We start from the raw sequence: 72,089 nt of genomic DNA on the forward strand, positions 1-72,089 counted from the left end.
TTAGTCCATTCCTGTGTCACTATAAAGAAATACCTGAGGCTGGGTCATTTATAAAGAAAAGAGGTTTAATTGACTTACAATTCTACAGACTGTACAGTGCTGGCATTTGCTTCTGGTGAGGGCCTCAGGAAGCTTACAAGCATGGCAGAAGGCGAAGTGGGAGTAGGCATGTCACATGGTGAGAGAGGAAGCAAGAGAGCAAGGTGAGAGGTGTAACACAATTTTAAACAACCAGATATCATGTGAACTAACTGAGCAGGAACTCATTTATCACCAAGGGGATGGTGCTAAACCATGAAGGATCTGCTTCCATGAGCCAGTCATCTCCACCAGGCCCCACCTCCAACATTGGGAACCATATTTCAACATGAGATTTGGAGGGGACAAACATCTGAACCATATCAACAGTGATACTCAAATATTCTGTATACTCGGTGATTTTTTTTGTCTAGTTGGTCTATAGATTACTGAGGGAGGTGTGTTAAAAAGTGTCAATTATAACTGTGGATTTGGTTATTTGTTCCTTTAGTTTTTTTCAGTATTTGCTTCATGTATTTTGAAGCTCTGTGTTAGATGCATACAAACTTATAATTGTAATGTATTCCTGACGAAATGATTCATTTATCATTATGAAATATTCAATGTTCATCTCTTTCACTGGTAGTACGCCTTGCTTTGAAGTCTGTTTTATCTGATATTAATATTAGAACACACCTTCTAATAATGTTTTTATCACATATCTTTTCCTGTTCCTTTAAACCTACCTGTGATTTTATGTTTAAAGTGTGTCTCTTGTAGAAAGCATATAGCTGTGTTTTGTATTTTTACAAAGTCTGTTTCTGCTTTTTAATAGTGTTTAGTCCATTTTCATTTAATATTAATTAGTTATATGGTTGGATTGAAGTCTATCATTTTCCCGTGTGTTTTCTCTTTATCCCATCTGCTTTTTATTCTCGTGTTTCTTCTTTCCTGCCTTCTTTGGGTTAATTAAATATCTTTATTGTTATATTTTAATTTTCCTCATATTTAAGTATTCCCTCTGTTTGTCTGTTTGTTTGTTGAGACGGAGTCTTGCTCTGTCACCCAGGCTGGAGTGCAGTGGCACGATCCCATCTCACTGCAACCTCCGCCTCCTGGGTTCAAGAGATTCTCTTGCCTCAGCCTCCTGAGTAGCTGGGATTACAGGCACCCGCCACCATGCCCAGCTAATTTTTGTACTTTTAGTAGAGACAGGGTTTCACTATGTTGGCCAGGCTGCTCTTGAACTCCTGACCTCAAGCGATCCACCTGCCTAGGCCTCCCATAGTGCTGGGATTATAGGTGTGAGCCACCATACCCATCCTGGTATTCCTTTTTTAATCCTTTTGAGCTACTACTAGGATTATGATATACATTTTTAATTCATCATAGTCTGTGTAGAGTTAATTTGTACCACTTCATGTTAAATTTAAGAATCCTAAACAATGTAATTTAATTTACCACTACTCCATCTTGTGTGCTGTTATTATAGATCTTTTATAATCTCCACAAGAAGATGTTATAATTTTAATTTTTGGCATTAAACAGTTACTTATCTTTGAAGGAAATTAAGAGAAGAAAAATGATGGCGTTTAATATTTACCCATATATCTACTTTTTCTAGTAGTCTTTATTTTTTCCTGTATTTCTGAATTTCTTCTGAGACCAGATACCACTGGGCATGTTCAGGGTGATATGGCCATAGACAAATTTCTATCTGCTATTATTTCCTTTAGTTTGAAGAACTTCCTTTAATAGTTTTGTAGGAAATCTATTTGCTTTTAAAACTTTTTTTGAAAATACATGTATTTTGCCAAATTTTTGAAGGATATTTTTACTGAGTATAGAATTTGGGGTTTAGTTTCTTTAAGGCATGCTAAGGATGTTTTTTCATTGTCTTGTTTTTAAATTTTTATAGTATCTCCTCAAATTTGTTTTATCAGTTTTTTCATTTTCTTCTGTCTTTGTTTCTGATGAGAAGTCAGATATCATTCTTGTCATCTTTTTCCTATAAATAATGCATCTTTTTTTCTCTTCTGGATGCTTTAAATTTTTTTCCCTTTCCCATTGGTTTTACCAGTTTAACTATGGTAGGCATCGTCTTCTTTGCAATTACACTGCTTGAGATCCTCTAAGGTGCTTAGTTCTACACTTTAATGTTTTTTGCCCAGTTTGGAAAATTTTTGGCCACCATTTTTATAGATTTTTTTCTGCTTCATTATCTCCCTTGTTTCCCGCTGGGACTCTCATTTCACATTTTAGACCAATTGATATTATTCTGTGTCCCTAAGGTCCTAACCACTCTTCAACTTTCATTCTCTGTGTTCTTCAAATGAGAATGTTCAAATATATGTGTACAAGTCCACTGACCCTTTATTCTGCTATATTCAACCAATTAAGTCCATCCAGTGGTTTTTTTTACTTCTGATATTATACTCCTTGGTTTTATATTACCACTGCTTTTATGATTTCTGTGTCTCCTAAGACTCTCATCTGTTCACTCACTATAACCATTTTTCCTTTAAGCCCTTGAGCACATTTGTAACAGTTGCTTTAAAGTTACTATCTTCCAATGCCAATCTTTGGATTATCCTGGGGTATGTTTGTCTTAAGAGATTTCTATACTCATATTTTCCTATTTCTTTGTGTGCCTATTATTTTTTGTATACTGATATCATGCATGATACATTATAGAGACTACAATCTGTTATCTTTCTCTAGAGATGATGCTATTTGTTGTAGTAGGCATTTAAATTACTGGCTCATCACCTGAATTTGTGGAGGAATGATTTCACATTTTTGTCAGGATATGTTTGTTTTTGTTTTGCTTTTAGTCTTAGGATTAATTCCTATATCTTGACTGCTAAGGACTAGCCTCTGTGGGATTTCAATGGAAAGCCCAAGGTGTTTACCAAGTCTCTCTAACTTAATGGGAACTATATGCCAAGTCTATCTACACTGAAGTGAACCCCAGCTGAAACCTCTGCTGAGCCTTTCAGATAGTGCTGTCCATTGGGCTCCGAAGTCTCTCCTGTCCATGCACGGTTCAGGAACTGTTCAAGGATTTGAAGCAGTTTATGGGCAGGTTTGGAGGCTCCCTACTTCAACTTTCTCCCTCAATTCCCAGCTACTCTGCCACCCCAAACTGTGTTCTCTGATCCCACGTATCAATACACTGAAGGCTTCTGCTTGAGTTCTGGTTTCCCTACATCTCATGGATTGGAGAGAGCCCCCAAGGCAAAAGTCATGTAAATGTAGCTCTCACTCATTATGCTTTTCTTCTTTCAATAGTCAAACTCTCTTCACTTTTTCCCTACTTTTCACTGTTCTTGGTGAAATAGTGGCTTTTCATATTCTATTTGAGGCTTATCGTTGTTATCTGTGGGATAGTTGGTCTAAACTACATGACCATTACCAGAATCAGAGCTTTCCCATAGTATTTCTTTTAGAGATAGTTCTCACTATGTTGCCCAGGCTGAATTTGAACTCCTGGGCTCAAGCAATCCTCCAGTCTTAGCCTCCTGAGTACCTGGGACTACAGGCATCCACCACCGCACCTATGTACCCATAGTAGTGAACATTCACCTATCACAGAATGTGCCACACTTTGCTATAATTATGAATTTTAATTGTATGTCTCCGCCACTAGAATCTAAACCCTTTCCAGCAAGATCTATTTTCTGCAGTAGATTCCAGACCAGAAAAAATAGAGGACATTACACCAAATTCTGCATGTTTTAATATGGTACCAATCTGTGCTTGACAAAGTGATGTTTTCTGATTGTCAAAGGAACATAAACAGTACAAACAACTGTGGTATCTCAGAATGTTTTACTCAGTGTGACTCTTCTACATGATTAGGGACTTTTCTGCCATTTTCATGGTAATGTAGCCTTACTACAAAGCATGTTTTCAGGGAGTAGACTCAATATCTGGCTCTGTAACCTGCAAGAGGCCAGACTACTGCTGCTAAGATCTAATGCTCTAAGTTGACTGGTACGCTTCATAAACTGACCGGGCTCATTTTACAATGAGTGGGAAGGGGATTCCACATTCTTGTTTTCTACAGTTGGTTAGCCAGAGAGGATATTCCTAGAAGGGGTTTACACCTTAATTTCATTTAACTAGGGGTTTGATTAGGATCTGAATAGCATCATTCTTTTATAAAAGTTGTATGGAAGATAATTTAAAGTGTGGAATTGAGGAGTCTATGAATTCAGCACTCTTCAATTATAAGTGACAGAAATACAATTGAAACTGGCTTAAATATAAAAGGGGATTTTGGGGGGCTCACATAATTAGGTTAGTGGTGAACCTTCAGGCACAATCTATCTGCCTTTCTCTTACTCGGCTTTTGTCTGGACTCAGAAAGCATTCCCCAAAGAATGATAAAGATGGCCACTGGTACTCTAGCCCAAATCTCATCAGCTTAGCAACCCCAGTAAGAAAAGAATATGTCTTTCTCTAAATAATTACAAGAAATGGCACAGAAAGTCTTCCCATTGCTCTACCTTGTGTTACGTACTCACACCTGGAGCTGGGGATGAACTGAGACAAACCCCAGTTGACCACGTAGACTGATAGTTGAGCTATGAGGGATTTGCAAAGAAAAACAGGGGTTTTGATAATGGAAGAAGGAGGATAGACATTAGGCAGACAAAAACAAGGGTTTTGGTTTTTTGTTGCTTTTCAACAGAGAAAAAGGAGTTACAACATTAAATGTAGAAGCAACAGAGGCTAGACTAGAAGTGAGCAGAAGCAAGAGATAAAAGACACTAAATAACGCAGAAATAGTTAAAACACCGAGAGTATATTGAGGAAACCTATATTACACAGAAAATAATGATAAACTTTTGGAAGAAGGAAGTGTGATCAAAGGCAGCTATAAAAAAAGATTTAATTTATGTCTTTAATTAAAATGCTGCAACCTCAAATCTTTCTTCTGTGGCAAACACTAGGAACATTTTTTAAAATGACTTCTTTTATTAAGAAATTATGCATTAAAATACAATTCAATAAGGCCAAGGTTGTGGAAAGGAGGTTCTCACGTGGGCTATTTGTTATGAAAGAAATTCCCTAAGTGGGATGAGGTGAGAATTCAGCACAAGCTATTGTCACTATAGGCAAAATAAGTCTGAAAACCAGCTTCTACATTGTTGAATGTGTAAACACTTTATAAGACATTTTCCCATGCCTTATTCCATTTTATCTTTGTGAACATTCTATGATCTTAGGCTGAACTATTACAGCTATTTCACAGATGAGGACATCTGCAGCATGTTTCTGGCTTCTTCACAAATGAAGGATAAAGCATAACAATTTCCTGGTTAAAGTACTAAAGAGAACCCCAACTAGATTAAGGTCACTTTACCAAGAGCCAGTGACCAGGCATTCTGCCAGTTTAGGATCCTGCGAGCTCCCTTCTCCGCTGTTTCTGTGTGAGCAGGTCCACCCCGAGAGGTATATCACAGCATGTTTCAAACAGTCCTGTTCTTCTTCACACTAAGTTCTGTGGGTCCTAAGTTCTGTGGGTCCAAGAAGAAATGATTTTCCTGGCCCTGAGGCTCCTTTTAGAACTGATTTAGGTAGTGGAAATCTTTGTAAACTCCAGGACAGAAAAAGTTGAGAATTTTTTTTAGAATTTATATTGTTTGCTTTTCGCCAGGTACGGGGTGACAAGGTCCTGATGTTTTTAGAACTGGGTGTCTGTACGTATTTGCGTTGTTTCAATAGGTGGCAGCATGTCCTCTTCTTTAAAAGGTATCTTTTTAAAAGGACCTAGTGACAGCTTCTGTTGTTGGGAAATGAAAAAGTGACAATAAGAGAGGCAAATAGGAAATGTTCCCTGTGACACACCATACATATATTGCTCATGGTCACAACTGAAGTCATTTAACAGATTTTGATCCATCAGTAATAACTTTAGAACAAAAGTTGTAACATGACACTTCTACTTCAAACTATAATGCCACTTAGGTCTCTCCTCACTGGGGACTCAATATATTGGAAAAGTTTTGGGAAAGCAATGTGAAGCACTTTCCCACATGCCATTTTGTCAATGATTTTGTTTCCATCTTGGCCGCACCCTTTCCTTGTCTACCTTCTTCAGTGTGAGCAGCTCCAAACTCTCTTCTCCCTTCAGGATGGATTTTGTTAATCAGCAGGTGCAAATATTTTAATTCTATTTGCAATGGAGTTTCTCCCAAACGGACCCTCCAAGAAATGTTTGGTTCTCACTGGGTCAAACAAGAAAGGGAGAGGCTTACTAGAAGTTTAGAAACTGTCAACTACCCTATGTTCCAATAATATCGAAAGGGGTTAGCCAGCCTGCTTTAGGCAGACAGTAAGGGAAGGGTCCCCTAGAATCTCTGACCCGTCCTACAAGTGTTTATACCAGATTTTTTGTGCAGATAAGGGAGCTTGCCTAAACATGCCCGCAGTGGAAAAGTCCATTCCTTAACACAAGTTCAGTAAGGGAAACAAATCAATATGGAGCGGCTCAATTTAAGGGCCCAAATGCACACTGAAAGGACGGGCTAGAGCCTCTAGGAATTCATGCCTTAAGCTGGGGTATTTAACTGTGAAGGAGGCAACCAGCTCTCAGGACCCCTCTCTTTGCTGAGAGCTTTCCTTTTGCTTAGTAAATCCTACTCTGCTCACTCTCTTGGTTCGGTGTACCTAATTTTTCCTGGTTGTGAGAAAAGAAACGAGACCTAGCTGAGCTAAGGAGCAAAAATCCTGCATTAATATAAATATCCCTATCTGGGAGAATTTATTCAGTTTGTGGCATGGAAGTGATGGCTGCCCTGGGGTAGAGGTTGGTTGGTCAGGAGGAAGTAGCAGGTCCTCTTGGTATGTAGGATTTAGGGTGCACATCAGTAGAGTCATATTCTCTCACTTGAGCACTCACGCTTCATGCTGCAAGTATATTCATCTCCATAAACTGGACTCCTTTAGGTTAAATGGGCTTAAAGACAAATTGTGACCAAAAAAAGAAATAATCTATATAAAATATATAATGAATATATGTAATTACACATAATTTTACGTGAACAAATATATCCTAACTTTCCTGAAACTCCCTCTATTATGACAATATAATTAATCTTTACCTTAAACCCTCTTATTTTAAAAATAAACTTTTTAAAGAAAAAAGCACTCTGCCTGCCCAGATCTCCTTGGATTCTTTTTATCAGCTCTGTATGCCCATCCCCCAATCTTCTGCATGCTTTGATACCAGCTTGTGTTTGGGACACTCAGAGGACTGCCTTCACTTTAGTATGCAATTGGTGTGCACTGGAGCAGCCTCATCAGAATTCTGAAGCTTGGTGAGTGGCTAGTGTGGGAGGACAAAAAGCCCAGCCCCTTTGCCTCCAAGCACAGCTGACAACTCCGCAGGGTAATTTATGCTCTGAGGATCCCACAGGATCAGGCTGAATCTGGGGAGTCACCTAAAAAATCACGCCCTGGCTTGGCTTTCCCCTTCCCTATCCTGCTTTTCTCACTCAGTTACTGATTTATCTGGGAGTGTCTCCTTCATAAATCACAGGCACCTGAATCCTTGACTCACCATCTACTTACCTATGATGTGTGAGGAACTTGACCTAGGACACTTATTGTTCTCTCTCTCTCTTTCAGGTTGTTATTTTTCTTTTGTAAATTATTTTAGGGGAAATTACTTGAATTAAGATTATAAGGAGCCAGACGTGGTAGCTTACGCCTGTAATCCCAGCACTTTGGGAGGCTAAGGTGGGCGGATCAGTTGAGCCCAGCAGTTCAAGACCGTACTGGGCAACATGGTGAAACCCCATCTCTACTGAAAATACAAAAATTAGCTCCACATGGTGGCACTCGCCTGTAGTCCCAGCTTCTTGGGAGACCGAGGCAGGAGAATCACTTGAACTCAGGAGGTGTAGGTTGCAGTGAGCTGAGATCATATCATTGTACCCAGCCTAGGTGATGGAGCAAGACCATGTCTCAAGAATAAAAAAAGATTATAGGGGAAAAACACGTATACATATATACACACACACACACACACACACACAAAAAAAACCCTTTTCTCCCCAAATTGACCACTTCTCAGCCATCTCTCACCAGGAAGATGGTGACATGATCAGAGCTAGTTTTAAAAGAATCTTAAAGTTGTTCTTGTTGACTGAAGTACCACAACCTAGAATCCTGTGGCAAATACTGGGTTTTTACCTCACTCTCTTCCCGGTTATCACCTAGCTAATTGTTTTCCCTCTCCATAGCCTTCTCCAACTTCTTCTATGTGTCATTTATCAGATAGAACTTTAAAAAAAAAACACTTTTCCATCATTTATTTTCAATTTTTTATTGAATTATACATAGAGAAAAAATGGTATTAATCATAAGTATACAACTCAACAAATGCCATCTTCTAGATCAAGAAATACATTACTAGTACCCCAGAAGCACCCATTTATACTTTCTCTCAACTTATTGCTGTGCTCAATTCCATTGTATGATTGTTCCACAATATTTCATTTTGAGAGAAAGTAGAAATTAACTCCTTTAGAGACTCATAAATGAACATATAGATGCTTCAAATTTTCTATTTTTGTAAAGGGGGAGGAGATATAATATGGAAGAATGTTAGTTGTATGATTGGAAAACATCAAGATATTTTATTTGTCAGAAGAATTCTAGACAATATAAAGCCAGAAGTTTTCTTTAGAAAAATATTTTTGCCAGAATTTTAATGATAAGTGAAAGAATGTTTCCATTTTTATCTTTCAAGCTTCATATCGCTGAAGGCCAGGCTCAAAAATAAAGAAGAGGTGTGGTTACATCTGATAAGAGAATAGGGGAATATTTTCAGAAGATACAAGATAGAGAATAGGAAGAAGTTATAAGGGAAAAAATCAATAGCACACAAATTGCATAATACATAGAAGGCAAACTGTGTGTTAGGAATGAAAACCCTGTGAGAGACCTTCATTGCAGAACCCACCAATTCTTTCTACAAATATTTAATGAGTTTTTTCAATGTTCAGGACATTGTTCTAATAGCCAAGTATACAGCAGTGAATAAAAAAGACAAAAATTCCTGTGCACATGGAACTTATATTCTAGTGGGGGACAGAGACTATAAACACATAAATGTTTAAAATATATGTGTCCAGCGTGGTAAGTCCTATGAAGAAAAATAAAGCAGAGGTGTTTGGGCAATTTAAAGTAGGGTGGTAGTGAGGCAAGACTTAGTAGAGAAGATGACATTTGAGTAAAGTCATAAAGGAGGTGAGGGAATGGGACACATGGACATTTGGCAGGAGAGCATCCAAAACAGAGGGAATAAAAAGTGCAAATGCCTCAGGAGAGAATGTTCCTGGAATGCTGGAGAACAGAAAGAATGCCAATGTGGCTAGAGTTGAGTAAAAAGAGTGAAAACAAGGTTAGAGAGGCTGGAGGTGGAAGAGATGCGAACAAGTAGTCCTTGTAGGACTCGGGTTTTACTCTGAATTATATGGGAAGTGTTGGAAGATTTTGAGCTGAGAAGTGGCAAACTCTGATTGGTTTTTAAAGGGACCATTCAAATTGTTTTGTTGCAGATAGATTTTGGTGAGGGGCAAGGACAAAAGCAGGAAAACTATTTGGGAAGGTGACCTGGTTTGTATCTGTGTCCCCGCCAAATCTCATGTTGCATTATAATCCCCACTTGGGAGTGGGGCCTGGTGGGAGGTGACTGGATCATGGGGGCAGAGTTCTAATGAATGATTTAGCATCATCCACCCTTGGTACTGTGATAGAGTTCTCACAAGATCTGGTTGTTTGAAAGTGCGTAGCACGTCCCTCTGCCCCCTCCTCCTGCTCCAGCCATGTGAGGATGCCTGCTGTGGCTTTGCCTTCCACGAGTAAAAGCTCCCTGAAGCCTCCCCAGAAGCAAATGCAGCCATGCTTGTACAGCCTGTGGAGCCGTGAGCCAATTAAACCTCTTTTCTTGTAAATTACCCAGTCTCGGGCATTTCTTTAAAGCAATGTGAGAACAGACTAATACAGAAGATATTACAATCATCTGAGTGAGAGATTATGGTGGCACCAACAACGTAGAAACTGGAGGTGGTGAGAGTGGATTCTAGAGATATTTTGAAAAGAGAATTGATTGGCTTTGGTAAGAATTAGATTCAGCATGTAAGAGGGAGTTGTCAAGAAAGACATCAATGAATAAATCATGTGTTTTGTGTTTAGTTCAATTTAATTTTGCAAACATTTGTTTTCTACTGTATGTTATTTACTGTGTGTATGAGGCACTGTGCTTGCCTCATATACAGTAATTTCTCTTTCCGTTTCTCTGGAAAGAGACACTGACATAAAAATCAATAAATCTGCCTTTACTATATTAAGTCTAATAATCAAAGTATGCTCAAGTTGTGAAAGTGGGAAGGGGTCAACACTGTCACAGAAATACAGTAACATGGTGATGGAAATCCTTTGAGAAGAATGATGACTAAGTTGAATATTGATGGACACCTGAGTGTTTTCGTTTTCAGGCTATATATATATTTTTTCTTTCTTTTTTAAAATTTTACTTTAAGTTCCAGGATACATGTGCAGAACGTGCAGTTTTGTTACACAGGTATATGTGTGCCATGGTAGTTTGCTGCACCTATTGACCCATCTTCTTAAGTTCCCTCCCCTTAGCCCCCACCCACCAACAGACGCTGGTGTATGTTGTTCCCCTCCCTGTGTCCATGTGTTTTCAATGTTCAACTCCCACTTATGGGTGAGAACATGCGGTGTTTGGTTTTCTGTTTCTGTGTTAGTTTGCTGAGGATGATGGCTTCCAGCTTCATCTATGTCCCTACAAAGGACATAATCTCATTTCTTTTTATAGCTGCATAGTATTCCATGGTGTATATGCACCACATTTTCTCTATCCAGTCTATCATTGATGGGCATTTGGGTTGTCCTTGACTTTGCTATTGTAAATAGCACTGCAATAAACATATGCGTGCATGTGTTTTTGTAGTAGAATAATTTGTATTCCTTTGGGTATATACCTAGTAATGGGATTGCTGGGTCAAACCTGAGTGTTTTCTAAGCATTAAAAGGGGATGGAGGAATAATATTCTATGGAGAGGTCACTGCCAGTGCAAAGTTACAGAGGAATGAAACAACGTAGTGTGTCTAGGGAACTAGAAGTGATTGGATTGGCTGGAATGTGAAGTCCAAGGTGAAGAGAAGCTGGGAGCTGAGTGCAGCATAAGAAAAAAGGTCTTACATGCCCCGCTTCAGGCCTGGGCTTTGTTCTAGAGGAGAGCTAGTGAAAGATTTTAAATAAGGGAAAGTTGTAATCATGCTTACATTTTACCAAATATCACTCCAGCGGCCATGTGAGGTGGATTGGAGAGAGTAGATGAAATGCTAGAAATCCAGTTGAAAGGTATTTTAACTATTGCAACAAGAGCTGAGAGCCTGAATTAAGGTGATGGCAGAGGTAGTAGAAAAGAAATGATGAATTTAAAAGATAGAAATAACAAGGCCCAGTTAGTGATCATGGTTATAGTGAGTAAAGGAGAAGGCAGAGTCTGGGAGGCTAGGAGGATATAGTCCCCTCAATTAAGTTTAGGGAACTCTTGAAAAGGAGAAGGTCATGGAAGTGGGGAAAAGTGAAGAGATCAATTTTAGCATGTTGAGATGAAGAGCCTGGGAGATAAAGTGAACATCTCCAGGGAGCAGCTGGATATATGACCCTGGGAATTAGTAGAGAGGTCTAGCCTTTAGCTATAGATTTAGGGGTCAACAGCATAGAGGGGGTATTTAAAAGAACAGGAGCACATTTGACTATCGAGGAGGAAGGCTTAAAGTGAAAAGATGAGCAGAAACAGAATCCTCAGGAACATCAACTTCTAAGGAGAGGACACAGGAAGGAAAATCAACAACTGACACTGAGTATGTATGGTCAGAGAGTAAGACCTCAGCCAGACAAAAAGGGGCCTTCAAAGTCATAAGGAAAAGGGAGGGGGTGAGGGGGTGGTTGAGAATAGCAAAAACCATGATAAGATCAAGTAAGCTAAGGGCTTAGATACATTGTGAATTGGTTATTAGGAGGTTATTGCTGACCAGAGACAGGGCAATTCCAGTGATACAGTGACAAGGTGTGAGATGGGTACAAATCAGATTATAGTGGTCTGATTAGTAGATAGGAGGTGAGAGAGTGTCAAGACACTTGTACAGACTATTCTTTCAATGAGCTTGACTGTGATTATGAAAATTCCTTTCCTGCACACAGGTGAGGCTATGCCAGGCTGACTGGGGACTGGAGTAGATGGAGGGATCTCTTATCCAAAGCTGTGGCAGATGTTGAAAGCAGGTGAATATTCAGAGCTGAATGTGAAGTGGGAAACTGACTCCAGAATGCCAGGAAGTGAAGTTTGAAAGGATCTCCAAAAGTGAGGGGCTGGAGCCAATGTCTGATGCTGGATTAGGGCACCAAGGATAAGATAGCCAGCTAGAATGTTTGCAGGCAGCTACTCAAGAAGAGTGAGGAGGGCGGGGGATAGTGTGTGCTGCTTGGCCTGTAGTTCAAGGGACCGATCAGGGACGTTGGTTCTGTGAGGGAGGGAGGAAAACTAATAAATTGAGAGAATGGCTAGGAGTTAAGGCCTAGTTTCAGAGTCTCAGGACAGACACAGTAGAAGTAGGGCAGTTTGAGAGCTAAAAAACTAGCAGCTGATGGTCTTATATTTACATCTATAAATCTTTACATAGATTTCTGAGAGAAAGGGGTCCCAGGTGATAAAGTGTGGGACATAGTCATGGCAGTAGACCACAGGATGGAATTAAAAGAGGCAGGTGCTCAGAACTGAGGAGGCTAAGGTTCTGAGATGCTGCAGTGCTGGTGGAATTTTTCCCGTGGGCACTGAAGTCACCCAGATGATGGCAGACGTTGGATTTGAAAGAAAGAACATCCTCAGTCCCCAATGAACATGGAGGAGTGGCCAAAAAATGACAATCATTAGTAAGAAGAGGACAGAAAAAGCTAGATAGGATAAACTTGAATGCAGGAGAGAATTTTGTGCAAGAGTGTAGGTGCACTGGTGGCAGTGGGCATTGGGAAGTATCTCTAACTCCTCCTGAATGTGCCATACATTAGGGAGGGCTGCAAAGGAGGTGATATCCTTGAGGCAGAGACAGGATCCATTTCGTTGAGAACAGGTGAGAAGAGAAGATCATCTTTACCATGTACATGTAAAAACTATATGCTCCCAGAGACTAAGGATAATCTTTTCTTTTCAGTCAGGACTATTGAATTAAGGGTTTCCAGGGAATCACAAAAGACGGTTGTACTGAGCGGATAGTATTTAATATGATCAGGTCTTAAATAAGAAGCCATAAACATGAACATTTAAAATCAAATATATAATAAATAATTATTAAGTTATAAACTACATAGTTCATATTAGCTAAATTCTCAGATGCATATGTAAATACAACAGAGCAATAATATAGAATAATAATGCTACAATTTTATATAAGTGTCCCAAGAAGACACTTTGAACTAAAATAATAAAGATCATGGTTAATTTTCCCTGAACTCTCATGACCTATAGTAATGTTTCCTTCTCTCCCTTCCTTCCTTCCTTTTTTATCTTGGAACATGTCCCTTGCTCCTGCAGTGAGTGTTGCTACAAATGTTATTGAAATAATATTGAGCAATTGAACATCAGACTCAGTAGAAAATTTTACTCAGAAGTGTGATCAGATGTTCCTGTAAGAATACCCAGAACTTTAGAGATTCATAGACATTTAAAGCTTTTAAAAAAAAGAAAAAATAGATGTTAGAGATGGAGTCCAGCACTCTTATTCTACAGATAAGGAAATGGAAACCTAAACGGTTTAAACAGTGACCACAATTTCATAGTCAACAAAATTTCAGGTCTCCTGTATTACTGTCCATAGGTGAACAGTTATATTTATGGGTTATCTTTATATTCCTTTTAAGAACTGGCAGTCTTGAACATAGAACAGTGAAGATGGAGCTGTTCAAGTCTCACTGCTTCATCTTGTTTATTCCAATGCATTGCCTTTCCTGGAGTGCTGGTGGGTTTAACTCTGGTTAAACACCAGAGTTTATCTGGGGGTTTAAACTCTGTTTAATGAAGGCTGTTATCCAAACCCTCACTAAATTATTTTTACTTTTAAGATAGAGACCCTGATCGAAATAATTGGAACAGAAAATTTTAACAATAAACATGCCAAAAGAAATACATTATTTTAAATATAAAATACAATATCAAAGGAGTTAATAGCTATAAATTCAGAAACAAGAAATACAGATTCCATCTTTCTCACTATCTTTGTGTCTGTTTCCACCTTTTATCACAACAACCCAGGCTGGCGTATTTGAAACTGAGGCACATTTTAGATATATATTATCATCATCAGGCACATAATTCCTTTGTAATACATATTCTAAAATGTTAAAATGGAGTACCTTGTTTCTGATAAAATGTTTTTTTTTCTTTTTTCTGAGTCTACTTGCTGATGATAAAACATTTCATTGAGATTTGATTACATAATTCTTAATATATCTTTTAGAACTGTAGGTTAAGTCTGTATTTGTTTTAAGCACATAATTTTTCTTCTCAGATCATAAAGCATTTCTCTTCCCACATCCTCTTGCACACTCACAACTATTTTAACAATAAGAGATTCTCAAATAGCTTATACCATTCTAGCGAACATTTTATTTTTCTAGAGTTTTTAACTTCATGTTTAAACAGGCTGTGCTGGAGCTGATATGAAATGGCAGCTAGAGTAGGTTGCTTACTTTTACCACCCACGTTTGAAAGATTGGAATGCTTATGCGAAAGTCTGTTTTCAACTTGGAGAGGAGTCCTGGCCTCTTGGTTTGTCTCCTGATTTTTAAATCATATAGGTTATTGAATTTGTCTTATCCAAAGTATAGTAACTATAAGTGTCCAAAATGTTAAACATGTTTTGAAATTTTGTCAAAGCAGAAGATTCATTTTAAAAAGAAGGAAGAAAAGAAGGAAGAAAGAAGGAGACAAATATTTGGCGTTATTAGCTCGCTCATAATATGATCATTATAACTGTTTGAGAAGAGAGCTACAATACTTTTAAAACTATGTTTGTTCCAGAAGACAACCTGGTATATGTCCCTCTATACGTTTAAATTGCCATTTCCATAAGCTTAAAATGTTAGCTTATAAGGGGACTGGGGACTGGAGGAAGGTAATATTAAATCCACTTCTTAATACTCTATTGCCACTGACTAAGAGTCTATTCCATAAATACATTCATATCTATAGTATTTAAATATTTTTATAAACCCCAATAAAGAAGTAAGACTTTTATAGCCACCTGGTATCCCCCAGTGCATAAATAAAGTACATATTTATATGTTAGACATTCTGAGATTTAAAAAAATATTCAGATATAAGTTTTTAAACATTCAGTTTCCATTTCCTTAAAAGAATAAAAATGTCAGCTTTTCATTTTGCTTTTGTATGTTTTGCTTCTATGCTTCTATATTTTCAGCTGGAATGAAGGTATATATGTTTTAAGTTATGATCATAATAGACCTCATTCTGGTGGTAATCAAGCTCAAGGTTAATATAAAATCAATAAATGTCAAAACTATATTTTTGGTTAAAAATTTTAACCTTCTCCTTCAACCAAGAAATGTCAAAGTTGAGCAGTGAAATAAAGTAAAAACTTCAGAAGTCATAGAAATCAATAACATAGGAAATCAGACTATTGTATGGTGATTATGGGGAAATAATCCTGACTTTGCACACTTATGAGTTTTTTTTCCCATCCCTAATATATTGTACTCCTCCACTTGGAATACAAAGAAATGAGTTTCACTACTATATTAGAGTATGTAACATAGTGTCCAGCTGCAAGTTAGATCCTCAGGAATCTTCACTTCCATGTGTTCTAGAGGACAGATGCTGATGAATCATCTGTGGAAATAGTATACCATGAGTAACTAAGAGGCAAATCTGGATAGGTAAAGATAAAGCTGAAAATCAAATGAAACTTAAGGTAGATACCTTTTGGAGAAGTGATTTGAATCTTTCTAGGAATTCTTTGGGTGGTTTTTTCTCATAAGAATCACATGAAGGGCATGTCTAGAAATCAATGAAAAAGTAACAGTCTTCTTTAAATTTTTTTTCTTAATAAAATGTTCCTTAAAAATTTTTTTTATTAAAAACATAAATTATGTTCACTGAAAAAATTTGAGAATTACATAAAACTGGAAAGTAACAATGGAAAAAGTCCTTGTAATCCCATTCCCAGAGATAGGAATCCCACTGCAATGTTTCAATATATATTCTTTCTGTGTTTTGGGTATTTTTAATTATTATTATGCATTTACATTATTTATACCAGTTGGTGATTTGCTTTTTTTTTTTTACACTTAACATATCACAGGCATTTCCTAAGTGTTAAATAGTCTTCAGAAATATGACATGTAGTGGTTATTCTGTATTCCAACATAGGATGGAACTATTACTATTTTTGGACCCATAGGTGGCATCTAATTTTTTTTTTTTTTTTTTTGGACAGTCTCGCTCTGTTGCCCAGGCTGGAGTGCAGTGGCGTGATCTCCACTCACTGCAACCTCCACCTCCTGGGTTCAAGCAATTATCCTGCCTCAGCCTCCCAAGTAGCTGGGATTACAGGCGCACACGACCATGCCTGGCTAATAGTAGAGACAGGGTTTCACCATGTTGGCCAGGCTGGCCTCAACTCCTGATCTCAGGTGATCCGCCTGCCTCAGCCTCCCAAAGTGCTGGGAATACAGGCGTAACCCACCACACCCAGCCGTATCTAACTTTTTACTTTTGTCTACATTACTCCAAAGAACATCACTGTAAATAATTTTTCATATATATCTTTACTTATTTGATATATTCCTAGAAGTAGAATTACTAAATAAAAGGGATAAAAAAATTTTAAGGCTTTGATGTAGTTTTACCTCTCTTCACTTGGAGCATTATTATTATAGGGTATTGTTTAAAATGTTTAATTGGAAAAAAAACAGGATTTCCTTGTTTTAACTCACGTGTGTGTGATTACTAGGGAGATTGAACAGTTTTTCATATATGTATTGCTCACTTGCATTTTTAAAAAAACTTTCTTAGTTTATGCTGTTTGTCTTTATTCCTATTTAGATACCAAACACCAAGCCATTGCGTGGTAGTTAGCATCTCAATGCCAGTGTGATATTGTAGTGAGAGCATTTCACTAAAAGGTAGTAGATATACAGTCTAATTCTTATCATTCTGACACTATGTATGGAACTTGGGGCTTGTGACTTAACTCCTTGGTAGATCTCACTTTCCTCATCTATAAGATGAGCATGCTTAACTGGAGAGTTCTAAGTTTAGCTCCAAAGCTACCACTTCATGAGTTTCAAAAATATGTTCAGCTCCTTTCTTTCTGAGGAAAGATTTAGAGGGACATTTTTCACATGGTCACCAGGCCAAGCAATCAAAGGAAATCAGAATCACTTTGATAATGTAATTAAGATTTCATTTGAATCACATGTGGAATTTTTTGGAGGAGAAAGAACTAATTTAAAAAATTTGAGGCCGGGCGCGATGGCTCACACCTGTAATCCCAGCACTTTGGGAGGCTGAGGTGGGCAGATGACTTGAGGTCAGGAGTTTGAGACCAGCCTGACCAACATGATGAAACTTTAGTTTAGAAATTTTTAGAAATTTAGAAATTTAGAGACTAAAAATTTAGAAAAATTTCTACTAAAAATACAAAAATTAGCCAGGCGTGGTGGTGTGCGCCTGTGGTCCCAGCCACTCGGGAGGCTGAGGCAGGAGAATCGCTTGAACTGGGAGGCAGAAGCTGCAGTGAGCCAAGACCTTGCCACTGCATTCCAGCCTGGGCGAAAGACTGGGACTCCGTCTCAAAAAAAAAAAAAAAAAAAAAAAATTTGAGAGTAATTTATTTTATGTGTTTTCCCACTGGCTTTGATTAATCTTTGAATTACTTATGTTCTTGAGTATCTGCATTGCTCATGAATTGGCATGTACAAGAGGATCTCAGAGCTCCAAAAAGCTAGGGACTGTTAAAATTCCCCAGCCAAGTAATGAGGCCTGCCTATTTCAATTCAATACTGACTCTGCTAATGTACAGGATAGTAATATGATTTAAGAGAGGAGGCAAAGTTTAAGATTTGCCCTAGGCTCTTGTAGGCTCTGTTCTTGTTAGAAAGCTAGGATCTAGCTCCTGTTAATAAGAATACTTTGACCATATGAGAGGAAATATTCCTTAACTCCAAAATCACAATTGGATTCTCTGCCTAATGACTTCCTCGCCTTGAGAAGCTATATTAACATATTCCAGCTACCAAGGACTACTAGGAAATTATAGTTGGGTTTTGGAATACTTTGAAGTCTATGGACTTAAAAGAGTGACCTTACTTCTTAAAATGCACCATGTATAGGCCGGGCGTGGTGCCTCATGCCTGTAATCCCAGCACTTTGGGAGGCCGAGGCGGGCAGATCACGAGGTCAGGAGATCGAGACCATCCTGGCTAACACGGTGAAACCCCGTATGTACTAAAAATACAAAAACAAAATTAGCTGGGCGTTGTGGCGGGCACCTGTAGTCCCAGCTACTTGGGAGGCTGAGGTGGGAGGAGAATGGCGTGAAACCAGGAGGTGGAGCTTGCGGTGAGTAGAGATCACACCACTGCACTCCAGCCTGGGCGACAGAGCGAGACTCTGTCTCAAAAAAAAAAAAAAAAAAAAAAAAATGTGCCATGTATAATAAGGCATAGGTAAGGAAAACACCAGCAGCTCTGGCTACAGGTGTGCATGTGTGTTTATGCAATGCAAGATACATAGTTTATAAGTACAAATAAGATAGATGACAAATGACAGTCTTACTAGTCTGTGTTTCTGTCTTCTCTCTGCACCTGTGGAAGGTGATTTCCTCTTCAGCTTTTTAATTGATAAATTGATTATCCTTTCATTGTTTCCTGTATTTGCTGACTTTAGTTGGGCCTTCTGAAAACAGGAAATAGCTGACCACTCACAGTTTGTCTGAAAGATAAACAGTTTGTATATATGTTAACAAACATTATTCAGAAAGTAAAAGATAGCTTTCCCAATCCTCTGTTTCTGTCTCTTCTGCAATGTCGTGCATTACATCATTTCAACAGATGAGTGAAGTATGATTTCACCTCCTACTTAATCTTTGGGATGGGAAAAAGGGATAATCCCCTGCCTCACAGATAAGAGAGAAAGGAGCCTCACGTCTTCACAATGCTTTATTCCTGATGCTATACAGAGGACCATTTTGACATCTGGGTGGTGGACAAGACCTTTATGTTTTGTAAGGGAGAGTTAGTTCGGTTTAGGAACACATTTGCTGAATTATGAGGCTCTAAAACTTACACTGTGACTAGTGGCAGCTTTGGGTGAATTATGTTATAGTCTGATGAAGAATATTTTTCATTTGTTTGCGGTTTCTGTAATGTATCTATCCTGACATGTCTTGAGCAGCATTTTATTCTGTACAGCGCCAGGCATAGTGTCTTGCCAGTTAATGTCAACATACATTTGTGAAGTTAACAGATGAAGAAAATGAATTAAAGCCCCTCCTTTGGGGAAAAGAAATGGGTACCTACCTCTGATAGCGTATTTCACATCTAAGACTCAATATGCTTGCATAGATCACACATGACTTTTCTAAAACCCTTTCATACTCCCAGCTCAGTTAGGGTAGGATTCTGCCTGAATCAAGCAGTTGAGGGACAGTTTGAGGCTTGCCCAACCAATGAGAAGGAAGGTAATTTCTTAGAAGGTAAGAATAGGGTCTCAGAGAATGGAGGAGTGTATAAAATAAGCATCAAACACTTATCTCTTGACTTGGAAAAATAACTAATGACTAACAAGCCAAAAGCTTAGCAATCAAACTGGAAAGGAAATGGAATTTACTGGAAGAACCAAATATATACTGACTTGTTGAAAAATGTTAATGCTGATCCAAAAGCTTATATCCAGGTTACTTGTATCCAACTTACTTTTTTCTTTCAGCAAACGTGTGTATGTGATGCTATTTTCCCCCTGAAGTTGCTATATTTTCATTTCACTAATGCATATGGAAGCTACTACCTTATAACCAGAAACCTCAATCCCTTCCAGTCCCTACAAAGGCAGGCCTATAAGTAACAATATTACCTGAATCTTCTTATGGACAATCAGCTGAACACAGCATCTGGGCTGCTTTGCATTTTCCAACCCATATGCTTACCCAATATGAATGTTGATTAATAACATGCATCTCTAAGACACAAACCTGTCAGGTTTGCTTTGCATATATAGCCACAAGCTGAGAAGCAGCTTATCTGGTTTCCTTATATCAAGGCAGATTGCCTCTCACAAGGGCAAGGTGGTGTCCTTTCCATATGTTTGCCAAAATGCTTATTTAATAGAAACTATTTATAAATGTTCAATATAGCACTTTTTTTTCCTTGAAAACCACACGTTCATGTTTGTTGAAGTTTTTTCTTTTCTCTTCTTTTTGACCACAACCGGCTTAACTTACTGGAAAAAATAATATTCATATTTAAAGAGGTAAATTTTCCAGCTGAAACTGAAAATACTGACTGCTTCATCCGTGATGATCTGAAAAACCAGCATTTCTCACAGAGGCTCATTTTGCTGAGTTAACATTTACATGTGTATGCTGAAAGAAAATTAGGTTCCAAAGAAGTAGAGGGGCCCTGCCAGCCAGATGAACTCCCTTGAGATAATATTGCCAGGAATGGTCAGTACCAGTACTCAAAGCACTGAAATTGTAAAACTACAATTTCAGTTGTAAAAACAACTGAAAATCTTTACTGAAAGCCTTTGAATGGCACCTGGACACTGACGCCCGTATTGATGGGGCTGTGCTTCCTCTCCCACCCTTCCTTGTTTACCTGTGTTAACAGACAATGGTCTGTTGTTTTCTTTTGCTCTGCAAGCAGCAGAGCTGTGTCTGACAATATGTCAGGATAAATAACTGCTGGAATTGGCTTTATATGCACATCAAAGGCCGCCTCAAAAGAGGAAAAGAAGTGGAGAGCTGTCTCCACTAAACTGCCTTAAGGATGTATTGAGGAGAGTGAAAAGATTAACCTTGATTTAGGCAGCCTCAGGTGCCCTGTCACTCAGGAGTCTACAGGATGCCCAAGTCCATATTTAGCACCGTCTGGAAGCATAAACATTACTTTCCTTTGCTATGCCTTGGTGACAACAGGCTCCAAAGGCAAGGCTTTGTTTCCCTCATGCTTTAACATGTGAGAACATGAGGAGTTTTCTGCTCCTACATTAGTTTTGCAGACTAGAAGGAGTGGTAGTGAAGTCAAAAGCAAGAATTCACAAACCATTCCTCTTCAGCTGAAGAACAAGTCAAGTGCTCCTTTTGCCAGGAGTAACACTTGCCTTTGTTGTTTTGCAATTGAATTTTTGAAATTTTTTGCCTCCTTAGGGCTTTTTTTTGTTTCTTTTATAGAAACAGGATGTCTCACTATTTTGCCCAGGTTGTTCTCAAACTCTTGACCTCAAGCAATCCTCCAACCTTGGCTTCCCAAAGGGATTACAGGCATTGGGATTATAGGCAGGAGCCACATCACCCAGCTGAGGCCTATTTTTACATTTTTTTTCTTCTGCAAAGAAAGCCCTGGCCATTCCCCCTAAGGAGTCTTGCTAATTGGGCAAGGCTACCTTTGTCCTGGCCAGGCACAGTGGCTCACGCCTGTCATCCCAGCACTTTGGGAGGCCAAGGCAGGTAGATCACGAGGTCAAGAAATTGAGACCATCCTGGCCAACATGGTGAAACCCTGTCTCTATTAAAAAATACAAAAATTAGCTGGGCATGGTGGCGTGCGACTACAGTCCCAGCTACTCAGGAGGCTGAGGTAGGAGAATCGCTTCAACCTGGGAGGCGGAGGTTGCAGTGAGCTGAGATAGCGCCACTGCACTCCAGCCTGGCAACGGAGCGAGACTCCGTCTAAAAAAAAAAAAAAAAAAAATGATTACCTTTGTCCTACACACAAACTAGGTTTATATCAGGGTTTCTCAACGGTGATGCCACTGACATTTGGGGCTAGATAATTCTTTGTTGTCAGGGCTGTTTTGTGCATTCTAGAATGTTTAGTACCTGCCTTCTAGATGCCAGTAGCACCCCCATTTCTACCTCCACGTGTGACAACCAGAAATTTTTCCAGCCAATACCAAATGTTTTCTGGGGTACAGAAATCACCACCAGTTGAGAGCCACAGGTTATATGATTAGACATAAAGAAAAAGAGAAAAAGAAAGATGCCTGGCCAGGCCAATTAGAGATGTTAGATAATTATTACATGCATACAACATTAGATGGTTTTATTTTCATTATTTTTTTTATTTTAATTTTTTTATTTTTTGAGACCGAGTCTCGCTCTGTCGCCCAGGCTGGAGTGCAATGGCGCGATCTTGGCTCACTGCAAGCTCTGCCTCCCACGTTCACGCCATTCTCCTGCCTCAGCCTCCCCAGTAGCTGGGACTACAGGCGCCCACCACCATGCCTGGCTAATTTTTTGTATTTTTAGTAGAGATTGGGTTTCACCGTGTTAAAATCTCTTACAGACCCTGCTTTGAAGTTAGCTTGATATAATGCTGATGTGACCTTGAACGATTTCTTTCTTCCTGAGTTTGCCTACTAGTATAGCTTAAAGATCCAAGTTACACTATTACTCACTTGTATCATAGCCAGCATTGCTTGATCAGATTATCAGATAGATATAGTATCACTGAGACAAAATCCTCTCATTATGATGTAAGATAAAAAAAAATCTTTCATTAAAAACACATCTAAAGGAAGTACCCATTGGATGAACTCAGGTTAGAAGGTGGAATCTCTTTCCTATTTCTTATTTTGCATGTTACAGACTACAGCCAGGAAACTCTGGAAAGGACTCTAACCATAACAGTTAAACAAGGTGCATGAGATGCTAGAAATGCATGTTTTGATAGTTAGGCACATTGATTAAGAAGTATTTTCAGTTATTGGAAAAGTCTTTCCAATAAGCTGAATGTGCTACTTTCATTTTAGATGCTGCTTATTAGAAAAGGACCTAGTAAATGAGAGTGGTTGGGTTCAGAGCTAGAGAGTGAATTTTAGAGAAAAGCAATAGTTGTGACTCATTCACTTTCTAAACTTTTACACATAGTCATTTACGATAATTGTTTTCTTTGCAATGTATCTTCTTCAGTCTCCCCCTTTGTAGTGTCCTAATTACTGGTAGCACTTTTAGTTATTCTAATTTATGCAATTAAAGGTCTGTGACAATGAAAACATTTCCCCAATTGCATTTATACTCTCAGGGTACCAGACCAGAAGATCAGATCATAGAAGTTGCTAGAGAAAAAGATCAGCGGACAGCATTCTTGAACTACATGCCAAGCCTCTCCTTCCTGGAACTCCAATGGATTTAAATGGCTTAAGAAATGGGATGAATTGTTGAAAATGGTTCTTTCAAAAGACCTCATGGAAGGCCAAAGACAAGACTCACTGAAGCCAAGGTATATGTGAATTATATTCTAAAGGACAGCTTTGATTTCCATACCACCATTTCTCCATGCTGTCCCTGTAATCTAATTCTTCCTTTCTTTCATTTTTAAGTTTGTTATTAAAAGGTTAATTCTGCTTCCTATTGTATGTATCTATGTTTCTTAAATAGGATAACAAAGAGGGCTCAAAAGCTTTCATGCCCAAGGGCTCTTAAAGAGTAACTAGCTGTGCATTGTTCAGAAACTGATCAGAGTATAGATTTCATTTCTAGTTTTGTTATTCTGTCTCAGCAATACTACTTAGGAGTACTCTTAGAGATTCTTGAAGATAAACATAGTTTATGAGGAATATAATATAGCATTTTTAAGTTGGTTTTTGGTAAATCAATGAATTTAACCAAAATATAAATAAATATTTCATCAATTATTAGACCACTAAGTTCATTAAAATTCAGTATACTCCTATATAATCATGCTAATGCCTTTCTTATTAGATTTTAAAAGTTATGTCAAATGTATTTTCAGAAATAAATTCAATTGGTCTTACCTCTACATCTTCTGGAGCTGGCAGAAATTCAGGGTCCTAGAGCAAAAGAAAATTTGTTCTGAGTTATTTTTGTAAGCCAAACCCTCCTTTTATATTAATTGAAAAGTATGATTTAGATTTTGTTGTGACAAGTATAGTCTTACCAAGTCATTCACATAATTTTTCAGCTGATCAACAATATCTATAAGTTGACGCATTCTAATCATGTGGCGATCTTGACCTTGGGAGCTTGATTTGTGGACCAGTGTCCCCAAGAAGATGACCATCAGACAGATGACTATCCTCTCCATGTTGCCAGGACTGGATCTCATAAGTACCAACAGTAGAGCTAGACGTTGGTCTCGTTTTCACTTCAGCTTGACTGAGAACAGGTTGTCAGTTAAGCTACCTATTTATTCATCCTTCAGGGAGAGGTAAAGCCCTCCCATTGCAGCCTGGAAATCTTTGTAAAATGGATGAATGTGAGTAACTCTTTTTTCTTTTCCACTGGCTAGGTATACGTGTGCATGTGCTAATGTGTGGGGGCAGGGATTGATGGAGTCAACGAAATGTGCCCCATCTGCATCTTTGACAGGAAAAAGAGAGAATGGGTGAATTCCAATTTCAGCATGAATCAAGAAGTATGTATAATAAACAGTAGGTACTACAAGACTTCAAAAAAGTAAACAAAAACACTTTGATCTCTTTTTCTCGGCCTCCCCTGGCATCTTACCTGTTCTCTCTGACAGTCATAAGAGCACTTCGATAATGAGTAAAATGGCAACATGTGCTTTCATGCAGGACTTTTTCTTATGGTAATAACTTTGTCTTTTGACTAAAATCATCCAGTATTCCATCATAAAAGTAGGAGGAGAGGCTACCTTTTAGGAAATTTTAAATAAAGAGGTATTTTCCAAATTAGCAAGAATATTTTCGGTTCTTACCAAGTTTCAAGGGTTTAAAATAGAATTTGCTTCCAACTGTTCACCAAAGCATCTTTAACCATTTATTTTGGCTTCTGACAAGTTATTTAACAATCTGATTTATTAATATCACAAATGATTCTAAGGGACTCGATGGAAAATCTATCCTTCCCAATCAAGATCTTACTCTACCATCATTTAAAAAACTATCTAATGTCCATCTCTTCTGTATAATGCATCAATTAAATGAGTGAAACTTGCTAATGCTCATTCTTGTGTGAACCAAAAAATATTTCCAAACAGCAAAATAAAATGTACCCATAAATGATTCGTTTTCTCTTAGGGTTGTATTACTTATTTCTATTAGATACTATTTCCTCTGGGTGTAAGCAACACATTTCTAACTGCATCTGTGACCGGGTAGAGATTAATTAGAGACCCAAAGTCCAGAAATGGTTTTATCATCCTCCTTTCTTCTGCTTCTCTTGTTCCTGAGACTCTTAACCCATTTGAGAAAGTTGAATATAATATTCTAGCTAGAAAGTCATGTACCATATAAGACCATAGGTCTTATAAATAAAACTCTTGACTATAGATTTTATTCATTCATTCATTTCATTATATACTTTAGAATACCATACTTTAGAATACCATACTTTATTCTAGACTGTTATGTAGCCACCATAAATTGGAGTTTTGACTTGATTTGCTCTGAAGTTGACTGCAATCTTTTTATTATGGAATATCTATTCAAGAGTATACAGGTTTGGCCTTACACAGTAGACAAGAGTTCATACAACATGATCAAGAATTCCTCTCTGTAATAGTTAAATTCTATATGACAGGATTCTGTGCAAACCTATGAATGCATGTGGACTAAGGGTTGCCCCGTGGTGCCTCCACATTGCCTGTATGGTCTTTGTACATGCGCTCCTTATCCACCTAAACAGATGTGCATCTCCTTGAAGACACTAACCACAGTGGTTAGGAGGTCAATTTCTAAAGCCTGAGTTCAAATCCAGGTCCTAACAATTAATAGCACATATGATCCTATTGTGTAATTGCAAAAGGAAGCTAAGTACAGAATCTAATCATAGGGTTGTGATAAGGCTTAAATGAGACATTTCAAGTAAAAGGGCTAAGTACAGCACATGATAACATCCCGGGAGGTTTGCATGCTGATCGTGGATGAGGGTGAAGGGGAGAACTTAAAGAAGCCTAGGGAGGCTAAACTGATGAAAGAAGGAAGAGAATGGACAGGTCAGTGTTCAGCCAAAATACACGTGTGTGGCTGTATTGGTGGTTTAAAAAAAAAAAAAAAGTCAAATATCTTTCGTACTGCCTAGAGAGAACCATTGCTCCTGGCCCTGGAGTGCCTCACCACTGTGTTAGACACCCCAGTGCCTCCTTGAGACATCCTAGTCCTCTCCATAATTCATCCACCAGCACATCAGGGGTCTCAGAGTCTTGCCCCAGCACTATGACCAGAGGCCTTTCTGAAAGTCAGAATTTCTGCCTTAAGTGACACATCAGTTGTTAAGCATTTTTGGATATCATCTGTGGTGCGATAGGCTTACCAATGCCCGAAAGACATCCATGCCGTAATCCCTGGAACCTGTGAAAATGTTACCTCACATGACAAAGGGGACTTTGCAGATGTGAATAAATTAAAGATTTTTTACATGGTAAGATTATCCTGGATTATCCTGTGGGCCCAATGCAATCACAGGAGCCTTTATCAGAGGAAGGCAGGAGAGTCAGAGTAAAAGAAGGAACTGTTGTTTCAGAAGTAGAGGCTGGACTGATGCGGGGCCAGAAGCCAAGGAATGCAGATGGCTTCTAGAGTCTGGGAAAAGTAAAAAACAAATTCTTCCCTGGAGCCTTCAGAAAGAATGCAGCCCAGCCAAAAATACCTTGAATTTAGTCCCATAAAGCTCATTTTGAGTTATTACTTCTGACCTTCAGAAATGTAAGATAATAAATTTATGCTGTTTTGTTCTTACCTGAATAGATGTGCATCTCCTTGAAGTGTTTGCGGTAATTTGTCACAGCAGCAGTGGGAGTGTAACATTCATAGATACGGAATTTTTAATTTCAGGGAAAAAGGCAGGAAAAGAGGGAAAGAGATGAAAGGGTGCTAAGAAAAGATCCAGCAAAGGTTGAAATTTTGTTGGGCTTTTGGGAGGTGCAGGTAGAGGGTATCAAAAGTGTAGACAAGAGAGGGAAGTAAGATTAGTATAGCTGCCACATGGTATGGGACATCAGGGATAAAAATGTATAATGAGGATGTTCCAGGAAGTCTGGTGTGTATTGTAACAACTCCTTCCTAGCCCTGAGAAAACATCACTCAGAATTCACCGCATGGTTTAAAGTTATGGATCCAAATTTGCATTTCCTTTGAATTTATCACTATGTGGAGATGAACCTTAGGGTAGGAGCAAGGAGGCCCAAAAGTATTTGAGTCACTAGGCAAAGTAAATTATTCATTGCTCAAAAATATTAACGTTATTGCTACCCTTACAGTATCATTTCATTGGGGTTTTAATGGCTGCTTACTCTTTAAATTATAATTATTTTTATAATCTAGATACAATCAGTGCTGCTATAAGGCTTATGTTGAAAATAATGATTTATTCCAATGGGGTTAATATATCAAGGAGCAATTTGAGTATAACAAGAACTTTGTGTTTCCCTATGTTTAATTTCATCGTCAAGAAATGCTAGGTGAATGCAGAAAACTGCATCCAGCTGAACTGAGCCATGTAGGAATACGTAAGATGTCCTCACACCTCTGACAGCCACCAGCATCCTCAGTTCACCGCATGTAAAATGAGCCACACCCATCTACATCTGGTGTCACAATTTTCCATCCCAGAGAACTCTCCTTCGCCATGTCTCAATAACTCACAAACTGTAACCCTTCCAACACCTACCTCCATGAACAAGCTTCAAGTCTTTTTCTAGGTAAAACAATGTGTTTATTCTATTATTTATGTATACCTTAACCATTTAACATGCCTAAAACAGCTATCTTTTAAAATTAGGTTGCTATCTTCTTTTTTAGTGTCACTGATGAAGTTTTTGAATGCTGTGCTCCTAATCTCATTTTCCTGTAAGCATGTGGTTTTTGATTCTATGATTTTGTATAGTGCAGTGATTTTTAGAAACAGATGGGTCACATTATGGCAGAACTCACTGTATTTTGTCTCAATGTGTCACACTTAAGCCCCAACAGCAACTACTTATATCCAGGCAGAAAACAAGACTAAAATATAGAATTTATTCTTAAGGCGGGGAATAAAAAGGGAAGGGAAGAGAAAGGGAAAAGGGAGAGAGAGACAATGAAAAACAATTTGCCATTTCTACACATGGCCCATCTGAGGTATTTAAAATCCCTGGGGTCCATTTCTTCCTTGGTCCTTTCCTGTTAGCACCTGGGGGCTTAGCTTGGCATCTGTGGATTTCCCAGGTTCCATACATTTGTTTCAGATATCCCCTAACCTCCTGAAATTACTTGCAAAATTTTGTATTTATATTTTGAGCAAAAGAAAACCTTAAATTTCATCAACTTCTCAATGGAAATGTCATGCAACTGCTGTTTGTTTTCCAGCCTCCAGAGACTTTGGTGAAGGGTGATGCAAACTGTGTTTCTTCAGCATGTGAGCCCCATCAGGCGTGAGTGTGGCAGCTCCAGAATGTCTATACCGGAGTGGCTAAGAGTCAGCAGCTTGGCTGGAAGCCACACTTGAATAGCAAACAAACCACTTTTACTTAGCTGCCATGTCTATTTGGTACCTTGGAGTAGAGTGATGAGTTTTACTAGATGTGGACTTCCCAGGAATATAACCAAGGTCGTCACCGTGAAAGTATGAAACTTTAGTCATTTACGCAAGGGGATTCATGGACATATTTTAAGAATTTTCTTTAAAGGGCTGTGTTTATAGAACACCTGGTCAAGGCAGTAATGAGGCCAGGGAACTAAAGGGGTGGAAGTCTGAAAAGGAATGGTTTTGCATGGGAAGGCTGTGCCAGGTCTAAAACTGGGCTAAACACTATTTGTCCCCAACTCCCTGGCCTGGTCCTCGTAGTTCCTTCTGTGATCCCTGCATGGTGAATACTCCTTTTCTGCTTTCACTGGCTTTGGCCTCTCATGGATAGGATTAGACATTCTGCATGGCAAACTGGGAAGAGAGGCCTCCAATGTTTAGAGTGATATTATCATGTGTACCACTACTATTATACATACTAAAGGTATTCAGACAGGTGGCTTGTCTCTGGGCTTTCTATCAGTCTCTGCCAAACTAGAAGAAAAATGTCACGAAAATAATTCAAGACAATTTTTGCACTTTCCAACAATGTTCAGGTAACAGCTGAAAATATTCTCACTTATTTGACTTGAGGAAGAAACTTCGAACGAGGAAAATCCTCAAGGATTTGCTAAAGTCCCCTCTGTGAAATCTTCCTTAAGGAAGTTTAAACACTCCTATTCTCTCTTCTCTCATTCTTTTGAACTCACTGCATGTATTGATAACACTGACTTGATTTCTTTTCTAGAATATATGTGAAAGTAAGTGTGTATATATAACCCATTATGTACCTAACCTTCTAATCCTTCTAATATTCAAATTTCATGACTCCAGATCACTACTGTGCATTCTAAGAAGGTCAGGGACTCTGGAGACCAAAGGGTCAATCCTGGTCGTCGTTGTCTTATGAGACAAAAACAAGAGCCTTCTCAGGCCCCATGTTCTCTAGCTTGTGATGTGGCCTCTTTGGTATCACTAGCAGCCCACGGTCTGGTGGTCAGTGTGTCGCAGCAGAGGGTCACTCACTGATGCTGCTTATCCACAGCACCTTTTCTGTGGGGAATGGGGACCTCTATTCTGTTAGTAGACTCAGGTGTGTCACTCTGTGATACTCTAAGACTGGGTTCATTGAGGACAGGTGTCTTTGCTAACATTCACACAAAGTCAGTGTTTGGAAGCGCAGTCCTGCTTCTGAAATGCTGGGTCTGGAGGAGTTCCAGCAGCAGCCACATGGGCCTCTCCTCAGATCTTGGTTTCAACATGGGATACTCAGTAGTGAGGCTAGAGATCGGATATCCTTCATTCCATGACCACTAGGCCTAGAGGATGGAGAGAAAGAACTGCAACATCTGTACTCTTCAACCTGAGTCCACTCCAACTCCATACCACAAGGTGAGACAAGTTCCACCAGCCTCTCCAGCCTCCTGTCTAACATGATCAGAGAAATCCTCTTCTCTCTGGACTCAAGGGCCATCCTTGTTTCCTTCCCTAGGGTGACAGGTGGCTATACCACCCTCTGTCTTGGCCCTGCAGCCACCAACATACAGCCATAAAAATAAAGTAGTCCAATTATTAACCTTCACTGTGTCCTGTGTCCTCTTCCCAAGAGATCTGCTGAACCCTCATTTATCACCTGAATAGGAGCCTCCTCCCCATGCTTTCCCAGGGGGCAGCCATAGGACCTCACAGAGAGGTTACTGTGTATCACTCTAGACTCTTTTCCTATGTACATAGAACAATAAAGGAATAGATAGGGACACATAGACACTTAAGGAAATAGAATTATATATGGAGATAGAAACATAGAAATAAATAGCACAGACATATAGATATAGAAAACTGTGGTATTTTTACATAAAAACTTAATCTCACTGTATGCAGTCTATAACTTTTTTTTTTCACTCAACCTATGTCAGGACAGCAGTCCATGCTCCATACAAGATTCACACACAGGGATATCTCATTAGATTAATATTCCATTTGGCAGTACCATATTTTATCCATTCATGCCCCTACTGATAAATATTTAGATTGTTTCCAGTCTTTATCCACTGCAAACAATGCTGCAATGAACATCCTTAGACATCTAGATCTCTAAGCATATGTGAAATATATTCTTTTAATGTTGTATTTTAAAATACCTATCTTGAATTTCACTTCCTGAGTGGAAACATACTTTGAAAAATTTTATAGAAACTGCCAAATTTCCTTCTGACATGCCATACCAGTTTACACTCTCAACAACATAGAGTTTCTTTTCCTTCCCTACTCTCATTAATACTTTATGTTATGAATATTTTAAATATCTACCAACATATTGGGGCAAAAATAGTATCCTCTCATTGGTTTGTCTTTCTTTGATCGATAGTTAGATCTGGTATATTTTCATCAGTGTGTTTATTTTTCCACCAATAGTCTGATTCATATTATTTGCCCATTTATTCATTTGTTTCTTACTTACTTATAAAGGCTCTTTTTCTATTAAAGATATGTTAAACATGTAGAAATTATTTTCTCTATGGTATGTTTTGCTCTACTGAGGTTTTGAGCTTTCATTTTATTGTGTCTGAGAATCTTACGTTTTACGGCATGGACCCTAGTTTAATAGATAAGGGTGTCTCACCTAACAAAACAATAAATGGCAGTAATTAATTTAGTGTTCCTTGTTGTTGAAGAATTCTAATGCCAAGGAGTCATGGTTAATTCAGGAGTGCTTTTAAATGAATTTGCATTTAACTTGTCACAAGATTAGCTACATACTTCTTTGAAATATAGTAATACATTTATGGTTGGAAGTGATTTAGTCAGTGTATAGGCAACATCCTTCCTGTGCAGCAATGAATTCATGAGCCCTGTGAACATCATTATTTTAGAAAAAAGATTGGATATAATATATACTTCTTATATAGACAGAGATCCAATCTTATACCACATTCGGTAGTGGGGAGGACAAGGGACCACAGAATCCTGAAACGGCATCTGAGCCATCAGAAGTCAATGTGCTCTCTACAGTTTCAGTGCTGAATGTTTTGTTTTACTTCAATTCTTTAAATATGGTTTCTCCATATACAGGGTGCACGGTAGTTCTAAAAACATAAATGACTAATTAACGAAGTGCAGACCAGGAAAACACAGACTCTGTGAGATTTACCCAATGGGCTCCAAGACTACCCTGAAGTCACCCTTTAAACTGAGAAATAGTTATATCTGATAGACTCTTGCTGCTAATAAAGGGAAATGGGATGGCTCTTTCTGAAAAAAGACTTTGGGCCAATCAGAAAGATAATATCGATAATTATTCTAGTAAACACTTTTATACCTAAGTGCTTTATAGACATAATCTCATTTAAAGCAACAACCATGAGAAATAGGTATTACGATTGTGCCTCTTTACTACCGAAGCACAAAGAAGATAAGTAAGACATTGAAGTGATTGGAGGAACTACCTCCAGAGCCTAACTACTTCTCTCTACAGCAGGGAACTGCCTCCATTGCTGATGTTGGATTAAACAGAACAGCCTGTGCAGTTAGTTCATGAGATTCCATAAAGGGACTGGACCTTAATGAAGACGTTCCTGATGTGGGTTTGGGGTAAGAAGGAGAGTATGTCTGCAAAATTATTGTTGATAATATCTAGAATTTAAATGTATATCTTTTCTGGGTTAATTAAATAATATAATCAGCTTCCCATCTGGGCCACAATATCCAATTGCTTCTCTTTCATTGACTTTAACTAGTGACAACTTGGTCCAGTGTAAGACCGAATAATAATTTTCCAGTGTTTTATATACATAAAAGAAGAGAGAAAGAAATGAATAAACTTCTGCAGTCATTTGGGTCTTGAATAGCATAGACAAAATCCATCAGGAAATCAGTTATCTTGACAACAAGAAAGGGCAACAATATGGCTTACTTACATTTACTTAATTATTGTTCATTTTCCATGCTTTTCAAGCTTTTTCATTGTTATGAGAACATCAGAACACTCATCTTTTGCTCCGTTGAGTTCTCAGAACTTTAAAATACACACCAAGGGGGAAATCAGTGCAAAAGAAGAAGGAAAACCAGGAATACAAAAGAAACATGCTTATAACAAGAATCAACTAAAAGTAAATTTTCATGAAATTAAGAGATAGATGGTTCAATGATTTTGGATATCGGCAGTTAAGTCATCACAGGTCAGATTAACGTATTTAGTCAAAGCTGTTCTGTCATCAGTATCTGCATCAACCAGAAGCTTTAATGACATGACAGGGATGAGGGACTCTCTGGCCCTTGACTTGACTTATCCAGCTCTCAGAACCTGGTCATTGCTACTGTGTTCAGAGAATTATTTTTAATGGCACTGGTGTTCAGGTCAACATTTAGAAATGTTTACATTTAGGCATTAGGAATGTCAGAATTACAGAGGCTGAGGAAGGTCAACAGTAATCGTTAAGAATGATGACTGCTAGTAGCCACCACCCAAGGGCGCCGCAGACCTGGCAAAGCTCTGCTTGTCTGCCTCCCTCTCCCTCCTGCTTCCTCTCTGGATCTCTCTATTCCTCCTTCCTCTTTTGTTGCTCATTCCTCCCAGAGATTTCTTCTCTTCTTGTCTTTCCTTCACTTTTTTTCTTCCACTTTGTTTCTTATTCAAATCTGCATACCATGAAGCTAAAACATATTTTAATTGTAATTGTTTTATTAAATAAAGCTTTCTAGCCTCTAAATAGTTGTTTAAAATAAAACAAATTGAATGCTATAATCTCTCTAAGGACTAGAAAGAGGCTATTTTAAATGACTTTTGGTATTTGATCTCTGGGTTTTTTCTCCCTTGAATCAATGATCCTTTGGAGAAAAACAACACTATTTGACTTCTTCTAATTTATGGAAACATAAGTCAGGAAAAAACTATAAAGAGACAATATCTGCTTAGTATCTAGGAGAAAGATGATTTGGGAATATCCTGCTTACTTTCTGAATCCCTAAAGAGCAATTTTATTTTAGAAAACATTCTCTTACCTGTTGTCAATTGTTCTTTGTGTCAAAGCTCTCTGAGTTGCCACAACCGTGGGCTTCTGTGGAAACTGCCTTCAGTTAGCTCCTATTGTACATTGCACATAACTCATACTAAGCCTGAGTTGAGTTATTCACATACACACAAATCCAGCAGGCACCATCAGAGAAGAAGCACTTTATACAATTTGTGTGGGATACTGAATAGAGTATTCTATTTTCATTTATCTGCTAAGCTATATGTGAACAATCCAGGAAAAGAACGTTATGTTTCCCATAAGCTCATAATTGATACACAAAAATAGTTAAATTGGGCCAGGCTGTGGTGGCTCATGCCTGTAATCCCAGCATTTTGGGAAGCTGAGGTGGGCGGATCACCTGAGGTCAGGAGTTCGAGACCAGCCTGACCAATATGGTGAAACCCCGTGTCTACTAAAAATAAAAAAAATTAGCCAAGTGTGGCGGTGCATGCCTGTAATCCCAGCTACTCGGGAGGCTGAGGCAGGAGAATCACTTGAACCCAGAAGGTGGAGGTTGTGGTGAGCCAAGATTGCGCCATTGCACTCCAGGCTGGGCAATAAGAGCAAAACTCTGTCTCAAAAAAAAAAAAAAAAAAAAAGTTAAATTGAATCTGTTATTGGGTGGAGGCTTCCTGAGATGGAGCTCAAGGAGGGTTTCAAGAAGAAGACATTAGAATAAAAAGTCCTTGAGAGCAGAAAGCTTTATATGGAATAAAAGTTCAACACCCTTCATGTTGTGTCTTCTGTGAGCATTACACTAAATCTGGGAAGGGTCATGAGGTGACCCGACTGAGATGAAAATATGGTCTCAGTTATGTTAGATGGATTGGAAGGAGTTTGGAGACCAATGTGGAGGAAAGCAAGAAAAGTATAATAGAAAATGTGTCTGTGCAGTGCACTTATTAAATACTAAATGATTCAGCCAAATAAGGTGAAATATGACAAAGTTTGGAGTAATTAATTAACAAACACCTGTAGGTGTGTTAAGAGACTCATGATCTTACTATGACAACAAGGTGAGATGACTGCCCTGAAAGGGCTCTTGGTGGGGTTTCCCTGCAGGTAAAGGGGAGGAAAGATGATAGGCAGAGCTTTGTGCTCCTCCAGCCCTGCTTTAACTGGAACAAATCCTTTGTCTGTTTTACACTTTGGGTCCTATGTAAGATTTCGTTTGGAAAAATATGTTTACCTGCTAGGAAAAAAAAAATTAAAGGCGACTAATCTAGCCCCCTATTTACAGAGGCCCAGAACAGTGGCATGACCTGCCCAGGCAAACTCAACAAGGATGTGCTCCAGGTGTTCTTCCTCAGATGAAGAATCCATATCGTGGCCCACAGGAGGCTTGACAAGCCCACTTTTACCCTGTTGCCCATGGGTTGCTAATAATCTCAGTTGACACCTATTGGACACATCCTATTGTGCCAGGCACTATTCTTAATTTCGTACTTAGATATTTTTCAGCTATTACTGTATGTCATCTATTTGTGGACATTATATTCATAAATTAATATATCTGAAACAAGCTGCCTCTTACAATCAATGGCAATGTAGATTCAATGAAGTACCATAAACCTAAGCCTCACATTTGTGAGATAGCTACTATTGTCATCCACTTTAAAGATGAGAAACTGGAGACACAGAGAGATAAGGAAACCTGCCCAAGGTCATACTTATAAGTGGTGATGGGATTGCTACTGCTAAGACACCAAGATTGCTACTGGCAAGGTGATACAGTGACCTAGGATGATTTCTATTAGTGTTAGGAATGGACATGATTAATACAGGAACTGTGGTGAGGGTGGCAGAAAATCACTGGCATTATATAAAATGAAGAGCACCTTGTTGGGAATGGGAAGCCTAAGACTCCCATATTTGTATGTTTTCTATAAACTCTGTTCTCTCTGACTAATTCCTTTATTCCCAGTAAAAATTATCAGTCTTTAAAGAAAAAGCAATAAACTTTGACTTTAAATGTTATATGTAAGTCCATTAAAACTTTCTTGCAAATAGCAGGGATGAACTCATTAAATGTTAGTTCCCTGCCTTTTTTCAGAAATTGAGAAAAAGATTTCTTGTGGATCATACTTTTAAAAAGAATGTGATAGTAGTTGCTGCTGTCACTGATGTTAAATGTACATGCAAAAATAGAAAGTAAGCTTTGGGAAATATAGTGGTTAGAACTTTGACAATGCCAGCTGATTTCTAAATAGATTTATAACATGTGAAAGAATTTTCCTAGCTACACAAAAGATAAGAAAAGCATTTTTGGCAAAAGAAGAGTATCTAGAATTGTTTAAGCTCACTGAAATATCATGGTGGAGGGGAGCGGTGAAGATAATTTAAATTAATTGCTAAGGTCAGGTGCAGAATGTCTTAATTGCAAGAAAGGTGAATAAGAACAAGACCAAAGGGGAGCTTAGTGTACTTCCGCTATGTGTGTGTATGAGGTGGGGAAAATACATGGTTTCCCTGTCACTTAGTGAGAGCAAATAGGCAAATGACGTGTGTATAGAATACATCACCTAAGAGGTCTGCGGCTTAGGAACATGCTGAGTCAATTTGTTACTTGAGAATTTACATAACCTTGGTAATGGACTTCCCCAAAAATGGAATTCTAAGCAACCTCATATCCCTACCTGGGGAGGGCTGAGATTTCCTTTTTCCTCTATCTTGGACAGTCCAAATTATGAGGTGGATACAAATCAGACCTCATTCTCTCCACCCACATTTTCCTTTACCTAACAACAAAAAAGGTTTTTCCTACAAGCTTAGTCACTGGCAGATTAAATAGCATTCTGAAAATTAGGAGGTAAGGTGACAAAATTGCTTTCAAGGAATTTTTTAAACTCTAAGTTGAGGATTCTTAAATTCATTATTCAGCATTTACCATAAAAATGTGCCAATCTGAAACATAAAATGACTTGCCATTAAAACAATAAATAGGAAGCATTACATCATCAGAAAACATTTATTGAGCGTGTGTGTGTTTGGTATTTCTCTAGATGCTATCAGGTCACTACTCTGTGAAGACATGAGCCAAGCCATAATTACACACATGCTTGAGAAAACGAAAGCATGCTGGCCTTTATGTGTGAAGATGACAGAAATCATGATGAGACCAATATGCATTTGAGATGATTTTTCAGTTACATGGAGTTTTCCTTCCATAATTTCCGTCAGCCATTTACTGCTGGTGACCCATGTGAATGTCATGATTTTTATACGATGAGCAAGAGGTAGAAGGGTAGCCTTTGCTCATAAAATGATTTTTGTCTTTGAGATCTCCATAGCAATTAAAACCATGAGCAAGCACTTAGCATCATACTATAACTGAAACTTCAGTAAAAATAACCTAGACTTACATGTATTTGGAGAAAGGCTTGTAAAACACATATTAGTGTAAAACACTAGTAAGATATGGAAGTCATGACATTAGTTACTTTTTTGTTATTTTATTTGATTTTTATTACACTTTAAGTTCTGGGGTACATGTGCAGAACGTGCAGGTTTCTTACATAGGTATACATGTGCCATGGTGGTTTGCTGCACCCATCAAACCGTCATCTACATTAGGTATTTCTTCGAATGCTATACCTCCCCTACCCCACCCCCCACCCCCTGACAGGCCCTGGTGTGTGATGTTCCCCTCCCTGTGTCCATGTGTTCTCATTGTTCAGTTCCCACTTATGAATGAGTACATGTGGTGTTTGGTTTTCTGTTCTTGTGTTAGTTTGCTGAGAATGATGGTTTCCAGCTTCATCCATGTCCCTGCAAAGGACACGAACTCATCCTTTTTTATGACTGCATAGTATTCCACGGTGTATATGTGCCACATTTTCTTTATCCAGTCTATCATTGATGGACATTTGGGTTGGTTCCAAGTCTTTGCTATTGTGAACAGTGCCACAATAAACATATGTATGCATGTGTCTTTATAGTAGAATGATTTATAGTCATTTGGGTATATATTCAGTAATGAGATTGCTGGGTCAAATGATATTTTTGGTTCTAGATCCTTGAGGAATTGCCATACTGTCTTCCTCAATGGTTGAACTAATTTACACCCCCACCAACAGTGTAAAAGCTTTCCTATTTCTACACATCCTCTCCAGCATCTGTGGTTTCATAACTTTTTAATGATCACCATTCTAACTGGCATGAGATTGTATCTTGACATTAGTTATTTTTGTATTCGTCTATTGGAGAAAATTAATTGGAGACTTTATTATGGAACAAGAGCTCAGCTACATAATATGCTGTTGGCACTCCTTCATTAGGCTTCGCACTGGAATTCGTCTTGATCATATTGGGTTACGTTATTTGGCCATTTTTTTCACTTTATTTTAGGGAGGAGAACCTCAGATAACTGCCTTCTGTCACAGTGTAATGCAAGGATCTCATCTGAGTCTTGATCACTGCTGTCTTTCCATGGCCTGGCACAATGCCTGGCATGGGAAGGTCCTTACTAAATATTTGGTGCATAAACAATTGATTGTATTGATTAATTAATTGATTATTGGCATGTACAAGAAATACAGTTAGATATAGCAGGAAACCAATCACCAGCTCGATCATGATTCCTGCAGACAGAATAAGATTTAGTGAGCATCAGAATGGGAGACCACCCAGAGCCTATTAACCCAGGCGTCATGAAAATAGGTGACCCTGGTTCTAGAAAATGATGACGATGACTCCCTTATAGTTACATCCACCCAAAAAAGCCTGCAAGTGTACTTTAGATAAGTTGAACCGTTTTCATTCGTGAAGCAGATGCACTTGTTAATTAACAAAGAAGCGGTCACTTAAGCAGGGCTAGGCAAACGCCTTGAGCAGTTAAAAAATTTCCTGCAGAAAAGCATTTCTTTTGATGATAACTTTAAAAAATAATTTGTGTAGTTTCTTTTTCAGTGGCTGGGCTTGATCTGTACTGTGCAGTATTATTAGCATTTGTTAACAACAGAAGTGGTAAGGAAATTACTCACCACAATTGTTATACCGGGTTATTAGAGGCAGAGAGAGAAGAGTGGCCTTTGTGAGTACTCAGTTCAGATCACTGCAGTCAGCAGAGGTGTGGGCCACAGTGGGGAAGGATGTGAGAATGGAGGAAGCAATTGGCTTGCCTAGGTTTTGTGAAGCATTAAAATAGGTAATTGCAAGCCACCATGCTTAGCAAGGGCAATCGATTTTATTTGTTCTAGAAGAGAAAAAGTATCACTGGGGAGTAAGTTCAGATGGGGAGTAATGCAGCTGTAAAGTTTCTTGTAGTTTGAATTTCATGAAATAGAAAATAGAAGAAATATAATATGTATGTTAATATAGAAATTATAGAAATGAGGTGATATCTTAGGGAAACAGTGTACATACTATTTTTTTATTTTTTTAAGTGTGCACAAATTAGATAAGTGTGCACAAGAAACCAGTTATTTCCCATGGATGATTTGGTGCCATGGATTTGGGTTCTGGCTATGAATTTGTGTGTCCCATGTGCTTTGCTCCCTATGTGTCTGTATAATTAGGGCATCTTTGCTCATTTAAAATTCACTCATTCAACAAGTATTTACTGAGCACCAACTAGTGACACTTCTCATATTTTTTTGTGTATGAAAAATTGGGACACTTTTTAGCTGTGTTTTGTTGGGCACAATTTGCAGTGTTTTGGCAGGGACTTCCTAGTGCATGTTGTGCTTTTGTGGAAATGCGAAAAACAAAACAGCTCCTTCTCTGTGCAAAAAAAAAAAAATCTTCAAAAGTACCTCTTCCTCTGAGAGGAGGACAACCTATGCCAAGACACAGGGCTTGGTGAGGGGGGTGCACTGTAGATTTCAGACCCTACCCAACCCTCACCTGGGCACCATTTTGCAGTACACAAAAGGCAGACCTGTATGTACAAACTGATCTTAGATGAAGCCTCACAAAAATCAGTGTGAGTTTTGTTCAGCTTTTGGTGGTTTGGACCAAGAGTGGGGAGAATTCCTTTAATCCTTGTTAGTCAAAGAATCTCTACAACACCAAACACTTTTGGCTCTCAATTGTCCATCTGCCAAATGAGGGAGTTATACTAAATTCCTTTTTCTCTTTTTCTGAAAAAGTATTTGGTTACAATAGTAGAGAGGTCGAGAGCATAACTCCAAAGAGTCAGATTGCCTGAATTTGATCCTGGCTGTATGACTTAAGCACAGTTCGACTTTGAAGAAGCTGTCTGAGCCTCAGTTTCATTATTTGTAAAATGGAGCTAATGATATTACCTAACACCCAGTTCATAGAGTTATTATGAGAAATGAGAGAATGCATATAAAGCATGTAGTATGACTGGAACTGAGTGCTCAATAATCGTTAGCTATCATCACCATCATTATTATGCAGTCAGTGTGATTCTGTATCTCCAGAAAACCAGGGGCAGCCAATCCCCATCTTCTACCTAAGAGTTCTAGCATCACTCATATCACCACCCCACAGTCTGTCCACATTCGCCACTCACCCTATTACAACACCCTCCAATCACTTGTCTATAGTAAATAAGAGCATTCATTTTGTAAGCCTTGACAAGGCTACTTCCTGTTTCTCCTAACATTACTGTAATTTGCTGCAGATGTTTGCTGCCTTTCTAGGAGAAAGTCCAGTGGCAGACAGTTTTGCCTGAATCAAATGATTGTTGTTTATACTAAGACTACAACATGCTCCCCGAAATGGCCTCTAGAGATTCTTTAAAAATATTCCCTCAAGCAGATAAAATCCTAATGCACCTAAGAAGACAGTGTATCAGCTAGCTACAGTTGTGTAACCAACAACACCAAAACTTTAGTGGTTAAAAACAACCACCATTTATTATTTCTTATGAGTCTGTGGGATGGCTTCATAGCTCGGCTCATCTGGAGTAGACTTAACTGATCTTGGCTGAGCTTGCTTATTTATCTGGGGTCAAAGGCAGGTTGGCCTTGGCCGAGACAAGTCAGTTCTTCTCAACATGGCTCTCACATCCCTCCAGCAGGCTAGCCTGGTCATACTCTGATGGGGGTCCAAAAAAGAAAGTAGAAACAAGCAAATCCCTTTCCAAGCCTTTGCTGTTGTCTCATTAGCCAAAGCAAACCATGTGGCCAAACCCAGAGTCAGCATGGAGAGCTAGCACCAAAGGGTAAGGATAGAGGGAAGCACGAATATTGGGGCCATTATTGCAATCTAGCACACATGATGATTATTATGTCATTTTAAAAATAATTTCAACTTTTAGTTTAGATTCAGGGGATACACGTGCAGGTTTGTTACAGATGCATATTGCATGACACTGTGGTTTGGGGTAAGAATGATCACTCCCTAGGTAGTGAGCATAATACCCAATAGGTAGGTTTTCAGCCCTTGCTCTCTTCCCTCTCTAGTAGTCTCCAGTGCTTCCCATGTTGATGTCCATATGTACCCAATGTTTAGCTCCCACTTGTAATCATAAGAGAAATGCAAATCAAAACCACAGAGAGATACTATCTCACACCAGTCACATGGCTAATAATAAAAAGTCCAAAAATAATAGATGTTGGCGAGGCTATTGATAAAAGGGCATGTAAATTAGTTCAACTACTGTAGGAAACAGTTTGGATATTTCTAAGAGAACTAAAAATAGAACTGCCATTTGACCCCGCAATCCCATACTTGTTATATACCCAAAGGAATATAGATTGTTCTACCATAAGACACATGTACATGTATGTTCATTGCAGCACTATTCAAAATAGCAAAGACATGGAATCAACCTAGGTGCCCATATTCAGTGGATTGGATAAAGAAAATATGGTACATATACACCATGTAATACTACACAGTAAATATTATTTTAAAGATTTCTAGCTTATAATTTCATCTAGTAGTCAGTTTCATTGTTTCAAAATTTAGACACTATTATAGTTTGTAAATATAGGTATATACTCGAATGTCTTGTTTTAGTCATAGAAGATGTAACTGTGAAGCAGTACAAAACCCAGTAATAGGTGTTAGTTTCTAATTAAATGATAAAATCATGTCTGAAGAGTTCTGTGTTTTTTTTTTTGACTTTTCTGCACAGCTCAGTTGAGGTGATCTCACAAAGGTGTAATTGCCAACTGCCAGAGCTGCTAAACAACCTCTCTGTGCCCCATACAGTGCTTTATGGAAGTTTCAGTCTGGAAGAGCCACAGGTTGCCCCAAAAGAGCCTATGGGCTCTGTGAATGCTTTAGACGCAGAACAGAAAGCAAGCAAACAAGCAGGCATTTAAGGAATGTTAAAGATGAAGTGAAATCTTGATCAAATTCTCTTCATGGTCTTTTAATTTGTACTTTTGGAAATCAGCTAGCAAAGTTCTTCTAAGGCTGATAAAACATGAATTTCTCTCTACTGGTATAAGAATGAATCAAGCAATGAATTGTGCAGTTAAATCACCTGCTAGAAAATGCCACTTAAGACAGTGTGGAAGATGAGCTCCTCTACACACAATGTTGCCTTCTTAGTTGGCAACATCCAACTAAGAAGGGGCAGGGGTAGAGGGCACCAATCAAAGAGCTGGCTCCAGCTGGTTTGCAAACCCATGGTTATTATGACCCACGAGTCTTCCAAGGTGGTTGTCTATTAGAATTCTCATTTGGACTTTAGCTCTAGGAGCTACAAAAATATTCTCAAGATTAGTAAACATACCTTCTAATTAACTTTATGTCTCCACCCTCTGCCACAGTGACACAATTGCTCACACCCTTAAATAAAGCTCCACTTGTTTATTTGAAGACACCATGTGGTCTGTTCTCTAGTTCACCAAATGGGCTTAACATTCTTTTATAGGACCTAGTTTCCAATAATACTATCGTTTTTCCCTAGTTTTTCTCTAGACATCGCACTTTGCCACATCTGCTCTTAAATGTGGTGACAGTGCTGTCCCAGGTGTGGTAAGTTGGGATAGTTCCCAGGCCCCACATTTTGTTTGCCCCCTCCCCCTGCCGCCACTTCCCCCTCTCCCCACAATATAATGACAGGTGGCTAGGAAATGACTCAAGAGGTGGAGTGTGGAGGAACAAGAGGAGGCTTCCAGCACAAGTGTGGAAAAAAACTTGAGGGTTTCATAAATGTGTATTCAGTTAATAAACTCCTCCTTCCTCACCAAAGGCAAAGATAGTAGCAGAGTCCTTTCCTCATTCCGCAAGCTTTCAGAATGGACATGTCTAATTAAGATTCTTGTCTCCTTCCAAGTTTATCCTTAATAATCACTGTAACAAGAGATTGCTTATAAACTGAAAGCACCAAATGATGTGATTTGTCCCCACCTGTCTCATTGCACAAACTATAATGACCCCAGGTGATAACCAATATCTGTTACGACTCTCTTAATTGCAAAACAAAAAAAATACACAAAAAACTTCAGCTTTTCTAAGTCACTTTTCTAACAGTGCAGCCTGACAGGTGTTTCTCTTTTGATCAGTGCTCCAGTGCCCACTATATTCAGGTTTGGTCTACTCCAACTCCCAGGTCTTTTTTTCCTTGTTTCTTTTTTCCTTATTTCTTTCCTTCACTACTGAAATCTGAGTATTTTCTCACAAAAGTAGCTGAAGTGGGTTGGTTGTGTGCATGCTGAGGAAGGATATCCCTACAGGTCCAGCTTTACATACTTGCCTAGAATGTTGCTTCATTCTATTCTAATTTGGAATTTCTGCAAGTGTTTTTCAAGTAAACGGTAAGGAGTTATGAATAAAAGTTCTTTACAATTGAATGTGTATGGGAAAAGAATGAAAGCAGGCTCCTATATTGCAGGGCTTTTCTTAACCTCTAATACGCTATTTCAGCTATGACTATCCAAGAGTGTGAATGTGACCATGGAGGCTCCTCCTCGTGGAGCATCACTGGGACAAATCCTCCGGGATCCATTCTGGGAACTCTGGTTCTACTTGCCACAGGCACATCCCCAACAGAGATGAGGAGTAGCCCTCCCAAGGGACGCTGCTAAACAGAACAAGCTCCCTCTGGCCAGGCTTTTATCCAGTCACTGGGCCTCAATAGCCAGTTTTCAGCTGCCACCCCTCAGGCAAATGGGGAGATTCTATAAAATGCCTTTAAATTGGTCTTTGTTAGTGATCTAGCATGCAAGAAAGGACACTATTTTCTCCCATTTATTTTCAGAGTCTAGAGTTTTACATCATTCACTCATTCAAACAGTATTCATCGAATACACACCTTGTGCCAGGCAAAAGGATGAAGAATCCCAGCCCTTATGGAGCTTATAGTTTTGTGAGTAGAGACAGATAATGAACAGATAATAACATTAAAAAAAAAGAAATATATCAGACACAGATGATTTCCTAGGAGGAAAAAAAGCAGAGGAGGATGGGGAATATGGATGCCGAGAAAGCAGTTAGATGCACAAGATGTACAAGCAGTTAGATGTACAAGCAGTTAGATGTACAAGTTTGGGAGAGAGTTCGGGATGGGAGCAATCAGCATGCTCAAAGTGCATGTTCAAAGCAGAGAAGCTGCCTGAGATCATCGAGGAAGCTAGTGTGGACTATGAAAACAGGAGGTATGAAAACTAAGCCTCAAAGTTTTAACACTTCAAAGTTTAAAGTTTGGGGTGATGAGGAGCAATTAGCAAAGGTAACTGAAAAGAAACATACGCTGACAGGGGAGGAAAACCAAGAGTGAAAGCCAAGTAAATATAGAGTGACCCCATGAAATACTGAGAAACGAAGTAAGATGTAGTCTGCTAATTGGCTGGGATATAGCAATATGGAAGTCATTAGTGAACTTGAAAATAGCTATTTCAATGAATTAGTGAGGACAAAAATTCAGTTAAAGTTGGGTTTAAGAGAGAATGGAAGGAAAGAAGAGACAGCAGGAAGAAATAATTATTTCAAAAACTTTTGCCGTAAATAGGAGCAGAGAAATTAAATAAGGAGTAAAAACTATTTTTCAAATGGGAAAAGCAATAGCCTGTTTTTATGCTAATGGAAATGACCATTAGAAATGGGAAAACTGAAGATAACAGAGGAATGGGTGGAGAATTTCTGCAGTGATGACTTTGAGTGATGAAGTGAAGATGGGACCTAGTTGTGCAGCTGGAAGGCTTGCCCTCAGGAGCACAGTGTTCTCCAGCGTGACAGGAGGTAAGGCTGAATATATGAACACAGATACAGCTAGGTGAGAAGATATGACGATGGGGGCATAACAAGTTCTCTTCTGGTTGCTTCTGTTTTCTCAGAGAAAATGGAAGCTAGGTCATTAGCTAAAAGTGGGGATGGGGAAGGAAGTACTGGAGAAGAGGATAAGATACAAAATAATATGGGAGGTGGAGAAAGTAAATGGACAAGAGAATTTAGTGAGATTAACAGGCAGCCCTAGGGCCCATTTGAGGCTGATGTTCATGTATGGATGCATATTTTTCTCCAGCCAAGTGCATTTGTGTGCATAGGAGCAAAGAGTAGGTGTAGATATGGATTTAAACATGGCTGTACTTTTGTCAAGCAAAGACAATGTCATGAGAAAGGAAATGATAATGATAGATAAGTAGAGAAGTGATGACATGAGGATGGAGTAAGGGACAATCCATAGCTAGTAGGATCAATAAGTTGTAAGTGGTGAAGAGGAGGATTTTTGGAGGTGGGGCACTAGAGAAAGTAAGCTGGAACAATAAGATGTGGTGGTCAGCAGGTTGGATGCTTGGAATTGACGTTATAAAGGGATTTAAATAATTTACAATGACAAGATCTGGTGGAATATGACTGTGAAAGTGGGCGGCAGAGAATGGTGTAGACAAGATCTTTGAATGGATGAAGGCAAGACACTGACAGGCCAGAATACCAGAAGGATTATGTGAACATTTAAATCACCAAGGATTGTCAGGAGTAACGGTGAAGGGAATGACCGTTAGGAGCTAAAATTTTAAGGACTGAGGGAAAAGGATTCTGATGGTGGAGGAGTGTAGAAGACTGAAACAAGGAGACGTGGCTGGGCGTGTGGGGCTTATGGCACACAACTCCAAGCAGGTGTTGTATTTTTAAGGTGAAGGGAGCAACAATAGCCTGGAATTAGCAATGAAGGGCAAGCCATTTGCCAAGTTGTCGTCTTTCTTCTTTATTTCTAGTAACTTCTATAGTATATCTTTCCAATGAGTTATTTTAGGGGTATATTCCTTCTGGGTTTTCTTTTCTTCTAAACTTTTTTCTTTTCTTTTTTTTGAGACAGAGTCTCACTCTGTTGCTCATGCTGGAGTGCAGTGGTGCGATCTTGGCTCACCGCAACCTCCATCTCCCAGGTTCAAGCAACCCTTGTGCCTCAGCCTCCTGAATAGCTGGGATCACAGGCAGGCACCACCACACTTGGCTCAGTTTTGTATTTTTAGTAGAGACAGGGTTTGCTGTGTTGCCCAGGCTAGTCTCAAATTCCTGGCCTCAAGTGACCCACCCTCCTCAGTCTCCCGAAGTTTACAGGCATGAGTCACCGTTCCCGGCCTTTTTTTCTTATTGTGTTCAATTACAGGCACTTATTCTCAGCCTTAACTATACATTAACATCACCTGAAGAGGTTTTTTAAAATTGTGCTGTGCCCAAGCCCTACTATGAGCTATACTGATTTAGTTGTTCCGGAATGGAGTCCAGGTGTGTGCAATTTTTAAAGTTCTCCAGGTGATTCTAATGAGCTGACAAGTTGAAAACCAAAGTCCTAGGGAAAAGTTTGGAAAGGTTTGTCTTTGGGGGCCTGTGCATTGTGATAGAGTGTGGTCCATACTTTTCATCACATCCTTGAAAAGATTCCTGACCCAAGAAGATGAAGACAAAGCCTCTTATTTTTTTAAAGAGAAAATGTAACTTTAATTGGTTTTTTAAAATCTTTCTTAATTGGGGATGGCAGTGGGACTTGGGAACGGGAAGTTTGTTAAAATCTGGGACATACCAAATTCAATAAAACGTGATGGTATATTTTCCATAACATTCGGGTTTTGAAACCTCCTTGCAGTGGAATCCATGGGGCTAAACCACTGTTCTGTGCATCTCAGATCCTTTCTGTCCTCCCTTCCCACCCTCTAAAAATGCAAACTATGCTGGTGTAACTGACTCTGGGGTTCTCTGTCACTGCTGGTTTCTGCGTAGGAGTGTTGCACACACCAGGCTCAGTTAGCACCTGTGTTTTTATGATGTGAAAACTGCATATCCACCATATGAGCATTACCCCAAATTGTGTAATTTTTTTCTCACAAAGTGGAAAAAAGAAGTTTCAGAATATGCATTCAACCTCTTCTGGCTTCCTATAGGGACAAGGTGGGTTAAGAATGGGGTTACTAAGTTGAGGAGCCCTGAAGGCAGAGCTCCTTCTGAGGTGGTGATGTGGTGCCATTCAGCTTGCTACTGTGTCCACTTTCTTGTTCCTTCACTTCTGTGGCAAGGCTAGACCACCAGTGAACGCAGTTTCGTAAATTTACTTGCTTACTTAGTAAAATGCTGGTCCTGGTTCCTTCGCCATAGAACTTGATCCTAATTACAGCCTTTATGTTTATTTAGCCACCCTTTTCTTATTCAGTCAGGTTTCTGAGATGCCCAAACCAATCCTGGGACATTTCTAAGCAGTTAGCACAAAGACAATAGGGGACAATTTGTACCTTGTTAAGAAAGAAAGATTCTGGAGAAAACAGTGACCAGAAAATAAATGCTGAACTTATTTCCCTTAGTAATACAATTGCCCATTTCTGGCCTAATGAGCATTGACACCTAATTGCCCCTGCATATATTGAGGGAAAATAAATAGTAGCAGATAGAACATGTCTGCGAATGCACTCAGTGAAAGCGGCTTCTCCTTTCTCTCTCCTTTCTTTCCCCTTTTTTTTTTAAAAAAAAATTACTATTGGCTGTCATTTTCCTCCCTTTTCTCTTTCTACTCATCTACACACTGATGTCATATGCACACTCGACTCACACTTCCACATGTCATCCACTGACACACGTTCTCACCGTCAGTTGTTCCTGGGCAGTTCTAACAGGTCCATTTCTGTACAGATGCTTTGGTTTTAAGCTCTTTCCTGATTCTCATCAGCAGTGGCCTGCAGATCTGCGGGCTTCTTAGCATCCAAAGCAGCCCAACCAACCACAGAACTGGGTTGACCTGTGACCCTCTCCATCCCAGTAGTATTTGGACCAACTTTTGGAGGAGCCTGCAATGATATGCAGAAAGCCATGGAAGTCATTCTCTCCGGAGTGGAATTTTTCAAATGAGCAGCTTTGAGTGCCTCTAGTCAGTGTTCTGGTTAGCCCATAAAACAGCTTAAAATACTGTTAGGACCAATTATCTTTAACAAAGGTACTGAGTCAATATTTAAAGTCAAGAGATATCACAACTTCTTTTATGTAATGCTGGGTCCTCATTCCAGCCAGAAAATCATTGGCCAGAGTTGATTAAGTCCTGTGCCTCTTAGACAAAGCACATCTCCTCAGTTTGCCACAGTCCCCACCACTTCTCATCCATCCCAACTCCCTGTCTTTTCACTCATTTGTGGTATCTGCCTGGCTCAAGGAGGCATTTGTGTTAGGCACCAACTCCAGAACTACTGCAAATGGATCACCAGCCCAGCCTGACGAGAGCCCAAACCTAGAGAGATAAACTATCCAGCTGTTGGTTGTGAAAACCCAAAAGGAAGGGCAGCCTAGGGTTCTATGCTGTTCCAGGCTCTTTTAGTACAATATATAGAACATCTGCTTTGGGAACAAATACCCCTGGGTCTAAGTTCATCTGTTTGATAGTTTAACTTTGGATGATTCACTTAGCTGCTGTAACATGGAGATATTAACTGAGACATTCTTGCAAGAGTAAGAGATATAGCACAATAAGTATTAGCTATTATCCTTATCTGCTTCCCCCTCTCCTTTCTGGTCCATATACCTTCTCAAGTACTAATGAGGACATAGGCACAGTACCAATAAATGTATGTTAGCAGGGGATGAGACTGATGCCAGCAATATTGGCCAATAGTGATAAAGTCAAACAACCTCAACCATGTCCCAGAGATTTCTGGGTGCCCAAAAGAGCAAGATGGGCAATACCTTGGCATAGAAGATGACTTTCTGAAGTGTCTACAACCAGGACTTGAAACTCGTGAAATGTCTTATATCTCCGCTATGCTGATAGACCAGGAAAAAGAGGCCAAGAATCTGAATTGGAGCAGTGATAACAGAGAAAGAAAGGAAGGGGTGGATATAGTTAGAAATTTGTACAAATTAAAATTGATTGATATGTAAAGAGTATGTTGGTTTTTTACTCTGTCAACTTAGTTAAACTGGAATTACATTTCCCAGGATTTCCTTCTCTGTATGGCTCTGGGTTAGGGGTGGCCACACATTTTGGTGTAATCAGGAAGGTGGAAATGAAACAGCAGCTATTATTTTATCACTGATCTGCTGGCTCACCTGGGCTGGGCTGGCTCACAGCTGGTCTAGCCCCCACCCACCTCCTCCTTCAGCTTCTCCATATGGACAGCTCTCAGACTAGTGATAATAGTTTTTTCTGCTCATTGTCAGGTGAGATGCAGTGAGAGACAAACATGAGTTCCAGTTTTTCCTTGTAGGTTCCAGTTTACATTCATGATTTTAGTTTTTCCTCACTTTTTCCCAAGTACATCCAGCTTTCCTTCCTGACTTCCAGCCCTGCTGGCCAAGAGTGACCCCAGGCCCACCACAAGATGGTTCGCTGGGATTCACAGAGACAGTTGCCACAAAGACCCAAAAACCTTTCATAGACTTCAACACCAGTCGTCTTCATAGTTCCACCGCAGCGGCTGATTAGTGGCTTTTCTTTGATCATTTTCAGGCCTTCATTTCCCTAGTTCCTCCCCAGTGTATAAGATCTAATTCCTATAATAAAATCCTCAGTTCATTATGCCCATAGTGACTCTGCTTCCCTGATGGTACTCTGACCAGTACAGGGAGTGAGGGAAGGAGATGATGGAAGACTTCTAGGCTCTGACTTGGAAGATGAACTGAGAAGATGTATATGAAGAGTGCCCAAAAGATAGCTAGAGACCTAAAGCTCTTGGAAGGACTCCCCTTATGGCTCTCAAAAGAATGAAAGAGACAGTTGAATTAACCTAAAGAACTCAGAGATCTAGGGAAGCTCTCATTCCCAACCCGGGGCTCGCTACAATTAATGCTTCATTGCTAGGTCACAGACTCATCTGCCTTACTATGCTAGCTGTGTAGAAAGAGATTCATCCCTAAAAGAATTTGACTTTGGATATATTGGACCACCACTGTCCTTGTAGGAATAATGGCCAAAAATATTTACCCTAGATCTATATTAATATAACTTTATTTATAATCCATTTCTATATTTGTTTGATATTTTTACTTTTATTTCTATATGTCTATCATACGCAACCCCAACAAACCTAATAGATAAAAACGATTTACAGGATGTATTGCAGGGTGACTGTGTGACCTTAAGGAGACTAAACTTTATTCATTTGGGGGAAGGGGCTGCAGTGGAAGGTAGTTCCCACCCATTGTCCTTATACTCTTCTTTTGAAAGTTAAAGAGAATCTCTAAGAAGAAACGGTTAACCCAGTTTGAAATATACAGTTTATTTTCAAGATCCATTTTCAAGGCATATCATGATGGCTTCCTTTAGTTTTCTGTTACTGCTCATCCATTATACTGTCTACCACAGTTACATACTTCTGTAGTGGAGAGGAAAGGGGCATCTGAGAGATGTGCTCAAAGAGCGACATTGCATTTGGTCTAATCCTTTATTTTAACATGAAGATTTGAGGCATACATAACTCACAATCATTGCATGTGTTTCAAGGTAATTTTTTTCTAATTGGATGGGAATGGCCCTATAGTGCATGAACATTTTCTAAATATGCAAGATAATATAACCTTGTTCCTAGAAAGTTGTTTGATCAGCTGATTGTTATCTGCGAATCAACTCAGAAAAGGAAAATAGCTTAGAATAGTCTGAGCTATGTAAGGTATGCAAAATTTATCAGGCCCAGAAAGACATTAGTGTGGAATTTCGGTCACCCCCTTACTCTACTTTTTCTTTTTTCCATTGCAATTATCACCATCTAACATCCTGTATAATATATTATATACTACATTTATTATTTATTTTCTGTATCCTCCCACTAGAATGTAAGCACCTGGGGGCAGGTATCTTTGACTTTTTGTATACTGATGCAACCAAAATACCTAGAACTGTGTTTGGCATATAATAAGGGCTCAATAAATAGTGTTGGGGTTGAATTCAATGTTTACACTAGATAGTGAGGTTAGTCAACTATAGCATAATGGCCTTTATTATGATGCATTCAGAACCAGAAACAAAAGTGCAAAAAGATTTTTAAAAGACAGTCATAGAAGTTACCTCTCATATGTATGTCATGATATAAATCAAATTTTAAGTGCTTACTGCTTTTGTGTCCAGAGGTGATGGATGTTATTCACATCCATCTTGGATGTGATGACAGCCACTGTGTTGCCTGAACAATAATATAAGCAGCTTTCTATCTATCAAGACATCAAACGAATCAAACAAAGGACGTTTCAGAAGGGATGCTCAAATACTGTCATCTGAAATCAGTCACCCCTTGTGGATAATATTTAGGGACCCTGAATTTCCAATAATTTAAATGCTATTAGACTTTAGTAGCTGCTGAATGAATACAATGTGGTAGGGTCTGTGTAAGGTGCTTTACGTGCTTCAATTCATTTAATGTTCCCACAAGCCAGCAAGAAGATATTATAATTTTGCAAATGAAGAAACTGAGATACAGAAATGACATCCAGCATCCTCAGTGTCACACTGAGAGTAAATGGACTGGCCTGAACCAGGCTGCCTCCTGGAACTGGTTTCTTTGGTGAGCATATAGATGAAAACTAAACTGCAGGGAATTTTTGTTTGCTTCTTTGCAGTTGTAACACAGACACTCATTTTCTCTTCCTTCTCCCTTTCTCCCCACCCAAAACAAAAAGCAACCATTCCCTTACTCAAGGAGCGTTGACTGGCAATGCTTCAAAGCATGGATGGTTTCTGGGACAGAATATATTATATTATCATATAATATAAATACATTTGTCCCTCAGTGGTTCAAGGGAAATTGGTTTCAGGACCTCCTTGGATACTAAACTCCACAGGTGCTTGAGTCTCATATAAAATTGGATAGTATTGCATATAACCTACACACATCCTCCTGTATACTTGAAATCATCTCTAGATTACTTATACCTAATATATGTATGTATGTATATTAGGTATATGTAATGTAAATGTTATGTAAATAGTTGTTATACTGTATTGTTCAGAGAATAATGGCAAGAAAAAAGTCTGTACATGTTCAGTAAAGATGTAACCATCCATTATTTTCCCCAAATATTTTCAAATTGAAGTTGGTTGAATCCATGGATGAAGAACTCATGGATACAAGGGCTGACTATAATGAGAAGATATGAAAGCTGAAAAGACAAAGATTACTGCATATTTACATATGTTCAAAGAAGAAGGTAACAAAACTTACCTGACTTGAGTTTATGATACAGTTTTTTGAAAGATCTTGGAGATTGAGTTGGGTGCTAATTTGGTATCAAGGCTATATCGAGGATAAGATGGCAAAGAAGATTTGAAAGACATTTATCTAAGAATTTTGAAGATAGTTCCCTCCATGTCACTTTTAGGAAAGATTGTTGTAAAAGCTTAGATAGGCCGGTCACGGTGGCTCATGCCTATAATCCCAGCACTTCGGGAGGCCAAGGCGGGCAGATCACGAGGTCAGGAGATCGAGACCATCCTGGCTAACACGGTGAACTAAACACGGTCTGTACTAAAAATACAAAAAAAGTAGCCGGGTGTGGTGGCGGGTGCCTGTAGTCCTAGTTACTCAGGAGGCTGAGGCAGGAGAATGGCGTGAACTGGGGAGGCAGAGCTTGCAGTGAGCAGAGATCATGCCACTGCACTCCAGCCTGGGTGACAGAGGGAGACTCCATCTCAAAAAAAAAAAAAAAAGCTTAAATAGTGTTCATCTGCTTTTCACTTCCCAGATAGTTGTTCCTTGAATGGAAGTTCATATAAAATTGAATCACAAAGTGGCTTGTTGTTATGAATTATGTTTTGAAAAGAAAAAAAAAATAGATAATCAGCTCCATCACCACCCAAGCTTGAGATCACAAAGTAATCTAATGCCTCTCCTATTATCTATGTATTACTGCATAGTAAATTACCCCCAAACTTAGTAACTAAAAATAATACTAAGCACTTATTGTGTCTCACAGGTTCATCTCCACGTGGACCTCCCTATAGAGCTTCTTGAATGGCCTCACAACATGGCAGCTGGCTTCTCACAGAGTGAGCAATCCAAGAGTAGGTGGAAGCTGTGATGTCTTTCATGACCTAGCCTTAAGAGTCATACCTCATCACTTCTACCATATCCTACTGGTTACACAGGTCATCTCGAATGTAGGAAGGACTTACCAAAGTGTAAATACCAAGAGGTGAGGATCACTGGAGTGGGTCACCACTGGGGAGAGAGGGGTCATCTTAGGGATAGATAGCCACACCTCTTTATTTCTCACAAATCCAAATAACCCCTGAGTGATAACTGTTCTTTCTTTACAACTTTTTCCATTTCTACCATCTCTGCTATTCAACTCCTACACCCTACCTTGATTATGAGCTAATTAATATAATGACCTCTTAATTGGTTTTCTTGCTTCCAATCTACTCCATATTTTTTTGCCATGTTTACCATTCTTCTTTAACAGAGCTTGTTTTGTAACTATATTTAGTTATATGTATTTATTTGGCTTCTCTATATTTTAAAGCTTTTCCTTCAAAGAGCACATATAATTGTAAAATTAAAACAATATTGAGAAAAAGAAATCACACACATGGACACTCAAAAACCAAGCAAGCAATGTGAAGGTCGTGTTATAAAGAATGACACAGTAGAGCAGAAAGGTTGATGAATGGGCTTTGGGTCATGACAGTCCTGGGTTCAAAGCCCAGCTCTCCTGCTTACTTACAGTGTGGCCTTAGGTAAGTTTCACACCCTTGCTAAGACTCAGTTTTGCCATCTATTAAAAAGGAAGGGGGTAATGCATCAAAATCACCGGGCTTTGTGAGGAAACCCAACATGAGCTGGAGGGTCTGGGATGGGATGCTGGGGATGGTGAGTATAATGTACACGGGATTAGATGTAAATGGTTTTATGTATTTCTACCCATTTATTTCCTACACTAGATTGAGAAGCTTTGAAGGTAGGGACTGATTCATACATCTGCAAATCTCCACAACTCCTAAACTGTGCCTTTGAGAGGTATGATAAAGGGAAAGGCAGTAGTGGGACATGGTTAGTACAGAGACAGTTGAGCCGGATAAATGCTGAGTTTGAATCACAGCTCTGTCATTTGCAGGCAGTGAGATCTCAGGCAAGTGATTTAACCTCTCTGAGCCTATGTTTTCTCATTTCTAAAAAGCAAGTTAATGTTAATTAACTTAGTAATTATAATATTTGTTACAATTATTATTTATCAATAGTAATAACTATTATAATAGTTAATAATGCCTGCCTTTCAGAGTGTGAGAATTGGATAATGTACGCAATGTTTTTAGCACTATGCCTTGTGCATACTAAATGCTTAATAAGTGGTAGCCATCAATATGGTACATAGTTTGCATTTAATAGTTTTTTAGGCTGGGTGTGTAGCTCACGCCTATAATCCCAGCACTTTGTGAGGCTGAGGCGGATGGAACACTTGAGGCCAGGAGTTCAAGACAATACTGGCCAACATGGCGAAACCCTGTCTCTACTAAAAATACAAAATTAGCTGGGCATAGTAGCAGGAACCTGTAATCCCAGATGTTCAGGAGGCTGAGGCAGGAGAATGGCTTGAACCCAGGAGGCTGAGACTGCAATGAGCCAAGATCGCACCACTGCACTCCAGCCTGGGTGACAGATCGAGACTCCATCTGGAAAAAAAAGAAAAAAGTTTTTCAAATAAGTTGAAATTGAGGGAGAAAGAAGGCCCCGCCCCTGGAATTTTTCTCCAGTTTTCAGAAGCTTTCTGTGGAGTTCTAGAGCAGCACTATCCACTAGAACTTGGCAATAAGGGAAATATTCAATATCTGGGCAGTTTCACAGGGTGGCCAATCACCACCTGTGGCTATTGAGTACTTGAAATGTGGTTGGTATGAGGAACTGTGTTTTTAATTTTATTTACTTTTAATGCATTTAAATTTAAATAGTTACTACATTTAAATTTAAATAGTCACTACATTTAAATTTAAATAGTCACATGTAGTGAGTAGCTACATATTGTTCAAGACAGTCCTGTAGTAATCACAGTGAGGTGGGCATCCCAGTAGACCTTCTTTTCCTCTTCTTTACATCCATCTGTGATGCTACAAAACTGCTCTGTAACAATCTGAAGCTGAATGATTGCAGGTACAGCCAGGGAGTATTATAATCCCCCTACTCAAGCAAGAAGCATTGACTGACATGCACTCTTCCCGTGCCCACGAACCAGGCATGCTGGAGAATAGAAAGAAGGTATAACTTCTATTTTGAGGAACATATGATGATCTGGGGAATTCAAATTGCATACACACCAAAACAACTACTTTGGTTAATATGTTAAATGAGAGAAAGTAATTAGTATATAATTGCTCTTTATGATTTTATTGTCAATGGAAACCATTTAAATGTAATCCCGTGTACATTATCCTCACCGTCTTCAGCATCCCATCCCAGACCCTCAGGCTCATGTTGGGTTTCCTCACAAAGCCCAGTGGTTTTGATGCATTACCCCCTTCCTTTTTAATAGATGGCAAAACTGAGTCTTAGCAAGGGTGTGAAACTTACCTAAGGCCACGCTGTAAGTAAGCAGGAGAGTCGGGCTTTGAACCCAGAACTGTCATGACCCGAAGCCCATTCATCAACCTTTCTGCTCTACTGTGTCATTCTTTATAACATGACCTTCACATTGCTTGCTTGGTTTTTGAGTGTCCATGTGTGTGATTTCTTTTTCTCAATATTGTTTTAATTTTACAATTACATGTGTTCATTGAAGGAAAAGTTTTATAATATAGAGAAGCAAAATAAATAAATACAGACAGCTTAACTTTGGCATTAGTGTAGCCTGATTTACCTGTTGTCAAGAGTAATCACAGAACATAACTTCAGGAGTCCTGTCCTACCTAACCTGGCTCCCCTGGGGAGAGAGAGGCAGCCCAGTGTCAACTGTAAACTTACCAGTTCTTTGTGGGTCCAGTTTTTTATATTATCTCACATGTGCACAATGAAATGTCAGAGTCTGAAGGGAACATATTGGTTATTAAATGATTCTAAACTAATTTCCTCATTTTTTCAAATGGTCTCATCCCAGACCATTTCTTCATGATTCTAGACTATACAAGTCCCGGGCATTTAAATAACTTGGCAATGATAATTCTCAAAAAGGTAAAATTATCCCTCACCAGAGAAAAGGCAGCAAAACATTTGGAAACTATCTATGCACACACAGGTTATGTTTTATTTCATAATATTCTTAAATCCATTTGTTCATAAAGTCAAAGTGCTGGTTTACAGGCAGCCACTACTGCCATCTGTTGGTGGTGGGCAGAGTTGATGCGTTTCTACATAGATGCATAAAATGGTTCTTATCTGTGAAAGTCCTTGAGTTGAAGTTCACCACAGGAACTTCTGTGTTCAAGATAGAAAGAAAGAGATAGAGAGGGAGGGGGAGGCATGTGGAGTCAGATAGGCCTGCATTCAAACCTTGGCTATGCCTCATGCAAGAATTGTAGCCACTTTCATTCTCGGTTTTCCATTTGTAAAATGGGGATAATATCTATTTCATAGGGACGCTGTAAGAATTAAGTTTAAAAATGAGTATTCAGGTAAATGCTAGCCAAAATCTCGGTGGCCTCACAGGAGTAGTTTATTTCTTGCTCACATCACAGTTTAAAGTGGGTCCTACTGATCACCAGACAGCTCTCCAACAAGTGGTGATTTGGGACCAAGCTCATTTTATCTTAATGACTCCACCATCTTCAACTTGGGCTTCCAAGGTCACCCTGGAGCCCAACATCCATCCAACAGAGCAGGAGGAGAGGGCACGAAGGAGGCTTTTATGAGCCAAGCCTGGAGCTGCATACACCAGTTCTACACCCATTCCATTAGCCAGAACTCAGTGTCCTGGTTGTATCTCACTGCTGGGAATGCTGAGGAACATGGTCCAGCAGTCTCAGACACAGCATGCCAATTAACAAATACATGTAAAGTATTAGCTCAGCTCCTCCTTCTCAGTAAGTGATCACAAATGGTAGTAGCCACAATTTTTAGTAATGGAAACATAAGCAGCACTCTAATGCACTTGGGCACTTTTATTTATATACTATGTAATACTATTTCTAGTCTTCCACATTTTTAGCATGATATGTAAAACTAAAAGGCAATATGATGAGGTGAAAATAGCCTGGTCTTGGAGATGTGGTTTCTAATCCTGTGATCTTGGACAAATCACTCAGTCTGAACCCCAGTTTCCTCATCTGGAGAATGGCAGGGTATCTGTGTAGTCTCCTTCTAACCCCAATTCCCCAGCTCTAAAGCTTTTTGCATAGAAGTAATGCAAAATCAAGAAAATAAACACTCAGTGACTCTCAGAATAGACAAGTCACAGAACACAAGTCTTGGATGGGCTTAGATGGGAAAGATTTCTAAAGGAGAAAGAGCTTTAAGCCAGTTCTTGGAGGAGGTGGTGGTCCTGAATAGTGGGAATGAGGTATGGAATGTTAAGCAAGAAAGTTAGGAGAGGCCTGTACATAAGAAAAATGTCAGGGGTGGCCGGGCATGGTGGCTCATGCCTGTAATCCCAGCACTTTGGGAGGCTGAGGTGGGCAGATTACTTGAGGCTAGGAGTTCGTGACCAGCCTGGCCAACATGGTGAAACCCTGTGTCTACTAAAAATACAAAAAAAATTAGTCAGGCATGGTGGCAGGTGCCTGTAATCCCAGCTACTTGGGAGGCTGAGAGAGGAGAATCACCTGAACCTGGGAGGCGGACATTGCAGTGAGCCCAGATCGTGACACTGCACTCTAGCCTGAATGACAGAGCGAGACTCCGTCCCCCGACCAAAAAAAAAAAAAAAAAAGAAAGAAAAAGAAAAAGAAAAATGTAGGGGAGGGAGCATAGTAAGGAGAAAAGCCTGGCTGAAAAAGGGAATGTGTTGGGGTAGGGATGAAGAGTGAATTGAAGATGTTTGATAGGTAGAAGGAAATAAAAAGTTAACGATAGATTGCTAGGCTGAAGAGGTCATGTTTAATCCAAAAAAGTCCCATTTGGAAACCAATTATGGGTTTTAGATGGGCAACTGACATCGTGAAAATCTACTAGTCATTATGAAAAGAAATCTGATTAGATCATAGCACTTGATATGGCAGTGGCTTTCCTTAAATTGCTGAACTTCTAAAGTCTAAATGCTCCATTAAAAAATCTTCCAAATATGTCAGTTATCTGAATTCTCTATTTATTCCAAGGAAAAAGAAAGAGGTTTACATGGTAATGAAGAAAAAATGAAGGTATGCGAAGAATCAAATAATTTGTTAAAAGAGTGCCAAATTTCTCATCTTTTATTTGATTCTTTTTAATTAAGAATAAATATGTAGGTAAGACATGAGTCAGACCAAACTCAGAAAGTACCTAGAAGCTTTCAGTATTTGAGGCATGCTAGCTAGTTTCATGTGGGTGAAGTTTGGTTTTCAGGAAGAAAAATTGAAAACAGAACTTGTTTGTTTAGATTTTGCCATTCTCTAGGTGACTTACAAGGATGTTCAATGAATTATAAGAGGAAAGAATTTCTTCTTGGCAACACTATAAAGAGCCTTGTTTGGAGAGAATATGGTCCTAGAGCAGCCCTCGAGCACATGACAGTTGTTCTTGGGACCAGGTCTGGAGAGACGACGTCTTAGCTGAAATAAACACAAGCAGAAGTTCGGTCCAGTCCTCAAACCAGGTTTTCAATCAATGTCTGTGTCACCCCCTTGAGAAACAGGAGAGCTGTGAAACACTCCACAGAAAAGTTAGATGATGTCTTTGACTCTCCTTCAACTCCAAGAAGCTCTTGGGAGGCGCCTTTTTTTTTTTTTTTTTTTTTTTTTGAGAAAAAGGTTGCATTTTAGAAGAATATCTGTTATTTACTACATTATTAATTTACACAAATGAAATAGTCTACTATTAAATAACCACATGACCGTACAAGGCACAAGTCTTTTCTGGGTTTCAGGTGTCAGTTTTCTTCTCTGTAAAATATGAAGATTAGATTTCAGGGCTTCTTCCTCATCTAAAATGATAAAATCCAACTCAAAGACCTTCTTCTTTCTGGTGAAGTAACATTAAGCTTGAAGTCACTTTATCACGTTGTTCTACATCTCTATTACTTTTTTTTTCTTTTTCTTTTTTTTTGAGACAGAGTCTCGCTCTGTTTCCCAGGCTGGAGTACAGTGGTGTGATCTCGGCTCACTGCAAGCTCTGCCTTCTGGGTTCATGCCATTGTCCTGCCTCAACCTCCCAAGTAGCTGGAACTACAGGTGCCCACCACCACACCCAGCTAATTTTTGTGTTTTTAGTAGAGACGGGGTTTCACCGCATTAGCCAGGATGGTCTCGATCTCCTGACCTCGTGATCTGCCCGCCTCGGCCTCCCAAAGTGCTGGGATTAACTCAAGACACAGTAGTTGGCATTGACTCTCTGATGAAGTTCCAGGTGGGAGGGTTAGTACACTTGTGTATATAGAAAGAGCAGAAGTTACAGGGATATGGATTTTGACTCCATCTGAGGAAGAACTCTCAAATACAAAGCTTTGGTGTGCCCGGCCTCTATTACTCTTAATGTATAGGAAAACACTAGCAGACCATTTAGTAGGTACTGAGGGAAGAATCCTCCATTCAGCACAATAACACATTGGTGGGAGCCTCGAGCCTAAAGCTACTTACACCCACCCCAAAGACAGCAAAGGACAGGAGCTGGTCTTCACACCTTTATGCTTCTTAGAAACACCTGTGTTTTAATTGTGGCTCTACAATACAGTTTTTGGACATGGACACTTTCCAGTTTGGCAATAGTTTATTTGCTATCTATCCTTATTCCTTATTCCAATTCAATGTTTTTACGTGGGTTCTACTTTTCTCTCAGGGTAATTTTTTTTCTAAAGCAAGACCGTATCCTAAGTAGAGCAATTTTATACACAGTGTCCAGGACACAGTATTTGATTATAACATGAAAATGATAAGAGCTTAAAAAATTCAAACTATAGCGCTGGTAGAGATTCTAGAGCAGCACTAATATGGTAGCCTCTAGCCACGTGTAGCTATTTAATTACAATTAAATTAAATTTAAAAATCAGTTCTTCAGTCATACAAGTGCTCAATAAGCACAGGTAGTTAGTGACTACCATTTTGGACCTCACAGATAAGGAACATTTCCATCACTGCAGAAAGTTATATAGTACAATGCTGCCTTAGCGATCAACGAGACACAGAATCATATTTGTAAAAGATGTCGGCGAACTTGGAAGCCACTTAATACATTCTTATATCCAGGACATTTCAAATATTTTCAGTATCAAATAATTTATCACCTTACAAAGTGGCCATTCCACCTTAGGAAAGCTTTGTATTTGAGAGTTCTTCCTTAAATAGAGCCAAAATCCATATCCCTGTAACTTCTGCTCTCTCTATATACACGCTCTTTATATATACTAACTCTCCCACCTGGAACTTTGTCAGAGAGTCAATGCCAACTACTGTGTCTTGAGTTAATTCCTCTTTCCCAGTGAACCTGTGCCACAGGTGAGGAGGCTGAGGCTGGAGTTAGCAGTCCTCCCTGGAGACTCCATGATAGAACTCAGACTGTTGATATATTCCGGTCTAGCTGAACTGCTTTCAAGTGTAGCAACTAATTCATTAAAGAATGTGTGTGCACAAATTTATAGAGTTTAAGTTCCTTGTCTTTTATCTTTCTTTTCATTTTGTTGTTGCTGTTGTTGTTTTGCCATTGCTTTATTCTCTTTTTGCGCTGCATACTTCCTAAGAGACTCTAGGCTATTCCTTCCCCAGAAGAGCAAAGATTACTCAGGCTCTGCATGAGTATTTCAGAATATAAAGCAACTGTCCTCATCCACACCCCAAATAACCCCAGATGCCAAGCATAGAAATCACCAAATGGCTTGCTTCAGTTTGACGGTTCAAAAGCAGTTTGAGAGTAAAAGAGGAAACCAGAAGCATTAAAGATCAATATGTACTTCCACACGGTGTCTAGAAGAGAGGATGCCTTTGATAACATATCATAAAGAAAGGGCAGCCGGGCGCGGTGGCTCAAGCCTGTAATCCCAGCACTTTGGGAGGCCGAGGCGGGCGGATCACGAGGTCAGGAGATCGAGACCATCCTGGCTGACACGGTGAAACCCCGTCTCTACTAAAAAATACAAAAAACTAGCCGGGCGAGGTGGCGGGCGCCTGTAGTCCCAGCTACTGGGGAGGCTGAGGCAGGAGAATGGCGTGAACCCGGGAGGCGGAGCCTGCAGTGAGCTGAGATCCGGCCACTGCACTCCAGCCTGGGCGGCAGAGCGAGACTCCGTCTCAAAAAAAAAAAAAAAAAAAAAAAAAAAAAGAAAGGGCATCTACCTCTCCAAAGTGGAGACTTTGCAGGTGAGATACTGTGTGAAGTGCCAGTTACAGCTTTGTATCTGTTCAACAAATGCACATTGAAGTGTGGAGTCTGTGCTGGGGCAACAAAGATGATTGGAACATTGTGTTTACCCCCTAGTCACTGGCAGGGAGGCCAAGTGGAGACAATAAACAGTCAGTTACCACCATAGATGACTTCACTGGTCACTCCAATGGGTTTGTTTTCAAAGGAACCAGCAGGTCAGTCTTGGAAGTCAAACCGTTACAGGTGGTTGCTGTAACAGCAAAGCAACTCCTGCGTGTCACTAGATAAGGGGAACCACAGACGAAGCTTCCTAGGGAAGAAGTTTCTCTGACCAAATCAGCCTGGGCCCAGCAAGTAAGCTGGCACTGTGTGAACAGCTAGCTATATGCTTTACCAACAAAAAAACTGGTACCTGATCCAGTTCATTAACTTTGGCATATAATCAGAAATAATGCTGCCATCTGTGCAGAACTATCTTTTCCTTTTACACAATCACCAGCCTCCACCAGCAACCATTCTCCTCAATATCCAGTAGCATGCTAGGTTCATGGTTGCACATACACACACACCACATAGATAAGATTTTATATAGAATTATTGTGTATATATGTATCTACACACATATAGATGTGATTTTGTTATGTTTTTATATGTTAATGATCATAATTTATACATAAATATATATTTACATAAGGCACATACATTTACATTTATAAATACTTGTAATATTTTTATGTAACCCATATGTATGTATATGTATGCACGCATATACACTGAAAACATTTCTAGAACGATATAGAAAAAGGTTTTCATGGTGGTTACCTTGGCAGGGTAAGAATGGGGTTCTCGAGATTAGAATAGGGAAGATTACATTTGTATATTACTTTGTAGCCTTTTGCATAGTTTAATTTTTTTACATTGTCTATTATTTTTAAAACAACAAAATATTTTATTAATATTTGGTTATAACAAGGACACCATCATCTATCTTCACACTCCAAAGTGAGTTTCAATGTGCAAATAGAGTTTAACTCTATTTGCTCTAGGCTGGGTTTATCAGGGTGCCTTGCCTTAGACTATTTAAGTTAAGATTTCTTCTACATCTGATGACCTGAGATAAGTTAGCCTGAAATAAGATGAAATGAGGTGATATATGTGACTATGTGACAGTGCTTTGCAAACTATAAACTCCTACATGTAAGTCCATAGCCTAGCTTGTTGGAGAGTGCCCAGAACCCAACTTGATGAAATCCTGTAGGTCCTGGTACTCTTCCCTAGACTATTTTTGGAAAGAAGTGAGAGGACACTAGTATAGGCTAAGGTAGGAGAGGGAAAGGTAGGAAGCCTCCAGAAGTGCTACTGTTACCTCAATCTCCTTGTGGAGGAATGCTCCTCTCCTGCATGATGCCTGAGCTGCCAGACCTTCCCCCTATTCTTCGCTGAGGAGTGAAGACCTCTGCTGGAGCAACGAAGTATCATGCTAGGGAATTTCATAAAAATATGGTGAATTCCTTGTCTCTTTGTCTAAAGGCTGAGCCACCTGTCACTCTACTTCATCACTCTCCTTTATTAACTCTCTGGAATCCTCTTGTTTAATTTATTAATTGAACCAACACCTACCGAGTCTCTCCTCTACACCGGCACTGTGTCCTGTCCTGGGGAGATGAGATGAATATGCTATAGTCCTACTCACTGAGATATTCACTGTTAATAGTGGATAAGGACATGGAAATTTTTTGTAATGCAATCCAGCCCATTGACTATTATAGCAAAAACATGCACAGAGTACTGTGACAGTGACTGTGCAAAGGAAAGAAGAAGGGACATTGGAGAACGGGTAGGAGTTTGCCAGGCAGGAATTTTGAACAGACAGAGCAGCACAGGCAAATGCAGAGAGGCTTGAAAATGCTTGAGAGATTCAGGAGAAAGGGAATATAGTTGAGTTTGGCTGAAATACAGAAGGAAGACAAAGTGACAGAGACAAATCTAAAAAGGCTGGACAGGGTCAGGTTGTAAATGGCATTGTATATTGTGCTAAGGAGTTTGGACTCTGCCCAGTTGTCACTAAGATGGAAGGGAGTTCACTTGATTTTGCATCTTTTGTGAAGAAAAACTTACAAGCTACACAGTTATTTACTTTGAACTGGTTAATAATTTATTCATAAGAACTTTTTTACTTACTTATTTCATTAAAAAGTAGAATTTGCCATTTATATACTTTCTATTTCTCTCCATTTATTGTATGTGTATGTGTGTGTCACACACATATGTGCGTATGTGTGTGTTTGATATACACATGTACGTATCTTAATATCATCTATTTCCTTTTCTTGTTACATTTCCTGTGTGCTGAGCTGGGGTATTTATTCTTCTGAATGATGCAATGGGTTAACAAGATAATATATCAGGAAGGAAATCTTTTAAGATACAGGGACATTGACACTACCTTTTGTTTCAGTTTGATTAAACAGATGGAATTCCACGCAAGTGGAAAGTTGTGAAGGCGGACCCTATAGTATATACAACATCAGTGAACAAAAGCAGTGGGAAGTCACTGAAAGGAAAGGCAGCAGAACGGTTTCTAGCATCTCACTCTTTACCAATGACACTCTGCTGCTTTAGGACTTATTGTTCAAAATCCAGGTTTTATATCGATAATAAAAAGTGATGTTTTTACTTGTGAAATGCTAAAACTCCTAACCATCAGAGAAAGGAGTGGGTGATTGCCTGGAAAACGACTCATACATTCCTCGAACATTTTTCTCAAAAAGTAATTATTTTGTGAACATGTAGAGGGCACTGGGAACTACAGTAAATGTGGGAGTGTTTTCTGAATAAAAACTGAAATTTTTGATAAGGATTATTCTTCATTTTGTATATAAATGCTTTGGAGACGTCAAAAGTCAACCAAAATTTTGAGCATAGTGTTTTAGAAATTTGGCATGACCTAATTTTAGTTAACTGGAAATATTTCTAATTAAAGATGAATACATTTAAAGTGACATAATGCCTTTAAGGATTTTAATGTTACAAGAATTAGTTCTAATTCTTTGCGTAATTAATGGTTACAAGAATTAGTTTTAATTCTTGTAACATTGAAATGAGAATTAATGAAAAATAGTAATATGAAGATCCAAATTTAACTAGCTTCTCCATTTTTAAAAAGAATATAAATCTTACTAATTTAACTATAACCTAATTTTTTCTCCTTAGTTGCATTTTTAGAGTACACTGAGTGGAGAAATTATCAATACTATAGTAAATATTTTAATGTTATATTAAGTTTAAATATGTTGTTTAAAAGCAGAAAAAACTTAGTCCAATATAGTGAACAGGAAATATGCTTAATGTTAAGTGGTGTATGAGTTATGATCCATCTGTAAATAAAATAGTGAAGGAAGAAGGATATGTTTTAGAAAAGTATCCATCATCCAGTAAAACACGAAATTTTGAATTTTGGCATTTGACACCTGTACCATATTGTACGCTTGATTTCCCTTTGTTTCTCCTATTTGGTGGCACAGATGGTTTGCAGCCATGAAACATGCCAATTGCTTAGCTATGCGCCATCACCAAATTCACCAGCACCCTGAGAAATAGCAGGCTACTCAGCAACAGTTAACAAACACCACGAGGAAAACATTTCAAAAAACATAGGTCAGTGCCCACAAGAAGACACTTCTACTGCAAAGTACCATGTCAAATAGTAATTACTTGCATAGAGGAATGCTTAGGAAATAATGCTGTCAAGAAAGAGAAGGCACAGAAAGGAGCTTACACAATCAAAGTACCGTGTGGAGGAAAATACAGGGATTTGAAGGACTGATTGTCCTGGGTTTCCATCCCAGTTTCAGACCCAGCTAGGAAAAGTCACTAAGCTCTCTAGACCTCTGTCTTCTCATATAGAAAATCGGAGGAAGGATACATCTAAGACTGTTACAAGTATAAAATAAGCTCAGTGCCTGGACTGTGGGGAGACTTATTAGTTCCTCTTCCTAGTGTTTCTGCTTAACACAAATTAATGAATACATGTATGCTGATTTGATGCTTTAACCTAATCACCTACTCATTTACATGAGCACCCATGACTTACTCAGGCCTCCCACATCTGGTGGACATGGGCCTGTAGGGTAGCATTAGCCCCCTCCAGGCAGCTCTAGAAGCCTCACATCTCTAGGCTTCCCTGGTCCACCCCTGACATGGTAATTCAGATGAATTATCTGAGCTACATCAGTTTATGATTATGTTCTGCTCATCCAGAGAACACCAAGTATTTTTAAGTACTTTCTAGAGTAACTCAGAAATAATTCACAGAGTCTTCCTTTTCTGTGGGCTTTCATTTCCCACACCTCCTTCTCCCATTTGAAAATTATTGTAGTAACAGTAAACACAATGACAGTTGTCATTTAGTGAAGGCCTGCTACATACCAAGCACTGTACTAAGTCCTTTAGGTACATTATCCTTCAGACAATTCAGAGAGGTATGTATTTTTTATCCACACATGCACTCCTTGACAGCAGAAACCATCCCTTTCAAGGCAATCTTCCTGAAAGAGCTGGAACTTCCTTAGAAGCAAGTTTCCTGGACGTTCTGGTTCTGCAGGCCAGAGGTGCCCCCACCTGCAGGGATCTCTTATGCCTTTTGCCATTAGAAAGAACACTTGACACCCAGGCCATGTGGTGAGTTCTCATCCTGCTCAGCCATGCTCTATGGCTATACTTTCTAGGCCCCTCCTTCAAGCCTAGGTTGGAGGAAAAACTCTGTTAACCCAATTCTAGACTTTCCTGTCAACCCAGGGGGGTCACCTGGTTCTTTTTAGCCCAGAGCTCCTGGACAATGTCCTCTTGACTCTCTCACCTCCTCCCACTATGCATTTTTGCTGCATGTTACACTATTGATTCTACTAAATCACACCAAGGCAGATGAGTCCCTCTCTGCAGCAAGCACTCTAACGTAAAATAATCTCTCATGCCCACAATAAAATTCTGATATTACAGATAAGATGATGACTGAGGTTCAAAGATATCGAATAGCTTTGCCTAAGATGACCCAGGTAATTACAGCCAGCACTAGAACTTAGACTTCAAATTTGGGGCTTTTTATACCATACTATTCTGTTTCCTGATCTTGTCAACTCAATATATTTCCAGAAATTTCAGAAATCAGACAGTATCCTTTCTTATCTCATTTAAATACTTAATTCTCTGGAAAATCTTTATCTTATAAAAATATTTATAAGCATTCATAAATAGTAACAGCAAATTTATTGAATGTTAAATGCTCAGGAACATTAAGTACTTTAAACATTTTAAAAGAGTGATTCACTAGCATTCCTAAGAAACTGCAATGGGGATGATTCACTACAGAAAGTTTAAATGAGACTTTGAAATAGACTGTATACGAATCATAAATTATAAAAAAAGAGAGAGAGTAAAGATAAAAAAAAAACCCTTTGTGGTTGCTTTTCTTACAGCTGAATATCATTTTACTAGAAAAGGGGTTGGCCAACCTATTGATTCATCCTGGACGGATGCCACTTTTTGTTTTACATATCTTTTAAAGAACTATTGTTTATTTCACCTTCTTCTACTGCTGCTTCTCTTCCCCTTCTTTCTTCTCTATCTCCTCCGCCCTTTTCTCTTTTTTTGCATGGGGGGAGGGTAATTAAAATTAGTTCACACAAAAAAATCACATATTGTGCTACACAATATCTATCAAAATGAACTTTATATTGGCTTCATTTGCCCTTTCTCCTTGTCCACAGATAATGCTTACAATTTTTTTCCAAGGGAGGTAAAGATATTAGAATGATCTGCTTCTAAAGGTAGAATGGAAGTAAGGTCAGTGTTGAGATGTTATGAATTCACTCTTCAGGGAAGTTTCCAAGTTTATGTAGAATAATAAATTAGGGTTCTCCAGAGAAAGAGAACCAACAGAATGTAGATAGATGACAGATGATTGATTGATAGATAGATAGACAGATAGATAGATAGATAGATCAATTGATCTTCATCTATCTATATCTCTATTGAGAAAGAGAGAGAGGTTTTAAGGAATTGACTCACATGTAATTGTAGGACTGGCAAGTTCAAAATCTGCAAGGAGGCTATCAGGCTGGAGACCCAGAGAACAGTCCGTGCTGCAGTTTAAGTCAGAAGGCCGACTGCCCACAGAATTCAGAAACCAAGCTTCTTAAAGCCTTTCACTGATTAAATGAGGCACACCCACATTATTGAGGGCAATCTACTTCACTCAAAATATACCAATTTAAATGTAAATGTCATCTAGAAAACACTTTTTTATAATACAGAAACATCTAGAATAATGTATTAAATATCTGGGTAATGCAACCTGGCCAACTTGACACATAAAATTAACCAATACCCTATGTCCCATTTTCGACCTGGTCAGAATAATTTTCAGTTTTCGAAATGTCCCATTTTCAACCTGGTCGCATAATAAACTCTACTGGACACACTCTTTTTCTCTCCTGGCTTAGTCAGAAATTTTTATGGTTTTCACAAACTAAAATCTGGTTTCTACATTTATGAGAATTTAGAAGGGAAATTATTGCCTCAACTCTAACTGTAGTGTTACAAATCAATAGCAATTTTCTTTGCTAGCATAAGTGGGAAAAGTATTTTCTTCAAGCTCCAAAGATTTGACGATTCCTTCCCTGCTAGTCGCTATGAACAACGGCATAAATTTATGGGATTATAGGAGTCACTTTCCCAGCATTTTAAAATAATTCCAGTTCTCTAATTCCTTTCTTTAAACTTCTAATATTGACTCATCCCTTACTCGGTTCCCTACTCTGTCTTATTCTAACAGATGTAAGAAGAGCCCAAAGCAATTGAGTCAGAGCTGGGGAAAGATGAGAAGTCTGTGGGTCCCAACTCCCCTGATCCTAAATAATCTCCTTCTCACCAGGGATTCCACCCATGAAAGTTACCGCTCTGAGTGTGTGCATGCGTGTTTGTGTGTGTGTGCCTGTGTGTCTGTGTATGTCTGTGTTTTGAAGGGAGGAGAGCAGAAATTAAGAGAAAGATGCAGAGGACATAGAAAAAAGAGGAGATTGATATTTCTTCTTTTTCTTGGCTGTTTGTCCCTAAATGCTTGAAAAATTAGGATTTAAAAGACGTAAGATTTTGAAAACATATGTTTGCTGTCATCTAAATTTTTCACCATCAAGATTGACATTGTGCTGGTACCATGAAGAATGGGATGTAAAGGATGGAGTCAAAAGAGGAAAAGGCATCCCAGACACAGGAGTGGTGAAGATTTGTGGGAAAGCGAACTGGCCAGAGTGGAGAATAGCAAACAATGAGGCTGAACAGGCAGCCTAAAGCCATGTTTTGAAGGGCCTCCAGAGCCCTACAGAGATGAAACTTGTCACAGCAGTGTTGCCATGAGACAGGAGACATGATGGGGAGAGGGGTGGAATGAGAAGGAATGAACAGAAGTCCAAGGATAGAACTTCGAGAAACCTGCTCCTAGAGTGTGAGGGGAGGAGAGTGGAGTTGTGTGTATCTTGTCCCAGGTCTGATTTTCTCTCTGAAGTTAGAAGGCAGGTCGAATGCTACAGGCAAGGGGAGAGAGTAGGATTGAAAGAAGATCATTCAGTTCAATTCCACAAGGGTTTTGAAGCTCCTGCTCTGGACTGGCCGCAATGCTAGGTGTTAGGAATACAAAGATGGGTAAACTGTGGCCTGTCTTTTCAAGAAGCTTTCGATCTTCAAGCAATCAAAAAAACAATTGTGTAAAAAAAAAAAACTTAGTGTCACAAGGCTTGGTCTCCTCCTTGACTCTGAAGGAAACCAGATTACGCCACCTCAAAATATGCCTCTTTGACATAAATTTTTACACTAAAGCAATTAAGAAGCAGACGCAGGAGAGCTCTGTCTTCCCTCTGTTTGCCTAAAAACAGGACAGATAATTATAAAGACAAAATATCTGTCTATTCTACCCCCTCCCACCTAAAGACAGGACATAAATTCTCCTTCACAACCTTTATTAGCTTAGAGATGCCACCAGGGAAACCTGAGCAGATTCTATTAGTTTATCCTTACATTTACTTTCCCATGGTTTTCCTGCTTTTAGAAGCCTGAGACTACTTTCTTCTATCTTGTCATTTCTCTAAAATGTACTGTTCTTTCTTGAAGGTAATGCGTATGCCAGACTCTAAGCCACTGCCTTGAGTTACTTTTTTTTTCACATGATGTGCAACACATGCATGAATAAGCTTGCTTTTCTCTTGTTAATGTCTTTTGTTGCAGGATTCGTCTCAACTATAAACTAATGAGGGTTGAGGAAAAATTGTTTTTTCTCCCCTTCAACTGGGATCATTGGACCTTGGCAGTCTAATGTGAGGGTGAGGGCAGCTTACCATGGAGGCCAGGCTCTTGGGGACATATCACATGGTCAAGACTGAGCAAATGTGCTTGAGAGGCCAAGGCAGGAGGATTGCTTGAGCCCGGGAGTTTGAGGCTGCAGTGAGCAATGGTGGTGCCACTGCACTCCAGCCTGGGTGAGAAGAGTGAGACCTTGTCTCCAAATAAATAAATAAATAAACACTTAAAAAGTAGAGTGAGCTAACAACTGAAGCTGGATGATTAGAGTTTCTGGTGGAATAGCAAGTTCTGTGCATGCAGAGGGTTGGGTGAGGCATGTGTATAAGAAGGTTATAGCTTGAGATTCATTGTAAATTCTGAGATTTCATAATGAGGCCCAGGGAGTTCATATGCCGATGTGTTGCTGCTGTGTAATGAGAATGGAGGTCAAGAAAAAGAGCAGGTGAAGAGCCTTGAGATCCAAGAGACAAATGGGTTGTTAATGGACAATAATACTTTCATGTACTTGTGGCAAGGTGAGATTGCTCCACTATGCTCAGAATGTATTCTATATGTCTCCATAAATCATCTCAATTTCTTCATTACTTACTCCATTCTCTAGATCGTGGGAGGGCAACCCTAAATATTTAGGTTAGTTTCTAAGTAAACTCAGCACACTGTAATAAAAAAAAAATGGCTACATAACTTGCAGGGCTCAGTGAAAAATGAAAATGCATGGCCCCTTGCTCAAAAATTAAGAGTTTCAAGATGGTGACAGTAGAGTGTGTAAACAAGGGCGGGGCACTTCTGATCACACACCCACAAAGCTGGTCCTGGTAATGAGGTCAACAATCCCTTTTGTTGATGACTCTATCTCTTTAAAGTGCTTAAGGTCTCAGAGTTCCTCTTCCTCCAGCTGCTGCTCCACAGATGGGACAGAGATTTGGGGGAAAAGAATACGTGATGCAGCTGCTTTTTGTGTTTCCTGCACTGGTGACCACTGAGGTGCAGCCAGCTCATCTAATTTTGAGTGTAAAGTGGCGGCTGACATGCTGAAGCCTGTGAGTCCAACCACTTCAGTGGCACAGTCTTGGCCAGGGCAGGACAAACCAGTCCACCAGTGCTTTTGGCGCCTCCATGTGTTCTCACTGGGGTACATGAGAAACATTCAATCCCCCAAATTCCACAGTGACCTGTGGGCACTGCCTGCACCACTGAACCCTGTCTCCACTGTTCCCACGCTCCACACGGGGTCCCCATCAATCCGTGATTGGTGCAACTCCTCTCTGGGTCACCTGAGAAAGTGGGTCATGTGTACTGATGCTTCAAAAGCAGCTACCAGGTTAGGCTTTTTTTTTTTTTTTTTTTTTTTTTTTGAGGCGGAGTCTCGCTCTGTTGCCCATGCTGGAGTGCGGTGGCGGATCTCGGCTCACTGCAACCTCTGCCTCCCGGGTTCAAGTGATTCTTCTGCCTCAACCTCCCGAGTACCTGGGACTACACGCGAGCACCACCACGCCCGGCTATTTTTTGTATTTTTAGTAGAGACGGGGTTTCACCATATTGGCCAGGCTGGTCTCAAACTCCTGACCTCGTGATCTGCCCGCCTCAGCCTCCCAAAGTGCTGGGATTACAGGTGTGAGCCACTGTGCCCGGCCCAGTTTAGGCTTTTAAGTCGGGGTGCAAGAACCTATCTGCCCTGTGCCCATCTCTACTGACAGCTTCTGGATCTTCTCCTTCCCACCATTTCTCCAGCTAAAGAGATATTTTGAGCTTTTTGACATTCTGTATGATATATATCACTTTCTTACCTGGTTCTCAGTCACACAGAATTGGATTAATCAGAATTTTTCATTCATAATGTATTGCTTTCATTGGTTTCATGCATGTCCCTCTTTTATTTTCAGTGGTTCATTTATTAATTAAATAATATAATGAACATCATGAAATCACCACCCAGTCCAGAAACTAAAACATTACCAATAACTTATACCTATCTCTGTGCTTGCCGTCATCCTACTCCTCCACCTCTCCTCTAGAAGTAATTATTATCCGGAATTTTACATTATTTCACTCTCTCTTTCTTTCTCTGTCTCTCTCTCTCACACACACACACAGTTCTATCACTTATATAGGCATCTGTGTACTATAACCAGCTCATACTAGTTCAAGAGAACCAAGTGTGTACATCCCTTCTGAACTCCATTTGGTGAGATCATGTTGGTAATTTGAA

General features: G+C 39.2%; 1 protein-coding gene and 1 long non-coding RNA gene across 2 annotated transcripts; one reads left to right on the top strand and one right to left on the bottom strand.

The window, feature by feature from the left end:
• Window positions 1–15,841: 15,841 nt before the first annotated feature.
• IL21 (interleukin 21) lies at window positions 15,842–24,510 on the bottom strand. The gene is made up of 5 exons (NM_001194242.1): window positions 24,266–24,510; window positions 24,123–24,158; window positions 18,924–19,079; window positions 16,065–16,142; window positions 15,842–15,974 (listed from the first exon to the last, which is right to left on the bottom strand). Exons 1-5 carry the CDS (start codon window positions 24,431–24,433, stop codon window positions 15,924–15,926), a joined length of 489 nt encoding a protein of 162 aa, NP_001181171.1. The 5' UTR covers window positions 24,434–24,510; the 3' UTR covers window positions 15,842–15,923.
• A 3,229-nt stretch (window positions 24,511–27,739) lies between these two features.
• LOC144340836 (uncharacterized) lies at window positions 27,740–32,534 on the top strand. The gene is made up of 3 exons (XR_013417290.1): window positions 27,740–27,988; window positions 28,089–28,136; window positions 28,635–32,534. It is a non-coding gene; the product is annotated as an uncharacterized LOC144340836 (long non-coding RNA).
• Window positions 32,535–72,089: the final 39,555 nt, after the last annotated feature.

Source organism: Macaca mulatta, chromosome 5, assembly GCF_049350105.2.
Source record: "Macaca mulatta isolate MMU2019108-1 chromosome 5, T2T-MMU8v2.0, whole genome shotgun sequence".
In the NCBI taxonomy this organism is placed as follows: Eukaryota; Metazoa; Chordata; class Mammalia; order Primates; family Cercopithecidae; genus Macaca; species Macaca mulatta.

Coding starts and splice junctions, on each gene's coding strand:
- IL21 (NM_001194242.1), bottom strand. CDS start 24,433: ATGAGATCCAGTCCTGGCAACATGGAGAGGATAGTCATCTGTCTGATG. Junction 24,159..24,265: donor AAAATTATGTGAATGACTTG/GTAAGACTATAC, acceptor CTTTTGCTCTAG/GACCCTGAATTTCTGCCAGC. Junction 15,975..16,064: donor TCAAATCACTTCTCCAAAAG/GTATCTACCTTA, acceptor CTATTTCCACAG/ATGATTCATCAGCATCTGTC.